This window comes from Tasmannia lanceolata, unplaced genomic scaffold (assembly GCF_043159265.1).
Source record: "Tasmannia lanceolata isolate RefF3 unplaced genomic scaffold, GAP_Taslan_0.1 ptg000019l, whole genome shotgun sequence".
NCBI classification, from domain to species: Eukaryota; Viridiplantae; Streptophyta; class Magnoliopsida; order Canellales; family Winteraceae; genus Tasmannia; species Tasmannia lanceolata.
This window is the reverse complement of record NW_027518696.1, coordinates 23,425,059-23,497,147: the sequence shown is the minus strand read 5'-3', so window position 1 is coordinate 23,497,147 and position 72,089 is coordinate 23,425,059. Positions and strand designations below refer to the sequence as shown.

The 72,089-nt window shown below is 38.6% G+C and overlaps 2 protein-coding genes, 2 long non-coding RNA genes and 1 pseudogene across 5 annotated transcripts; 2 read left to right on the top strand and 3 right to left on the bottom strand.

Annotated features, from left to right (window-relative positions):
* Window positions 1-18,875: 18,875 nt before the first annotated feature.
* Window positions 18,876-22,494, bottom strand: LOC143852427 (O-fucosyltransferase 20 pseudogene; annotated as a pseudogene). The gene is made up of 3 exons (XR_013236770.1): window positions 22,366-22,494; window positions 20,171-20,440; window positions 18,876-19,429 (listed from the first exon to the last, which is right to left on the bottom strand). The product of XR_013236770.1 is annotated as an O-fucosyltransferase 20 pseudogene (transcript).
* A 457-nt stretch (window positions 22,495-22,951) lies between these two features.
* LOC143852231 (uncharacterized) lies at window positions 22,952-23,644 on the bottom strand. The gene is made up of 3 exons (XR_013236757.1): window positions 23,431-23,644; window positions 23,123-23,308; window positions 22,952-23,045 (listed from the first exon to the last, which is right to left on the bottom strand). It is a non-coding gene; the product is annotated as an uncharacterized LOC143852231 (long non-coding RNA).
* Window positions 23,645-24,230: 586 nt separating this feature from the next.
* On the bottom strand, window positions 24,231-26,557 carry LOC143852426 (uncharacterized). The gene is made up of 6 exons (XM_077361808.1): window positions 26,006-26,557; window positions 25,602-25,876; window positions 25,224-25,511; window positions 25,043-25,142; window positions 24,588-24,956; window positions 24,231-24,470 (listed from the first exon to the last, which is right to left on the bottom strand). The coding sequence occupies exons 1-6, from the start codon at window positions 26,555-26,557 to the stop codon at window positions 24,231-24,233; spliced, it is 1,824 nt and encodes a 607-aa protein (XP_077217923.1).
* Window positions 26,558-35,476: 8,919 nt separating this feature from the next.
* Window positions 35,477-39,074, top strand: LOC143853558 (uncharacterized). Its single transcript, XR_013237177.1, has 2 exons — window positions 35,477-35,924; window positions 38,575-39,074. It is a non-coding gene; the product is annotated as an uncharacterized LOC143853558 (long non-coding RNA).
* A 15,178-nt stretch (window positions 39,075-54,252) lies between these two features.
* LOC143852425 (uncharacterized) lies at window positions 54,253-54,720 on the top strand. The gene has a single exon (XM_077361807.1). The coding sequence runs from the start codon at window positions 54,253-54,255 to the stop codon at window positions 54,718-54,720; it is 468 nt and encodes a 155-aa protein (XP_077217922.1).
* The last annotated feature ends 17,369 nt before the right edge of the window (window positions 54,721-72,089 follow it).

The window sequence follows — 72,089 nt, the reverse complement described above, 5'->3', positions numbered from 1 at the left end:
TGTAACTCAAGTGGAGTTTCGTCATTTTTGTCCTCATTTGAGGAGGGAGTCTTATTTTAAGATCAGAAGCATACTTAAGAAACAGACACCGGTGAACTTTTGGAACTGAAATTTTATTTAAAGAAAAGGCTATTACATCTGACGACCTATTCTGAACATTCTCAGGATTCACAACTCTAAATAAAAGGAAAGCAAAAGGTAACTTGCCATGGACTAGGCATTGACCTTGAACCGTAAGACCGGACTCAACAATTGTACTGACCATGATTACTGACTCAACATAAAATAGTAAATGACTAAAACTTTAACTGCTGCAACTGTCTAGCTTCGGAGGCTCGGCGAAAACTGAATCATCATCATAACAAGTGCCTTTTAACTTCTGGTTCTTCTCATTCACTGCAACTGAACCTGAGCTTCTCAAACCCCAAGTGTCTAAACATCATCCAGCGGCGGTACAACATGGTTTTGCATAGGATTATCAACAATATTTGGCACTTGCTGAAATGGTAGCTTGCGCTCATTGATCAACTTCTGGATCACATGCTTCAGAGTTATACACTGATCAGTACTATGCCCCGATCCTCGATGAAAATTGCAGTGCTCTTCCGCCCTCCATGTCCTGGGGAGCGGATTAGGAGGTTCCTTAATGCGAGGTAAATAGATATCGCCAGATTTCAATCCTTGCTGTAGTATGACAGATGGTGGAAACAAGAGAGGGGTGAATTCCTTATTGGGCTTTTGCTGAGCTGCAATCCCTGATTGATTATATTTGAATACCATAGGGTTCTGTAGCTCGTTGATATTTTTTGAAGTACAATTGCCCCCGCTATAAGCCCCATGTGTTGTGGCCATTTTAATTTCCTGACCTATGGAGACCGGGCTCAATGTATTTCGACCCATCATTGTGCATTGCTGGTTGCGATTATCGTGAGACTTTCTCTTCATTTGCTCAACCCACGGTTTGCGGTCATCAGAAAAGGATGGAGCTTCGCCGCTTGACAAAAGGTTTTGAGGGTCGAGGAGCCCCATGTCTATAAGGTCTTGAATATCATATTTCAAGCTGAGGCATTCATCAGTTGCATGACCATGACGTAAATGATAATCACAAAATTCTTTCATTTGGAAGGTCCCGGGACTGGAAAGACGATTAGGAACAGGCTCTGATCCCAATAGTGTTATCATTCTTTCCTTGAGCAACCATTTCAAAGCATCAGGTCGCGAGATCGGCAAGTCAGTGAATTCTCTTTTAGGAGTTTCAGATGGCGGCTCTTGGTCATATTCAAGAATTAAGGGCCCAACAGAATCCTGCTGGTGCTAAGAGACAGAGTTTCTGGTAACAACATCCTGGACTTTGGTATTTTTGTCAGCGAAGTGCTCCGAACTTTGGGACTGACAATACCAGGTTTGCATTTGTTGCTTCATCTGATGAACTTCTTCTGTTAGCGCAGCCATTTGTCTAGAGAGATTCATAATTAGCTCTTCCGAACCCATAACCATGGAGAGGCCCGAATTTTTGCCCTTAGAAACAACAGTGGTTGGATCAAATTTCTCAGTAAGTTGAGCTTTGATGAATTGATTTTCTTCCTTCAATTCCTTCACCTGTTGGACGAGCTGGGTCAAGGCTTCCATGATGTAAGAGAGTTGTGAATTTTCATAGAGACTGCCATGAGTATGGAAGGAGAGGATTGGAGACGCTTCCAAAGAAAATGAGGAATTAGCTTCTTCACTGACCACGAATAGATTCAAACCCAAGAAGCTTTCCTGAATTTTCAGTTGTGAACAGTCCTGACATGGAAACAATAAGAACGGTATATGAGCTTGACATTCAAGGAGTGTCCATTCTCAATGACTGAAAAGAAGATTACACATTTAAGCAAGTAATTGGGACAATAGAATGAATCCTAAAGGACCAAGACATGACAATGATGACAGATTCGTATAGGGGAATGCCCCTAGTTCAAGGATTATGAGAGTGAACTCTGAAGGACTTAGCAAAATATTCTTGAAAAAGGTTGCCCTTAGAGTAAGAAAAGACTAAAGGTACAAGTACGATCAGATCATCAAGATTGCACAATCAAATGATTGAGACACAATTTCTGCCAATTGAGAAAGGGAATGAAGACATAATCGAATCCCACAAGAGGCGAATGATAGACACATGATCAAAAGATGAGATTGCATAGGATTACTTTCAACGGATAGATCAGGAATGACTAATCCTAGGAGATCTTTGGAAATGATGGGATTTATATCCTAACCCCAAAGGGAAAGTTTTTAATCTTCGTACATTTTAACAGTGTTACCTGACGGCATCAAACCCTAATCCTAATCTAGCGGAATGGAGAGAGGATCTCGACTCATGACTTTGTTTGTGCACCTAGGGACCGATCGTAGCCACTGGAAGATGGACCACGGCCTAATCTAGAGACAAATGGGTAGGATATCCTAAGCTAGGCTCACACACGTGATGCACATGTGTTCGTATACTACATGCATGTGTGGGTTAATCTAGGGGTAAGGCCAAGAGTTCCCTTAGCGCGAATCCATGTTCGATATACTGTACCAGTGTCCGGCGTATCAGTACGTGAACAAGAGATCCGTTTACGTACCATAAAGGTACTAGGCTAAGAGTGGAATGCTTCTCTAGCATAGAGGCACCAGGTGATGAAATCCCAGTCAACCATGCTAGATAACACTCCGGGTTCCTAAAATAGGATGTGTGTGCATGTGAGATGCAAGGGTTTAGATGCAAGTGATGTAAGTGTGTGCAATATGTTTGCGCAATCTATGATGCCTTTAGGTTTTGTTAGATTAAGTTTGAGTATGATGTGATGAGAAAACAAAGCATACAAACTAATTTAACAAGTATATAAGAGATAGAGTTTTCATGAGCCAGTTAAAATAGATTCAAATGAGTTATCCATTGGAATTCTAATGAAGTTAGGTGGTCCCCAGCAGAGTCGTCAAACTGTGGGACCCGATCCCACGAGAGGGGTGGGGCGTGAGCCGCCACGCTCTCTCTTGGTCTCTCGTACTCACGCGATTGGCGTGTGCCTTTTAATATTGATTTTAATTCATCTTTTATGTGAACTTAGGATCACTAATGCAATCCGAATTCCACACAAAAGAGACTGACAGAGTCGCCACCTAGATGTGGGATCTAGGACCCATAATTAACCAGAAATCTGACTCGCTACCTGGTTAAAAGAATGGAAGGTATGGAGAGTTATCCACCACATGCACCATTCCTGCCCGATAATCGGTCTTCGATTCCAAAAGCTAACTCTTTTAAATTTATTTTAAATGGCTCATTCAACTCTCTGTTAATGTGCGAACTAAGTGACATGCATCCTATGATCTAATTTCAATGTAGATCCTAAGTGTGTATCTTGATTCCTTTATTTGTTTGAGTTCAATCTAAGTGAAAGATCTCCTAAAATTCTAATTTCATGGAAGGTCCTAAATGATTTAATTAAGAATTTACAAGAAAATTAATATACAAAACCCCACAATTTGTTGTGGAGCCGACTCGTGATTGGTATGCCATCAAGCATCCAACCTGCCTACGTACCCAAGCCTCACTGGGATCAGAGTCGACGTAGTTCGGTGCACCTAAGCTAAGCTACTTATGCCTAACTCAACTAAGACACCGATCTAGACTGGATTGACTGTTTCAACAATTTTAAGAGAAGTTATTTAATTCAAGTTGAAGATTTTATTATCCTAGGATTTCATCTAAGATGTTATATGATCATATCTAAGTGCAAGTTGTCCCTTAGACTAATGCAGGTTAACCTACATCCTAGGTAACTAGGCTTGTCCTAGGGAAAATTTGGGTGACTAGTGTAACTAGACCTATGGCACGGTTGCTATCCATAGCAAACGTCCGTGATGAGGCTGGACTCCTAACTCTAGGACTCCCTAAAACCTAAGACTCCCTAAGACCTAGGACACGACCTGACATAAGTGTTCCTAAGTTAGGCTCTAATGGTTCTTATATCGGAAACCATAATCCAATGGTTCCGAAAGACATGAGATAAATTGATTCAAGTTCTTGAAGTTAATTAATTTCATATTTCAAGGATTTTCGGTTTCTGGACATTTAAGGAATACCAAAGGTTCTAGGGTTCTCCAATTTCGGCCTCGAATGGCATCCAAGGAAGGGAATCGTGCGCTCTCTCCTTGTGTAATTTAATACTTAGGTTATAGCACCTTATTGCCTGGCATATCTCAGGATTTCCGTGGACAGTAACCTCGGAGCCAATAACATGCTATAGCTTAAATATTCAAATTGTCAAAGATCGGTTGCAATTGGGATACGATTATAGATGCACTGGCCATTTTACCAGGAAAATCTAAAGATCCTAAGATTTCTGTTTCATTGGATTAAAGAATTAATATGTAACAAAAATTTAAGGTTCTTTAGAAATTTTGATAAGGATTTTTAATTAATTTCACTTTTGAGTGGATTTTATCAATTTTAAACCGCATGAGTGATTTTACAAGTGAATTTATTGCAAACGAATTCTAAATGGATTAAAATTTCTACAGCAGAAAGATGGGAATGTATGTAGCTTACTGGAAAAGTTTTACAGATTTTTACATTAAGTTCCTATTTAATTTTGATTTAACAATAATATGACCAGATTGTTAAAATAATACAGAAACTACTAGAAATAGAAATCGAAATTCATTGAAATTTCTAAATAAATAAGATATGAGTAAACATAGCATGCTGTGAGATTTTCATGAATTTTAAAAATCATTTACTACCAATTTCGGATTTTTCAATTTTAAGACCAGATTATGGATTTACACTACAACCCTTAGGAAAAAAATCCAAATCACTTGAAAATTTTATAGCAGCAAGAAATATGAAATATAAGACTACTGTAAAAATTTGAGAATTTTAATTTTGATCTGATGTCAGTAAAAATTCTCACTAAATCTGATAAATTTCAAAGAAAACATTAAATAATATATAAAAAAAAATCCAAAAATTCTCAAAACTTCATGGTAAAATGTATCAGTATCATATTATTTTTCCACGAAATGTCATTAATTTTGGAATCTGTTTAGTATATATTTTATTTTTCTTCGTCAAAAAGATATTTTTGAAGAGTTTTCTATTTTTAAAACACGATTTTCGAGAAAATTATGACTCCGGAAAATGTCCTTTAACCTTGTTCTGATGTGATGAACACAAGAAAAATTTGAAATTCCACAAAACAAATCATCCTGAGATAGCTATTTTTTCAACTTTTGTAATTTCTCAGCCATTATTTTAAATAAAATTCCACTCTTCACTCAAATTTTCAAAATCCTTTGATTCAATGTCCGATCCGATCCGATGGTTATTTTAGTCTATTTAAATAGATCAGTGTATTAGATTTCGGGACGAATCGGAATTGAAACACTCATGTAGATCATGATTTTGAGCACACACATATAATATCGAATTAAATTCAATTAAATGCTAAAAACCATGCAAAAATATATAAAGAATACCAAATAATCCTGGAAAAATCTGAGAATAGTGCACCTACCTGTGATGGAGATCCTCGCTGAATCCAAAAGCCGAAAATTTTGAAAAATCTCGCCGACGCTCGATCCTGCGTCCTTTCTTCCCTTTCTTTCTTTGCTTTTTTTTTTATATTTCCACCACGTTGATCGCGCTCCTTGTCTTTAGGGTGCGTAGATCTGAGGTATACGCTTTGTCGCACCCTTTTTTATGATGAAGAAGTCCTAAAGAACACTCCAATCATTCTTGATTGTATGATGCCTTAGAGAAGAAGAAGGAATTCAAGAATTTATTTTTTGAAGAACACTTGAGAGAGAGATCACACTTCAAGGGAGAAAGGAAAAAAAAAATTTCTTGGGAGGAGAGAGAAAATGGACGAATTTGGATTTTCCCCCCTTTTCTCTGGATTGTTTGCTTTGATTTTTATATAAAAAAAAGTTAGGGTTAAGAGAGAAATAGCAATTTCTAATGTGAGAGCTCCCTTTTTGGCTTGTTTCCAATTTTCCCCTCTTGCTTTCTTTCTTTCTTGTTTCCAAATTGGATTTGATTCCAATCTTAATTTCTTGTTAATCAAGAGATGTTATTCTCATTCCACATTACTTCTTTGGAAGAAAACCTTTTTAAGCAATCATTCCTCTTTTCCTTTTTTTCATTTTTTATTCTTTTTATTTTTCTTTTAACAAATATGATGTCACCATTGTGACATCATCAAGGTGGGTGCTCAACTCATGCGGGTCAACCATGTGGGCCGCCCACCATGGTGGTTGACCCATATGGGTGAACCCACATGAGCTCCATCTTTGCGGGCTTTAGCCCAATGTGCCATTTCACACTGGTTTCGGGTTTTTCCGTAAAAAAATCAATAAAATCTTTCTAAATTCAACATTCTATATACGGACCCAACCCATTTGACATTTATGGTGCATCCCTCACACATGATCGGACCATCTTTTTTTTGGGAAATAACTTTTCGGACCAAAATGCCCCTACTTGACTGTTAGACATCCAAATGCGACCAAAATACCCTCAGATTGGTTCACCCCTAAAAGGAAAAATTAAAAATGGAAAGTCTTTGTGGTCAAACTTCAAAAATAGAAACTTTTAAAATTAATATTAAACAGAATCATTTGGTATCCCCTGAAAATACCCAAAATGCCCTCAACACTTAAAATTTCCAAATTAAGCGAAATTCTTGAGAAATTCTAAATTTAGCAGGTTTTCCAAAATTCAGAAAATCATTCATAATCTCTCAGACATATTTCGGGGATCAAAAGAATTACACAGGAAAAGACCAAATTACCCTAAGGTGCTACAATTTTGGCGAGACTAGGGAAAACCCTGAGAAATTCTAAAAATAGCAGATTTTCAAAAATTTATGAACGGACTCAAGATTTCTTAGACACAACTAAGGGACCAAATATGATATGTTTGGAAATGTCTAAAATACCCCCGAAGTGCAAGACTAAGAGAAAATCTTGAGAGATCTAAATTTAGCAGGTTTCCCAAAGCTTACGAAATTACTCATAATCCATCAGCCGTACCCTCGAGATGGTTTTCGACATATGAGAAATGATTGAAATATCCATAAGATGTTGAAAATGTGGAAGCCCCATGAGTTTCTAAAAATAGCAGCTTTTTCAAAATTTGTAAAATCACTCAAGATTTCTCAAATATAACTCGGGGGTCAAACGAGACACATCGGGAATGACCAAAATACCCCTGCAGTGCAAAATAGGCAAAACTGAGGGAAACCCTGAAAATTCTAAAAACAGCAGGTTTTTTCATTTGCTTGGAAACTTGAACTTTCATCTTTCAGAGGCCAAAGGAACCCCCTAGAGACCTTCAGGATTGCGAATTAACTTCAAAACTCTCATAATGAAATGAAATCTACCCTAAAATGCATGGATGCCTAATCTAATGCTGAATACGGATATAAAAATTGATGATACTACCGAATCTTTTGCTTTTTAAAGCCTAGCAAAATGGGGGTGTCTACAACGGACCACATCATAAGTTGATCCAAACCGTCCATGTGATGGAACACAACATCAATAGGTTTTGCCCGTAAAATCATTTCCATAGGCTGATCCTAGCCCTCCAATCTATAGAGGTTTCCATAATTAAAAAAGCATAAAGGAGGGGGGTAGGATTGAAATTATGTGGCTTTAATGGGTGCCTCTGTTAAAAAAGCATAAAGGAGGGAGTATGATTGAAATTATGTGGGTTGAATGGGTGCCTTTGTTAAACAAAGTCTTTTTCAACTTGTGAACCATGTCTTCAAGGTAAAATGACCAAAATTCCCTTTAAGGGCAAGAGTTGAAGATCCCAAGATAAGTTGGAGATTATACGTAGTGATGTATATGGATCCATTTCTCATCCGGCAAGAGGAGGCCTGATATACTTCGTGAATTTTACAGATGACCATTCAAGGTACGCATATTTGTACCTTATCTGAGACCTTTGAAAAGTTCAATTTCAAAGAGCTCAAGAATAAAGTAGAGAATCGGTTAAACAAAGAATAAAGACTCTTCGCTCTGATAGAAGGGAGAGTATCTCTCGATGAGTTTGGGGATTAGTTAAAGGAAAATGAAAATCTCTTGATGGACCCCACCTGCAACACCAGAATTGAATGGTGTTTCAGAACAAAGAAATAGGACTTTGTTAGACATGGTCCGTTCTATGATGAGTTTCGTAGAAGCACCTCTGTTTCTATGAGATATGCCCTAGAAACGACGCTCTATGTCTTAAATTGTGTCCCAACTAAATCAGTGCCATCTACTTCATATGAGATATGGACTGGTAGGATACCCTCATTGAACCATATGACGAGATAGGGGTGTCCCACACATGTTAAAAAGATAAGTGCGGATAAGTTGAGGAAAAAAATGAAAGGTGTCTTTTCATTGGATGTCCCAAGGAAATAAAGGGTTATTTATTCTATAACCCAAGCAAGCAAAACTGTTTTGTATGTAGAAATGCGATATTTTTGGAAGAAGAATTCATCCAAAATACTGTCAAGAGGGATATGATTGCCTTGGGAGAGCAACCTGAAATTCCAATGGATAGATATGAAGACATTGAGTAAGAACCCACTATCCCTACACAAACAGTCAGACGTAGTAGAACGGAGATCAAGCAATAAAATATACTTGTCTACTTGGGTGAGACATATGATATGATCTCAAATAAAAATGATAATGATCCCCTCATAAATGGGTAATTATACTTATGAATGTGTGTGATGTGTTATTTTATGACACATGTTCGTCCTTAGGTAGCGTAGTAGAAATGCCATGCTCAAAGGATTTACAGATCAAAGGGAGCAAAGAGATATGGCATCTTGGTTCTATGCAAGCCTTAATAGTTCCTAGATGGGAAAGAGATTGGACATCTCTTTCTGGATACAACTGGCACCAGTCGTGGCTACATGCACGTGTTGTGAGGTGACTTATCTCGATCATCTAGGTAGTAGACCCTAAGCAAGAAGTGTGGGTATGACGATTGGATCGCGCAATCGAACCAGATCAAATAAAGAACAACTTGTGGACAAGAGAAAATGTAAAGTTGTTATTCTAGACAGAACCCTTCACTTGTCCTTAGACCTGAGGGATCATATTGGTTTGTTGGCCCATTCTAAGGTCTTAGTCTATCTCATAGTGATTCTGGTTTAGAATCACATTCGGATAGAGCTATGTCCTAGAGCAAACCCTCCAGACCAATAGTGATACTCAATATGGGATTCTTCGCCCTAAAATTTAGGGATTAACATCTACAATTTCATCAGAGTGGTAGGCATATTAAATAGCCTGACCAGGCGAACTTGATAAAAGGTTTATCGCAATATTTTATGAAACATTGAAATGTTCTCAAAGGATTTTACAAATGCCTTTGGAGGCCGAACACTGCTTGACCAAAATGTTTTACCATGAGTGGGCCAAGGGGTAAAGAGGTGTCCACCCCCCGTATGACTCAACTCAGTAGATATAGTCAAGAAGAAATGACTTGCACATCCAAGATGTGATTAGGGGTAAGATGATATGACGATCATCTTCATGGTTACATCTCGATGGAGGCCACTGACCTATTGCGAGAGTAGTAAGACTACACAACAAGATCGCAGTGGGACCCACCATAGGGTTCTCCAGGATCGACTGTTGGATCCTTGCGTCGATCTCACCCAGAACTCGAATGACCCGGTGACAACCAAATGGATCAGGATTCCGCATTTTATGTAACTGCACGAACGGATACAATCTGTTAGATTAATGTGGATATTTATTAATTAAGTATATATACATATATATATATATATATATATATATATATCTACTACTATATAGCAGAAGTGAAAAGGAGAGAATTATTTGAATCTCTCAAAATTCTATGAGAATTACACATCACTTTTTTTTACTTTTTTTTAACAAAGGCACCCTTTCAACCCACATATTTGCAATCCTACCCCCTCCTTTATGCTTTTAAACAAAGGCACCCATTAAAGCCACATAATTTCAATCCTACCCCCGTCCTTTATGATTTTTTCATTATGGAAACCTCTATAGATTGGAGGGCTAGGATCAGCCTACGGAAATGATTTTACGGGCACAACCTATTGATGTTTTGTTCCATCACATGGACGGTTTGAATAAACCTATGATGTGGTCCATACAGTTCTTTGTCGGCCCGTGCATCGCACGGGGTTTTTTACTAGTATACTTGTGGGACATGATCCCGCGAGAGGTGCGTGGGGCGCGAGCCGCCGCGCGCTCCCTCTTTTGGTCTCTCGTTCCCACGCGATTGGCGTGTGCATTTTAATATTGATTTGAATTCGTCTTTCCTGTGGACTTGGGATCACTAAGGCAATCCGAATTCCACACGAAAGAGATTGACAGAGTCGCCACCTAGATGTGGGATCTAGGACCCATAATTAACCAGAAATCTAGACTCGCTACCTGGTTACGAGAATGGAAGGTATGGGGAGTTATCCACCACATGCACCATTCTTGTCCGATAATTGGTCTTCGATTCCAAAAGCTAACTCTTTTAAATTTATTTTAAATGGCTCATTCAACTCTATGTTAATGTGCGAACTAAGTGACATGCATCCTAGAATCTAATTTCAATGTGAATCCTAGATGTGTATCTTGATTTATTAATTTGTCTGGATTCATTCTAAGTGAAAGTTCTCCTAGAATTCTAATTTCATGGAAAGCCCTAACTGATTTGATTAAGTATTTACAAGAAAATTAATATCCAAAACACCACAATTTGTTGTGGTGCCGACTCGCGGGTGGTATGCCGTCAGACATCCAAGCTGCCTACGTACCCAAGCCTCACTGGGATCAGAGTCGACGTAGTTCGGTGCACCTAAGCCAAGCTACTTATGCCTAACTCAACTAGGACACCGACCTAGACAGAATTGACTGTTTCAACAGTTTTGAGAGAAGTTATTTAATTCAAGTTGAGGATTTTATTATCTTAGGATTTCATCTGAGATGCTATATGATTCTTATCTAAATGCAAATTGTTCCTTAGACTAATGCAGGTTTGCCTACATCCTAGGTTACTAGGCTCGTCTTAAGGAAAGATTGGGTGACTAGTGTGACTAGACCTATGGCACGGTTGTTATACATAACAAACGTCCGTGATGAGGCTGGACTCCTAACTCTAGGACTCCCTAAAACTTAGGACACGACACAACACTAGTGTTCCTAAATTGGGCTCTAATGGTTCTTAGATTGGAAACCATAATCCAATGGTTCCGGAAGACTCGAGACAAATCGATTTAAGTTCTCGAGGTTAATGAGTTTCAGATTTCGAAGATTTTCAGTTTCTAGACATTTAAGGATTACCAATGGTTCTAGGGTTCACCAATTTCGGCCTTGAATGGCATCCAAAGGAGAGAATCGTGCGCTCTTTCCTTGTGCAATTTAATACTTAGGTTATAGCATCTTATTGCCTGGCAGAATCTCAGGATTTCCGTGGACAATAACCTCGGAGCCAACAACATGCTATAACTTAAATATTCAAATTGTCAAAGATCAAGTTGCAATTGGGATACGATTATGGATGCACTGGCCATTTTTCCAGGAAAATCTAAAGATCCTAAAATTTCTGTTTTAATGGATTAAGGAGTGAACATGTGACAGAATTTTAAAGTTCTTTAGGAATTTTTATATGATTTTCAATTAATTTCGAATTTTCCATGGATTTTATCAATTTTAAGCATATGAGCGGTTTTACAAGTGAAATTGTTGCAAATAAATTCGAAATGATTTGAAATTTCTACAGCAGCAAGATGAAAATGTATGTAGCTTACAGGATGAGTTTTGCATATTTTTACATTAAATTCACATTTAATCTTGATTAATCCATTAAATGTCCAGATTGCACAATTAACACATAAACTAGTAGAAATACAACTCTAAATTCTATGAAATTTCTACAGAAATACTATATGAATCAAAATAGCATGCAGTGAGAGTTTCATGAATTTTAGAAATTATTTACTACCAATTTCGGATTTTACAATTTCCAGACCAGATTATAAATTAACACTACATCCCATATTAAAACAGATCCAAATAACACGAAAGTTTTACAGTAACAAGTAATATGGAAGATAAGACTACTGTAAAAATTTTATGAATTGTAATGATGATCTGATGTTAGTAAAAAGTCTCCTAAAATCTGATAAGTTTCAAAGAAAATATTAAATAATATACCAAATAAACTCCAAAAATCTTTATAAATTCATGGTAAAATGAATCAGTAACATATTATTTTTCCACGAAATTTCATTAATTTTAGAATCTGTTTGGTATATAATTTAATTTTTCTTCGTCAAAAGATGTTTTTTGAAGAGTTTTCCATTTTTAAAACACAATTTGCGGAAAAAATCAGAAAAATTCGGAAAAATACAGAAATATTTTGAGAACAATGCACCTACCTGTGGTGAAGATCTCCGCCCAATCCAAAAAAATATAAAAAATCCTGCCGCCGCCGATCCGCTCCGCCGTCTTTCGCTTTCTCTGGAGTGTTTAGAGGGAGTGATTGAGGGAGTGAAGAGATAATGGAAGAAGAATATTAGGGAGAGGGATGGAAGAATATATTGAGGAAAGGGATTGGAGGGAGTGATTAGAAGAGATAATGGAAGAGAAAGAGATAATGGAAGATAAATTTCTCTTTTTTTTTTTATGGATGGGAAGGAAGATATATATAGGGAGAGAAAGAGAGAGAGAGAGATATGTTGGTGGAGAGCTCATCATGTTGTCCCTCTTAGTGGAGAATCCATCATTATTGTTCTTAGTGGAGGGCCCATCATGTTTCTTAGTGGAGAATCCATCATTATTGTTCTTAGTGGAGGGCCCATCATGTTTCTTAGTGGAGAATCCATCATTATTGTTCTTAGTGGAGGGCCCATCATGTTGTCTTAGTGGAGAGCTACCATCATTGCTCTTCATAAGAGGCCTCACAAGAGGCCCCATTGAGGCCCCACAACGCGGGCCCCACAACGCGGGCCCCACAATGTGGGCCCCCGGTTGATTCAATTTTAAACAAATGTTCAATGCGGGCCCACCAAACGGGTACAAATTCTCCCTTGCTCGGATTCTCACGAATAACCCTTCTCCGCACTTTAGCGAAAAAAAATCAGAACAATGCAGAAATGACCAGAAAGATTTGAGAAAGCGTAAGGGACGAACACCGGAATAGAAAACATTGAAAAATTGACAGCGAAACCCTAATTTCTTTTTTAATCAAAGCAGAGCAAAATGGGGTGTCTACAATACTATATAGCAGAAGAGAAAATGAGAGAATTATTTGAATTTCTCCCAAAATTCTAATAGAATTACACATCACTTTTTTTTTACTTTTTTTAACAAAGGAACCCATTCAATCCACATATTTTCAATCCTACCCACTCCTTTATTTTAACAAAGGCACCCATTAAAGCCACATAATTTCAATCCTACTCCACTCCTCTATGCTTTTTTAATTATGGAACCTCTATAGATTGAAGGGCTAGGATCAGCCTATGGAAATAATTTTATGGGCACAACCTATTGATGTTGTGTTCCATCACATGGACGCTTTGGATCAACCTATGATGTGGTCTGTACAGTTCTTTGGAAGCCCGTGCATCGCACGGGGTTCTTTACTTATATATATATATATATATATATATATATATGGGAAAGGTGAGTATGAGCGGCCCCTCATATAAGCTTATATGAGGTGATGGCTAGAAACACGGTCGACCCACATTTTAGGGGTGATCCAAACCGGTCATTTGATAGCCCCTGACATAGATAGGGTGTGCCCAAAAAATCAACTCCATAGGATCATCCCAACCCTTCGAATTGGAGGGGTGAAAATGGGCAGTTATAATTTGCCCAATATTTTCCATTTTTCACCTCCCCAGTTCGAAGGGTTGGGATGATCCTATGGAGCAGATTTTTTGGGCACATCCTATCTATGTCAGGGCCTATCAAATGAATGGTTAGGATCAACCCTAAAATGTGGGCCGACCGTGTTTCTAGCCGTCACCTCATACAAGCATATATGAGGGGCCACTCACAGTCACTTTCCCCTATATATATATATATATATATTTATATATATATATATATATCTGTGTGTGTGTGTGTGTTGATATATGTATATATACAATGTGATTAATAATAAGTATAATAATGTGAAATTCAAATGAGGATGGTTATTTCCAAACTGTTTTGAAAGTTGCAGAATTGGAACGGAATTAGGATAGTACTACACTTTGGATAAGGTTGGTGGGGCCCACCACATGCCCAAAATAGATGGGAGAGCTGGGGAAAACGTTTCCTAATAGCTCAAGTAGTTCGAGTTGCAATACAACACTTATTGGAGAAGACCACAATGGGCTGGAGATTGACTCAAAATCGTCCCCCCAATCTGATATGGGCATCCCCACTCATCGTTGGACGTTTGGGAAGAGTCCCAATGCTTCGAGGAGTTTCAAAGTAAGTTGGTTTCCCAGTTGGATGGGAATTGAGAGAGATAGAGAGAAACAAGGACTTATCAAACCAAACTCTTTATGATTAAATATGGGAAAGGGCTGAACGAATTTTAGATCTTATGATCACCAAAATTCGTTTTCACATCCTCTCTCTCTCTCTCTCTCTCTCTCTCTCTCTCTCTCTTCTCCAATTGTTCAAAGTGACTCCAAAGTTCAAAGAGAAAACCTTCCAATTTGATTATCTGATCTTTTCAACAAAGGTACCAATTAGATCAGACGTTAAAGAAGTGAATAATAGTTATTCACATACAGAATCAACGGTGCAAAGAAAGAATCCATTTGTTCAACTTGTGGGGTTCACGGCGTTCAGAACAATCACTACCGTTCGAGGAGTAGATCAAGCATCGTGGTTCCTTGATTTCTTCTTCAAAGAGGTATTTCTTTATGTTTAATCAACATAATTAATTAATCTAGAGTATTGGATCTTGGGCAAAAGCAAGATTGAAAGGAAAAATTAAAGTTCTATGCGAATTTTGCTTCCATTGTGCATAGCAATCTTGCCGAAAGGGGATAACCTTCCTTCAAAATCCCCTGCTCTTTTCAAGACAAAGACTATTTCTTCAAATCCGGTAATTTGTATTCAACAATCAATCAGATTAGAGATTGACCATGCATCTAGGTGCCAAACTGTGGTTAGAGCGAAGTGTTACATGGTCGCTCTCAATCTTTTTAGTATTGTTGTCTATGAACATACTAAATTAAAGAAGTTCCTTTACTGTCTATAAATTTTAAACAAAGGCTATTTCCTTAAATCCGGTTATTTGTACGGAACAAACAATTTAATTAAATATAGACTGTTCTTCTCGATATTCGTCAGTGATACGGGGAAGCATGGGCCTCGATCCCTCCTGATGTCCGGAATCCACAATGACGTCTATCTCAATCATTTTAGTATTTTTGTCTACAAACACACTATATTAAAGAAGTTTCCATTAATGTCTATAAAGTCTAAACAAAGTCTATTTCCTTAATTTTGGTTATTTGTTCTCAGCAATCAATCTGATTAGAGGAGATCCATCCATCTAGGAGCCTGACGGTGGTTAGAACGAAGTGTTGCATTGCCCCTCTCAATCCTTTTGGTATTGTTGTTTACGAACACTAGATTAAGGGAGTCCCCTTTATTGTCTATAAAGTCTAAACAAAGGCCATTTCTTTAAATCCGGTTATTTGTTCTCGACAATTAATTTGATTAGAGGAGATGCATGCACCTAGGAGCCTAATGGTGTGGTTAGAGCGAAGTGTTGCATGGTCCCTTTCAATCTTTTTAGTATTGTTGTTTACGAATATTGTTGTTTACGCAAGCCTATGGGGTCGCTTCTGCAACTGGATAACCAGCACTGAAACCTTAGGATGGCATAGCATTAACGTGAATGGCGAGGTTCAAACGAGGAAAGGCTTACGGTGGATACCTAGGCACCCAGAGACGAGGATAGCAAGTTACAAATTCTGTCTCGGGGTTGCGCTCGTTGCGGGACTTAACCCAACACCTTATGGCATACTAGATTAAGGGAGTCCCCATTACTGCCTGTAAAGTCTAAACAAATGCTACTTCCTTCACTCCAGTTATTTGTTCTCAGCAATCAATCTGATTAGAGGAGATGCATGCATCTTGGAGCCTAACGATGGTTAGAGGGAAGTGTTGCATGGTCCCTCTCAATCTTATTAGTATTGTTATTTACGAACATACTAGATTAATGGAGTCCCCTTTACTGTCTATAAAGTCTAAACAAATGCTATTTCCTTAATTCTGGTTATTTGTTCTCGGAAATCAATCTGATTAGAGGAGATGCATGCTTCTAGGAGCCTAACGGTGGTTAGATCGAAGTGTTGCATGGTCCCTCTCAATCCTTTTAGTATTGTTATTTACGTACATTCTAGATTAAGGGAGTCCCCTTTACTGTCTATAAAGTCTAAACAAAGGCCATTTCAATTCTTTAAATCCAGTTATTTGTATACAACAAACAATCTGATTAACGATAGACCTTTCTTCTCTGTATTCGTTAGTGATACAGGCAAGCATGGGCCTTGATCCCCCCGATGTCTGGAATCCACAGTGACGTCTATCTCAATCATTTTCACTACAACAAAACCAATCTTTACCGACGGTCACAACCGCTGCGTATATTAGGTAACACCGCTGTTATACAATTTACCCGCGGTTTCCTTTCCGCTGGTGTATGTCCTGTCGGTGCATAATTTACCAGCGGTTAAAACCGTAGCTATTTACACCGCTAGTGTATCTGTCAAAATTAGCAGCGGTTATAACCGTTGGTATATATCGATATATACCCGCGGTTATAACCGCTGCTATTAACACCGCTAGTGTATTGTCATAATTAGCGGCGGTTAGGACCGCTGGTTTATTTTTGTGTCGTTGGTTATATCGAGATTTATACCGGCGGTGTAAACCGCAGCTATTAAACCCGCGGGTGTAACTAGGATAAACTGCAGCGGATATAACTGCTGGTATATCGGTGTGAATTTGATATATACCAGCGGGTATAACCGCGGGTAAACATATAGGGGATGTTCTCACGTGTTATATATACCAGCGGTTATAACCGCTGCTAAAAGTGTGAATTTTTTTTTTGTAAAATACAAAAACGCTGAATATCCCAAACAGAACATACAGAACCTGCTGTACAAATTAAAACCTGTGACACATAGAGAACCTGCTTCACATATAAGAACCTGTGACACATGCAAAACCTGCTTTACAAAAGTATAGAACCTGTAGACTTTGACAAAAGAACTTTTAATTTATTTAACACAAAAGAAAATTTACAAAGGATGGATCAAATCGATGGGGATGCCTTAAAGGCTACAAGTGTGACATTTAAGTTCCACACCCAAAGCCCGCATTTTTTTCAGCCCAGTTTGATAGTTTGGACCGCCTCTTCGAACGTAGATGTGCATTCTTGATGCCTTCAGTTTGGATTCCTGAAAAATCAAGAAGATAGGCATATAAGTAATATATTCTGGCGAAATTTCACATTTTATCATACAATTGAATACAAAAAACTTGACATAAATTGAAAACAAAGGTTACCAAAGTTGGCATCGATGTCATCAAACGATAATGATATACTGTTCCCAATCAACACCACAGTTGCAGTAACCCTAAGCAATCCAAATCTTCTCTCTATATATCTATTCCCTAACCCACTATTTGAGTTGCCTTATTTCCCTCCACCACTATTTTGCTTGGGTGGGAACGTAAGAAGGCAAAAATGGAAACGTACAAAGTGAGAGATTGTGTGAGGTGTGTTTGGCTGCCTCAAAGCAAGAGTGAGGAGAGAGAGAGAGAGAGAGAGAGAGAGAGAGAGAGAGAGAGAGAGAGATAGAGGAGGGAGAAATTGGGTTTCTTCTCGGGTATTCTCTAGGGATTTTTCTCGGGTATTCTCTTGTGGGTTTTCTTTTGGGTTACTCTTGTACGATCTTCAGTTTGAGAAGCAAGGAAAGGGTTGCAGGTTTTGGGTTTTGGTTTAAATCCATTTTAATCCTTATATATTGTTTTCTCATAGTGGAAGATCATGTTTCTCGCTGGTGGAGTAGGCTTGGCCGAACCACGTAAAATCTTGGCGTTCATCTTGTAGCTTGCTTGTGTTATTTTACTTTTCCGTTTAATTTGTGCACGATTGGATTGATTTGCCCGGCGGATTTTCTCAACAGTATAAATGACGAGCTGATAAGATGTTTGTAAGATTAGAACTTCCAAAGAGAATGGGTGTCATGAGGTATTGCCATCCTCAGGTTGGGTTGGATCCCTAGAGGTTGCACTCTTAGTTGTTGGCATAGCTGCTACCATAAATTTTAGACAAGTTCATCATTTAAACATCTTTTTGTTATAATTTCCCAACTGCAAATCTAGACAAATCTCTAACAGACAACAATTTCAACTCAAGCTAAAATACTTGATTTTTAAAGAATAGGGTTGAAGGTGATTCTTTTATTTCTACCAACAGTACACAACCTTCAGCCGTGGTAAATGGTTTGAAAGCTTCAAGTTTCCCTTCATTTGCTTTGCGGAGCCATATAGCACATGGCTGGAAGCCAGAGGGCCCGTACTACCTGCCCAACCCTTCGCTGCGAGGGGTAGTAGGATGGAAAATGCCTTCTAAACAACTCAGTAGAAGGGAAGGAACCTATGTTTTTGTATCAAGTGCTAAGGACACAAAAACTTTATCAAAATACTCTTATTTATACAAGTACACATATTTTAATCGTTCATGATACATACAAGTACTAGAAAGAATACAAAAATATTCCCTCTATAATGATTTTGCCAAAAAAGATTAATGATAGTAACTAAACATTTAAACAATGGCTAAACTGGCGAAGCGGATTCTCGGTGCTTTGCTTCTACCCACCAAAGCTCAACAGATGCACGTACATATATGCACACAAGTACCCATGTATATGTATACATGTATGTGTGTTTACTTATTTATGTTTATTGTGTTGTACGTATTTACAGGCAGAGCTGCCATTGAAAATGGCTTTGATGGAGCCAAAGTGAGCTTAAGAATTGCAGCCTTGAAACTTTGAGGGACGAAAATACAAGGGCGTTGTAACCCTTATAATCCAATCTGATGAAGAGGACTTACAATGGATTTTGAAGAGGGTGTTGTTCTTGAGTTGGAGTTATTGCACATGCATTCTGGAACGGGATATGCTAGGACATCCCTCCCGGCCTTGCTGGTTCGGATCTCTGGCTGACCCAATGAGCCTTGGTGGAGCTCTTTTATGATCACGTTGAATTCTAGTTCAGGTAGAGTGCTGTTTAGAAAGTAAGGGAGCATCTCTCTTTTGTTGGGGGTTATGTGCTTCCTGTGCCCTGCATAAGCCCTCTGGCCCTGTATCACCAATAGCTCTTCAGTGGTCAGTATAAGCTCAAGAGGCCTGAGTTTTTTTAATTATTCCAAAATTTAGACAGCAAGTTTGACACTTGAGCTCAACATAAACCCTTCCCCTCAAAAAATCAGGGTTTAGAAGTACAAACTGAACTGAATCTTGACGGGTCAACTCAAAATTTGGTTGAGTACTTTACAAAGTTTTTGAGTTGAGGAAACCAATGTTTTTTTCCCAAAATAATTCAAAAATTGAACAGTTCCAACATGATTTTAAAGAACAGATGCAATCCAAACTTACAAGGGTATCAAGCAAGAAACATCACAAAGGGCATCATTATTGGACACTTACTACCTTGGTAACTGGAAGTTGTAAAGATCACTGAAGGTTTACATCAATAGGACTCTTTCTTGTATACTTCTCTGGCATATTTCCAGTTAACAACCTTCCATATGTTCTTCAAGTAGTCTGGTCTCATATTTTTTATTTTAAAAAACCAATGTTGCAGTCAGATTTTTCAACATTTTGATGTACTTGATAACACCAGAGGTTTTCAATGCAAAACAAAATTACACCGAAGTTTTTCGAGATCTTTATTGAGTTTTTTTTTTTTTTTTTGGGCATATTTGTACGGTGATCAGTTTATACAACTGGAGAAATGCTGACTGGATGCAAGGATTAAAAGTAGTGAAACTTAAGCAATAAGATGATGATGGTAGCAACGGTGCTAATTATAATGGCAGTACCTGAATGGCATGGCCCATATTCCCGCCATGAGACGGCATGAAAACGTCACTATTTTCAGAAACTACGTAATCAATGGCTGCAAGAAGGGAAGCTTTGTTGGCGAATGGAACCAATTCACCTGGTAAGGACAGGTTCTCCTTGTTGTAGAAATAGGGAAATTTTCTGGTAAGAGGTAGTAAGGCTTCCTGACCACCAAATGGTTCTCCACCAGCCCAGTATATCTTAGCATTTTTTGGAGCTCCAAGAGCTTTAAGCAGTCTAAAATAACATTAGGTAGATAGATACGGTTGAATTAGTTAGGAATTATAGAGTTCCAAAAAACAGAAGTAGGAAACAATGAACAATATTTCCCTTTCCAACAGATAGCAATAAATAGCAGATATTACAGCAATTCTGAGCCATACCATGTGACCTCTAAAGCATTAAGGGGCATAAGCCGGCAAGTTTGCGATCATGGTAAGTCATGTTAGATCTTGCGGTTAGGAGCTCTGGTCGTAACTCTCTCTCATTGTTGATTATCTCGTCGGACTCATGGCTCAGCCCAGGTAGACAACCAGTTCTCACCCAAACATCATTTTCCATGCGTAAATGAAGAGTGATATATGGCCCCATGCTCCTCATTCTCTCTGCGAGATTTTCCTTTTTCAAAATAAGAAGAGAAGGAAAAAAAGGGAAAAAAAATTTATTTTAGGGAAAGAACTCCATGTGAAATGAGTTTACCAAACAATGAAAAGCAATTTTCTATTGAAAAAATTCTGACTTTTTTCCCTTCCATCCAAACAGCGGGTAGAAGTATCCCCGAAACAGTAGGTCTCCATACGCAATTTTTCATGTATCCATTCGAAAATTATGCAATGTGGATAAATACCGTATTTTCCTATTATAAGCTCTCTATTAGCTTCTTAATAAAGTTGCAAATTCCAACCACGCAGTCCCAACCTTTGATCTTGTAGACCATGTAGACCATAATCCTGCCACCGAGATCAATAGACCTGGTCACATCCACATGGCATGTGGGCAAGTTAAATGGTCGTTAGGAAATAGCTTAATAGCCCCCAAGCTATCAACTTATCATTAACAACCATAGAGACAAGAAACAATGGAAATAAACAAATGATTACTGATGATATTATTAAATTTTGTATGGGATTTAACTCAATTTGTGCAAAATCATTTCACTTGTTCACCCAAACAGGTTTCTACCTAAAGCTTTTATCTCATTCAATAGCCTAAAATTCACCAAAACTATACAACAGAGAAGCATAAAAGAAGCTAAACATTTACAGATTTGAAATCATCCATACAAATTACGGCCATAAGCAAGTGTATAATGACTGATCAGTTGTTCAAAAACTCAGCTAAAATATGCATAAGCTAGTATTAAAGAAAGGGTACCTTTTCATCCAATCCGTAAATAAAACCTTCTGTAGCATTCTAGACTCTACCGAAAGGCAGTAGAAGATCTACATTTCCCCACCCTACCTACACAGTGTAAGTATGTTAAGAAGCAAGAGAAATCTAAGAACACTCAACATAAACACAATAAACAAATGAAGGCATACTAAAATATATGCCAAATTCCCAAATTTACACTAATGCTAATAGATGGGAACTACCCTTCTCATCGTAGATCTCGTGTCTGTAGGGAAAGTGAGCAACAACTTCTCAACTCTCGACTCATGACCCATCCACAACTTGATAACTTCTTATTTACACTGAATTCCTAAAGAAAACTAAAGGTAAAAGTTACATCATCAAGGAAAGTAAAGAAAAATTACATCAGAAAGGAAAGTAAAGAATAAACAATGCTGAATGCAATTCCTATCCCTTTGCTACCTGATCAGTTGTTCCTATCAACCTCCTTATTTATGCACACTTAAGATATAAAAATCATTAAGCAAAAATAATATGACCACCAGCAAAATCATCCCTTTACTACCTCGTCCACACAAAAAATTTGGAATCGGATACAAGAGTTTAGCATATCCCCAACCACTGTTCACATGAAGATTATCTATAGTTTAGCATGTCCCCAATGATGATGTCACTCATCATCCATAACTACAAAAAACAGATAACATCCAAGTCCATAACTACAAAAAGGTACTACAAACATAAAATAGAAACATTATGTAAAAAAACTCATCTTACAATTTTGTATCTTACTTGTATGTAACATAATTTCAAACATTACCTGGCTACCACTGAAATTTGACATGAAATTCTGAAGCTGCTGGGTCACCTCCTCCTTAAACTGGCGAAAATCCTCCCTAATTTGTTCTTTGTCATTTCGCTCTTCTTCAATCATTCTCCGATAATCCATGCGATTCGGTGATGGCCCAAAACAATCAGTTAGGGTCGTACCAAACCCCATCATCCGTACCCTGCCATGTCTCTCTGATCCCATGAAATGGGCAAAGGCGTCGTCTCTGGAAATTGCAACGTTGCTACAGGAAGACTCAGGATGCTCCGTCTCGTACTGTGTAAACTTTTTCTTAAAATAAGAAAAAAAAAAACAATAGAAATAAAGCTTAACATAAAACCGGCCAAATAAATAAAAAAATAGCATATAGTATTGGCACATTATATTTAATAACATACTATCAGATCCTCTGACGCTTTATCAACAATCTTCCCATTTTTCTTCGTATGAGTAAGCTTGAATAGTTTAGGGCGGCTAAGAACCTTGCCACTTCCTTTCTCCTGTCAACAGGAAAACAATTTTATAATGTCAAAACCAATAGATAAATGAGGAACTAAATTAGAAGTTCATGAAATTACCATATCATAGCGTTTACATGCGAAGCTCTGAGTCCCATTTGTGTGCATCATCACTTGTTTGGATCGGTTAGCCTTGTTCGTTATACTGCGCTTCTGAAATTAGCAACCAAATATAATAATGTTAATTTTTTTTATATTAATGTTAAAACCAAAATAAGATTGCATTTTACCTGAGCAAGCGATGACTGCCAATGGGCGCAGAGACCCGTCCACTGGTCACCAATTACTCTATCATCCGTGCATGGGAAACCAGGATCGAAGTAAGTTTTTCTCAAATAACACTTCCAATCTTTCCATTTTGTACCGATATTACTCAATGTCCAACTCTTATGCATCTCATCAACATCATAGTAATCCTAAATTGACATGTAAGAAGTCTTTAATACCATGGAATTATAACAAAATTTAAAATCAAAATAATACTAGCTTCCTAAAATAACTTGTAGGAAGTTAATAATACAATTTATTTTCATCGTACCTGAACAACTTCCCACGCATCTTCTTTCTTTTCGTTAGGCACTTGCCTCCAGTCGAATTGGTCAATTGGTAACTTAGCACCAAGTCTTGCTACAGTGCCCAAGAAATTTGTGAATTTTTTCCCTATTTTTCCTACGAGCTGGCCAAATTTATTAAACACTACTCTCTTCCTTTGGCTCCTAGGGCGTCCCCATGTATCTTTGCAGTAAGTGGGACCACGTCTCTTCCAAGACCTACTCGACGAGGAGGCAACATCTTGTGTCTCAGGAACAGAGGAGGGCTGTGTATGCAAGTGCCCGATCTGGTCATCCAAATCCTCGGTCTGCTCATCCCCCTGTCCTACCTGGGAATCATCATGTGTATCTTGGGCCTGAGAATGTGAGGGTGGCATAGTGAGATTGCGTTTCCTCATGTCTGATCACCTGTACATGATTAACAATTGAGATTGATATCTTAAATAATAAGCATACAACTATTGCAAATTGATAACAATTTAACGATTTGACATTTAAGTGGAGATGATAATGTATCCATCAAATTTCAAAAGATAGCAGGTGTAAGTATTTTAGTGAACAAAGCCTATAAATTTAAGACCATTAAGAATAGAGCAACATTTAGTGATTCAAAACTCCCAAATATGATACCCCTCAACCATTTCTTAGAAAAAGAACAGGTACAAGTGTTCCACTACACAAAGTCTACAAATGTAAGAACATTAAGAAAAGAGCGACATTTTGTCAAAATTCAAACAAATCAACCATCAAAGCAGTAAACCAAATAGAGAAAGAGATATGATCCCATTTATTTATCGTTGGCAAAGGGACTCTCATCGCCGTCACTATCATCTGAATCTGTATCACATTCTTCATCATCTGGTATTGCCTGGGTCAATTGTTCCAACGGATCATCAATTTCTGTCCCTACTATATCTATTCGTTCCCAGCTATTTACGTCTTCCAAATTTTGGATTTCTGCTGCCTCAGTCTGGACATCTCCCTCATCATTGTTCCCATGTACCTCATACAAGTCCCTAAGTTTTGTCTTCACAACCACATGCTAGTCATTGTTACCGGTGTGATCTTGCACGTAGAATACTTGCTCAGCTTGAGATGCAAAGACAAAAGGCTCATTTTTATAAATATGACGTGTCATATTTACAACTGTATAACCGAACGCATCTATTTTTATTCCCCTATTCGGCGTTACAACATCAAACCAATCACATTTGAAAAGCAATGCCTTCAGGCGTCCAAAGCAGTTAAGTTCAATGATATCTGTTAAAACACCGTAATAACTAATATCTCCTGCTATTGGATTCTGATCCCTGGCACTTGAAAAACTTCTTGTATTTGCAGTGACAACTCCACAATTCTGTGTTTTCCTTTTCTGTTCGCGAGCCTTCGTGTGAAAGCGGAAACCTTTACTAATAAACCCTTTGTATTTCTTAGCGACGGGCGCTGGCCCCCCAGCTAACCATCTAAGCTTTTCTGATATATGCTCACTCCTTGTTCGCGGCAAATTTTGAACCTATTCAAAATTTGATAATGATTAGCAAAGACCAACGTGTATGCTAAATAAAGTTGAAGAGTAGCTTAATGTGGGTGTGAGCTGACATGTGTGCCAAACCAAGTTGGAAATTTTTTATTGTGAATTTGCTCTATATCCCTTGCCCTAGCACGAGGATGCAGCCTTTGACTATGGTTTACATGTTCTCTGCATAAGCATTAATGTACGTAAGAGAAAAGAGTTTCCAAGTATTTACCGAATAGATTAAAGGCAATTTAAGTGGCTTACGCAATAAATGAAAAAACTGCATGGCAGTTGAAGAGAACATATCGATGTGCCTGTTCAATTGTGGCTTGAACTAAAGGGTAACTCTTAACTTCGCCTAGAGGCCGTCCTGCTAGTGAGAACTTTGATTCAACATCTTCATCATTCCTTACCGGCCGATTCAACTTTGATTCAACACCTTCCAAATATCTTGAACAAAACGTCAAACATTCTTCTGCCAGGTACCCCTCTGCAATAGATCCCTCGGGACGACTTCTATTTCGCACATATGACTTTAATGTGAGAAGGTACCTACACAATCACAGCGTGCATTACTTTCACTAATATGAATTTATAGAAACCTTCAAGATCAAATCAAATTTTTTGATGAACTGTGCATACCTCTCTATGGGGTACATCCATCGGTATTGTACCGGTCCAGCCAACATTGCCTCATCCGCTAAATGAATAGGTAAATGCACCATAATATCAAAAAAGGCAGGAGGGAATATCTTCTCCATATGGCAAAGTGTTAGTTCAATCCTATCTTGTAGTTTGAGGAGTTCGCCTACATTGAGGACTTTTGAACATAATTCTTTGAAGAAGTTACATATCTCAATCAATACGGAGCTGACGTTCTTAGGCAATGATGAGCGTATAGCTAATGGAAGTAGTTGCTGCATCAAAACATGACAATCATGACTCTTCAATCCCGAAATCTTGCGCTCTCGAACATTCACACGTCACGAGATATCTGAGGAATAGCCATCTGGAAGCTTGACATCCTTCAGGATGTTGCAAAGAACCTCTTTCTCCTTTGGAGACATTGTGAAGCATGCTGGGGGCAAGTATGTTTTGTTCCTTATAGTAGTCACTGGGTGAAGTGTCCTTCTCAGTCCCATTTCTTGTAAATCTAATCGTGCTTTTACACTGTCCTTTGTTTTTCCTTCAATATTCAATAATGTACCAATTACACTGTCGCAAACATTCTTCTCAATGTGCATCACATCTAGGTTGTGGCGCAATAAGAGCGATTCCCAGTAAGGAAGACTGAAAAATATACTTTTTTTCTTCCAATTATGCTTCTTAGGAGGCTTCTCTTTTTTCTTAGCAGCGGAGGCAGAACTGTTTTCCTCCAAGGGACTCTCCTCTTGGACCCTCTTCTTCCCACGTTTACCTTGCTTCTTTGCATCGGTATCTTGCTTCTTGCCAAATGTGATGTTAATGCTTTGTAGTTGATCCAGTACCTGTGTCCCTGATAGGGGAATCAGAGCTAACCTTTTCTCCTTAGTGCCATTAAAAGAAGACTTATCAGACTGAAATCTGTGGTTGGCCTCTAAGAATCGTCGGTGTCCCATGTAACAAAACTTCCTTCCATGCTTCTAACGCAAAGAACATGTGTCCTTGTTACAAGAAGGACAGGCCAGTTTCCCTTTGGTGCTCCATCCCGACAAGTTAGCATATGCAGGGAAGTCGCTAATCGTCCACAAAAGTGATGCATGCATCTGAAATGTCTCCTGCCTCGATGCATCATAAGTCTGCAAACCTGACACCCATAATTCCTTCAACTCTTCGATCAGAGGTTGTAAGTAGACATCAATGTCATTCCCGCGACTAGAAGGGACAGGAATTAACAATGACAACATTATATATGGTTGCTTCATGCACATCCATGGTGGAAGATTAAATGGAATGAGCACAACGGGCCATGTGCTGTGAGCAATACTCATCATCCTAAATGGACTGAAGCCGTCGCTTGCTAATCCAAGTCTAACATTGCGAGGTTCAGAAGAAAACCACTGATATATGTAGTCAAAAGTTTGCCAGGTTGTAGAGTCTGCAGGATGCCTTAATATATCGTCTATGGTACGGTTCTCATAATGCCATGTCATGAAAGAAGCCGTTTTAGTTGACATATACAACCTCTGCAACCTTGGCTTCAAAGGAAAATGACGCAAAATCTTTGCAGGAACTTTCTGCTCTCTTGTGGATGAATGGGTTCTCTGCTCATCTCAATTTCCTTCAATTGTTTTCCACCTTGAAGCCCCACAAATACGACATTGAGAATCATTGGAGGCTTCCTTCCAGTATAGCATACAATCATTGGGGCATGCATCTATTTTGTCGTAATGGAGACCCAAATCCCTAATGATCTTCTTCGTTTCATAAAAGGACTTCGGTAATGCTTCACCCTCAGGAAGTACCTCTTTCAACAACTCAAGCAACATGGTGAATGATTTGTTGCTCCACCCATTAAGACACTTTATGTGAAACAATCGAACCACGAAGGATAATTTAATGAACTTGCTTCCTGGGTATAATTTTTGCTCCGCATCTTGTAATAGTTTAAAAAACTTATCCGCATCTCCATTAAGCTCATCCATACGTGCATCTGCTGAATGAACCTCCTCATCTACTGGTCTATTATCATGATCATGGCTCGATCTTGGGTGTATATCATTCAATAGTTCGTGCATTTCATCTTGTATAATTGGTTCATGAGGTGCTTGGTATTCATTATTACTCACAGCACGAGATGACCCTTCCCCATGATTAACCCATCTACTGTAGCCCAAGAGCATCCCATTCCACAACAAATGTCCCTCGGCCTCTTCTCGATCAACCAATCTAACGTTGCCGCATTTGTTACATGGGCAGAATATCTTTCCTCCATGAGCTCCATGAGTAAACGCGAAGTTAAGAAATTGAGAAACTCCTTCCTCGTACGCCGGGTCATTCCTATTGTATCCAAAAGTGAACACAAATTAAACATATTAAAATTATACATAATTGTAGACACCCCATTTTGACCAGACCCGAGTTCGCGTTGCTTGTACAAAGCCTCGTCAAATCAGTGAGCTGGGGTCCCAAATCGAACCCTGGGGTAGCTTAAGGTCTCCCATAGGTCTCCGTAAAATTTCGTCGAGATCCGAGCGCGTTCGTTCAGTGAACGAGCTGAGAGAATGTGCGCAGTGCAAACCAAAAGGAGGGTGATTCATTTGAAAAGGGGGCTGTCCATGGGGGAAAAGGAGGTAAAGATATCATTTTCATGTATAAGGGGGGTGCATAATCCCATCTGGGACAGAGCCGATTCGCGCGCTTATCAAATTTTGTGCGATCATCATTTGGGGAGTGTGAATATCAACAGCCATTTTCTGTTTATATAAACCTGTAGCGAATAAAAAAAAAGAAAAAGGAGGGAGGATCTCATTTTTTGCTGTAGCAGAGAGAGAAAAAGAGCTTCCATCCTCATCTTCTCCGGTCAAATCCCACCGTCATCTACTTTTTTTTTCTTTTTTTTTTCCCTACACCTCCATTGAACCTAAATCTCCATCGGGAACCCCCTTCTCCACGGATCTGTCAACCGTGAGATTTAACCCATTTGATTTTAATTCCGGCTGGGAATCCGAATACCTCCACAACCATCTCTTCTACCTCCGGGCTCCGGCCGATCATCGTACCTTGGATCTGATTTCCCTCTTTCAAATTGGTCCGTGAAGAAGAAATCTCAGATCTCAGATCTGAGAAGTGAGGAGAGAAAGGAGATTTGCAGAGAGGCTTTGAGCAAGATCTGAGAGAGAGAAAAAGAGAGAGAGAGAGAGAGATTTTATTCTTCTTCTTCCCTCTGATCGTCTCCTCCGGTCGGATCTGGTCGGGTTCCGGTCAATTTCCGGTGGCAAATTCACATTCCTTTTTCTTTGAAAGATCTTGATCATCATCTCCATCATCAATCCTTGTTTTCTTTCCTAATTTTCTTTTTTATTATCTTCTTTTGCTCCATCACACTAAAAACCCTAGATCTGATCAACAGAGTTTAGATTTATCCCTCTCCATTATTTCTATGGTCTAAAACTCTAGATCCGACTGTAGAAACCTAAGATCTGATTTTCTCTTTCCTTGTAAGCTTTGGATCTGGAGATTTTGTGGTGATTGGAGTTGGAAATTGAAGAAAGAGGAAGATCAAATACATAATCTACTTTCGAATAGAAGAGATAACCAATCAGAGGTAAAATTTCATTTCAATTTCAATTAATGCTTGAGGTATTAGGCTATAATTACCATTCATGATCCGAATGTTTGGTTAGTTTGTGGTATCTTTGTGCTTGTGGAAATACGTTATGGATTTTATCTTATTTTATATAATTGTGCTTGGAAATGATACTGGCTGTAAGTGTTGTTGATTTTGTTTTCATGGTAAGAAATAATGAAATGAGCGTAAGGTGGTCATTTTTGGAAAAATGCATGTAGATGTGGATTCCAGTGCTTTTATATATGATCATTTGTGTTTGGATTCCCCTGTTAAATGGTGTTGTGGTTTATTGGTTGTGTGAATATCTAGATTTTAATATCAAATGTTTGCAAATTGTTCAGTCTCTTGCTAACCATGATTTCAAGTCGTCCGATCTTCCTGAGTTCTATTGTTTTCATCACATTTTTGGTGGCTCTAAAAATTATTACGTTGTGTGGTTGATCCATTGTTTATTCTGATCTGCTGAAAAGATAATTGAGTGACTCAACGGATAACTTTGTAGGTCTGTAACATGTTATACTTTCGTGAGTAGTTACTGGTTGGATTTAGAGTTTAAGATGATTAGTCTTTTGCTTTTACATGGTAATTGGTTATGATATGATATAAACTTTGACTTGACTAAGAAGTATCATTCTCGTAAACAGATTAATGTGCAAGCAAAAGGCTTCTGTTGGGTTGATCTGTATAAGTATCACCATTTGTTTGTGATGAAAATAATTTTTTTTAATTATGAACCTGATCTTCATCTTGATTCCTGGTTTCAATCTTTTTTTAATTGAAAAATGAGAGAGAAATGATACATGTAATGAATTGTCTTTTGCCCTCTTACCTTGAAATATAACAACTCCAAGTCGATAATGCCTTTGAGATATGTACACTCACGGTTATGGACTTTGTTTGATTAAAAATGCCTAGGTACTATCTTATTGATGTATACACGGGTTTGGTTCTTCACTGATTTCTGTCCTTCACTGGTTTAGTTTCAATGGTTCATATAATTTACACATTGGTTTGGTCTTTCTATAATTTAGCTTTTAACTGATTCAGTTTCTCATTGATTTGTATGATTTATATGTTGTTCTAGTTTTACACTAGTCCAGTTTTTCACTAGCTTACATGGTCTTATTGCATTATTCTCTTAGAATATTCTCTTTAAGTCACTGGATATGTGCTGTTGTGATTTTTTTTTATTGGTCTTAAAACACCCAGTTGCTGCCCTGCTGCCATTAATTCTGTAGTTATATGTTCAGAAAAATGGACAGTTGGAATTCTTTGGGAATCTAGTGTTTAAGTGTTGGAGAAGCTTTAGAATAAGGCATATTGTACACCATTGTGCCTTCGTTGTCTCCAGCTTGTAATAGGTTGTAAATTTGGGCTGGCATATAGTTTGCTTAATGATCTCAAGAGATAGGGTAAAGATGTAGTCCTATGCTCTTTAACCCGAATCTTAATAAGGTGTTGAGTTCTGTGGTATATGAGGAGCTATATGACTGTTTGTAGTTGTGTAATTAAGAGAATATGTACATGTTTTGGTGTCTTGAAATAAGGCAGCCATGTAATGTTCTTCGCCCAAACAGGGTAATAGCATAATGTGTGAGTTTAGGACAGTTAATGTATATGCATGTCTAAAAGTGTCACTTGTATCGCAATGGACATATTTGAAGTTGCACAGTTTCATGCCTTAACTGCTCATGCATTTTTACTGTCATAATCTTTCACGTTGAATATGTGCAGTTCACACTTCATTTTAGCATTTGGAACACTTTTTAACTCTCATATGCGCAGTCCACACTTTATTTTGGCATTTGGAGCACTTTTTAACTCTCATATGTGCAGTCCACACTTTATTTTGGCATTTGGAGTACTTTTTAACTCTCATATATGCAGACAACACTTCACTTTAGATTTGTTTTATATGCACGTCCTTATCTGGAAATGATGCAAATGTAACCATGCTTGATGAGTATCTTAATTATTATGACTTATCTTTTGAAGCTAATCATTTCTGGATTCCAATAGCATATTCGGTTCTTGGTTTTCTTGATAATAGTAGGCTGATTTATGTGCTGTGGCGTTTTATAAGGATGATTGAATATTTTTCTTCAGTGCATAATTTTTTTCATTATTCATATGATGCTCTGTTTGATACCATCTAGCGGTCATGCTATTGTATTGATAAATCTTTAGTTTGAATGACGCCAATGATCATGGTATGTCAATGATAACCTGTCAATATTCTTTGGAGTATAGTCGGCATCAAGTAATGTAATCGGTGTCACTGATTATGCCGTTTCATTTCCTTTGGGATGTTGTAGTAGACTTCACAATCTTACTTTCATGTTGATACTTGCACTGTTCATATCTTATAGAATGAAGTAACCATTAGAAATTTCATCTTATGACTCTGCTTGGAGTGTATTGAGTGCATCATTAATTTTGCTCCGAAATTTTTTATTCTCACAAGGATGCTTTTTATGTTACATGGCATATGTTATATGGTTTCATGGGTACTACAGGGCCGGCTCGTGCAAGAATGATTTAGGTTATGGTTGTTCATCAAGAAATTATTTCATAGCTAATTAAGCCATATCACTCGGTTATGAGGGCGTGATACTATTTGACTTGGCATAAAATTCTTTAGTCTTGCTAGTTTATTCATAGTGCTGAGTTTACTTGTTTAGTTTTCATTTTTCTTATCAATTCTGAAATAAACAAGAGGGGGGGTGAATTGAATTTTAACTCAATATTAGGCCTTTTGAATATTTCCTATGAATCCTAATTGAAATTTTTCTTCACTTAATTAAATATTTGGTTAGTGCAAATATAATTGAAAAACAAAATGAAATGCCAAACCAAACAATAATGGAAATGCAAGAGTGAGAAATGACACACCGATATATAGTGGTTCGGCCAACGGCCTACTCCACTCTACTCAAGGTCGCACTTGAGGGATTCCACTATTGGAGACCTCCACGATGCCCGGCTCTGAGGCGGTTACAATTCCAAGGGATATTAAACAAGGATGCCCTTACACCTTTACAAAGACTCTCCTTCTCCGCTGAGTTCTAAGCGGTTGCTCTCTAGGGAATTAAAAGCGGAATGCCCTAGCCACCTATACAAGATTATGAAAGATTGATAGCTTGGCTTCTTCTTGAAAGCTTGATGCCCTTTGTAGTTCCTTGATTGCTCTTCAACAAGGATTTGCAAGTGATAGCTCTAAAATATCCAAACTCAATAGGTTCACAAGTGAAAGGCAAGTTTGGGAAAAACCAAAAATCTTAAGCTTAAAAGGGTTGCAAGTTTGCTTGAGTGCTTAAGAGGGTTTTTCAAAAATCAAGAGAGAGGAAATAATCCTCTAGATGTTGTATAAATAGTCTCTCCTCAAAATATGACCGTTTGGGGGTGTAGATAACAAAAATCAACTTTTAAATCAAAACCCAACGGCTCTTTTTTGAGCTGTCGCAAGGTTCTCGGAGTTCCGAGAATCATTCTCGGAGTTCCGAGAATTCTCGGAGTTCCGAGAAATATTCTCGGAGTTCCGAGAAATATTCTCGGAGTTCCGAGACAACGGCCAGAAGAAATAAAATTTCTACTGGACCATTTCTCGGAGTTCCGAGAAATTTTCTCGGAGTTCAAAGAAATTTTCTCGGAGTTCCGAGAAAATGTCCAGACGCTACTGGACCTTTTCTCGGAGTTCCGAGCACCAGTCTCGGAGCTCCGAGAAAAATCTCGGAGTTCCGAGAAGCCTAAAAAATCTGATATTTTGATGTGTGATTTTTGTCTTTTGGAACTTGACTCCTATGATAATTTTGGAATGTTTATGAGGGTCCCAACATGTTGGTCCACCACATAAGCATTCACTAAACTGTTGAAGATCTTTAAGTGTTATTTGAAAAACAATTTTAAAAACACTTTGAAAATACTTTGCCTTGACTTGAACCTCTAAAGAGAAAGGATGTACAATGATACCTATGCAATCTTCGATCCCTCTTTAGCTTTGGTCTTCAAATGATCTTCCATCTTTGGATGCTTGCTTGAGTGATGATGTGAGCTACACTTAACTCCTTTGGCTCTTGTTTGGTACACCTTTAAGCATGACCAAGTTGAGTGTTGGTTTCTTCAACGATCAATCCTATCTTAAACACAACACTTCAAAGTAAATTGATTGTATTAAAAAACACAATCAATTATGTTTAGAATCATCAAAACAAGATTGGAGAGTAGACCCTTGGGCTTACAATCTCCCCCTTTTTGATGATGACAAACAAAATTGATTATGAGGTGTGTCTGGAGTGACATAGTAGGCAAGTGAATACTAGAACTCCCCCTCAATATATGCACACATATAAATGATACAAGTTATAAGCATGTGGTGCATATAGTAAATTTGAATAGATAATCAATTTCAAACCTTCTCCCCCTTTTGTCATCGACAGAAAGGGTGTAAAAATAAATTTAGGAGTAGATAACTCCCCCTAAATCAATGCTTATGGTATAAAAAAAATATATAACCAAGTAATGCACATATACCTGTTCATGATCGAGATGTTGACATATGTCAAAATGTTAGGTATTTTAATTAAAGTGAAGATACCTCTCCAACTTAGAAAACTAAGAAGGCTAAGAATATCAATTGAGTGATTTTTAAGATTAAAAATTTGACATCTCATTCATGCAGATATTACCAAACAAAGATTATATAAATACTTTATAGATAAGCTGGTTAAAGGCACAAAGTATTTATTTGGCAATTTCTTTAATTTGATCCGCACTCCAAATGTTTAAGGCACTTCGGATATAACAAATTCTATCATCACTAAGGGGTTTTGTAAAGATATCCGCTAATTGATCTTTAGTGTTGATATATTTTAAGCAAATATCCCCTTTTTATGAGTGATCTCTGATGAAGTGGTGCCTAATCTCAATGTGTTTTGTTCTTGAGTGTTGTATGGGGTTCTTTGTTAAGCTTATAGCACTAGTATTGTCACATTGGATGAGAATATTTTCCATTTTGATTGCATAGTCCATCAATGTGCTTTTCATCCATAGGACTTGAGCACAGCAAGCTCCAGCTGCCACATATTCTGCTTCTGTTGTGGACAGAGCTACTGAATTTTGCTTCTTGCTAAACCATGAAACAAGTGATTTACCCAAGAATTGGCAAGTCCCACTAGTGCTTTTCCTATCTACTCTACATCCAGCAAAGTCTGCATCTGAATATCCGATGAGAGTGAAGGAAGATGATCTTTCATACCACAGTCCTAGACTTTGGGTTCCTCTTAAGTACTTGAAGATCTTCTTAACTGCTGATAGGTGAGATTCTTTAGGATCCGATTGAAATCGAGCACAGAGACAGACAGTAAACATAATGTCTGGTCTGCTGGCTATCAAATAGAGCAAACTACCTATCATACCCCTATACAATTTCTGATCCACAGATTTGCCAAATTCATCTTTTTCTAGCTTAGCAGTAGTACTCATGGGAATTCTTGATGTCTTACTGCTATCCATGCCATACTTCTTTAATAACTCCTTTGTATATTTTTCTTGATTTAAAAATATTCCATTTTTGTATTGTTTAATTTGGAGTCCTAAGAAGTAGGTTAACTCTCCCATCATGCTCATTTCAAATTCATTTTTCATTAAGGTTACAAATTCATCACACAATTTTTGATTAGTTGAGCCACAGATGGTATCATCCACATAGATTTGGACAAGGAAGATATTATGATTTTCTCTTTTGATAAACAAGGTTTTATCCACCTTTCCCATCTCGAATCCTTTTTCAACTAAGAAAGTGCAAAGCCTCTCATACCAAGCTCTAGGAGCTTGCTTTAATCCATATAAAGCTTTATCAAGCCTGAAGACATGATTTGGATGTTTGAAGTCTTCAAAACCTGGAGGTTGCTCAACATACACTTCCTCTTGGATATAGCCATTTAGGAAGGCACTTTTGACATCCATTTGATATAGTTTAAATCCTTTATGAGATGCATATGCCAAAAGTATCCTAATAGCCTCCTGTAGACACCCCATTTTGTTTTGTTTTAATCAACAAATAAATTAGTGTGTTAAATCCATGTGAGAACCCCCTCTATCATTGATTTATATGTTTTAGGTCATTAATATCTTGATCTGACTTTACGGATCATCAATCGGGACAAAATAAGCTAGGGTCACTTCATAGCCCGGACCCTGATTCCATTCCGAGACCCGATTTCCGTAAATCGTTAGATCAATGGCAGATCATGACCTGGGTCTAACCATCCAAAACCACCTAACCTCTCCTCTCATCCTAACCATTCAAACCTCACCTAACCTCACCTAACCTCTCCTCCCATCATAACCATCCAAACCTCACCTAACCTCACCTAACCTCACCTAACATCACCTAACCTCACCTAACCTTACCTAACCTCACCTAACCTCACCTAACCTCCTATCCCATTCTCCTATAAATACCCTCTCATCTTACCAAAGAAAAGAGGGAAAAAAAAAAAAGAAGAAAAAAGAACCCCTCTCTTAGAAAATTCATCCCTCTCCCTCATCTCTTCAAGGGTTCGGCCATCCTTGCCGGATCGGGTGATTTTATACGTTGGGTGATATATATCAAAAGCAGTCATTATCAAGCAAGGAATCATCTTCAAGGAATTACCATCAAAGAAAAATCAAACACAAAGTGGGTTTCCAAAGAGGTAGGCATTTATTTCAATTCTATGTAGGGTCTGTTTTCATGCATATCTTTTACTTTAAAAGAAAAACCATGTTAGGAAGCATGTAGGGTCTGTTTTCCCCCTGGTTAGCCTCTGGTTAGACCCTGGTTGCACCCAGGTTCGCTGCTGGTTGCACCCAGGTTCGATGCTGGTTGCACCCTGGTTCCCTACTGATTCGCACCCTGGTTCCCTGCTGGTTGCATCCTGGTTCCCTACTGGTTCGCACCCTGGTCCGCACCCTGGTTTGTACCCTGCTTCCTCCTAGTTAGACCATGGCTAGTCTCGGGTTTGCTCCTAACTTAGACCCGACTCACTTGACCCTAACCATTAACCCAATCCAACCAAGTAATATCCCAACACAATCCATTTGGCCGAATCTCATAAGCCCGCCCACTTTGAATTCCGAAAATTCAAACCCTTGATGATTCCTATATGCTCAATTCTTTGATGCAAATTCCCAATTCCAAAATCCCATTGCTAGATCAATGTTTCTGAATCTCAAGTCCAATGCTCAAATGCAAACCCGATTCCAGATACAAATACCAATTCTGTCTTCCAAAATCCAAGCAACCTCGCCAGTGGAACTACGTGTGGCTTGATCCCCATCACGGGGTACGTAGGCAATTTGGCACTCCCAAGTTCAGTCGCACCTTTCTCTATCTTTCCCATTCCCTCACACTATTCATCATCTCGATTCATCTCGTGTCTCTCGGAACCATTGGATTATGGTTTCCGTCGTAAGAACCCTTAGAGCCCAATTTAGGAACAATGGTGTCGTGTCGTGTTGTGTCCTAAGTTTTAGGGAGTCCTAGAGTTAGGAGTCCAGCCTCATCACGGACGCTTGCTATGTATAGCAACCGTGCCATAGGTCAAGTTACACTAGTCATCCAGTTTTTCCCTAGGACAAGCCTAGTAAACTAGGATGTAGGCTAACCTGCATTAGTCTAAGGGACAACTTGCATTTAGATAGGATCATATAGCATCTTCGATGAAATCCTAAGATAATAAAATCCTCAACTTGAATTAAATAACTTCTCTTAAAACTGTTGAAACAGTCAATCCCGTCTAGATCGGTGTCCTAGTTGAGTTAGGCATATGTAGCTTAGCTTAAATGCACCGAACTACGTCGACTCTGATCCCAGTGAGGCTTGGGTACGTAGGCAGCTTGGATGTCTGATGGCATACCACCCGCGAGTCGGCACCACAAACAAATTGTGGTGTTTTGTATATTAATTTTCTTGTAAATGCTTAATCAAATCACTTAGGACTTTCCATGAAATTAGAATTTTAGGAGAACTTTCACATAGATTGAATCCAGACAAATTAATAAATCAAGATACACATTTAGGATTCACATTGAAATTAGATCATAGGATGCATGTCACTTAGTTCGCACATTAACATAGAGTTGAATGAGCCATTTAAAATAAATTTAAAAGAGTTAGCTTTTGGAATCGAAGACCGATTATCGGGCAAGAATGGTGCATGTGGTGGATAACTCCCCATACCTTCCATTCTCGTAACCAGGTAGCGAGTCTAGATTTCTGGTTAATTACGGGTCCTAGATCCCACATCTAGGTGGCGACTCTGTCAGTCTCTTTCGTGTGGAATTCGGATTGCCTTAGTGATCCCAAGTTCACAGGAAAGATTAATTCAAATCAATAATTAAATGCACACGCCAATCGCGTGGGTACGGGAGACCAAGAGAGAGAGCGCGGCGGCTCGCGCCCCACCCCTCTCGCGGGATCAGGGTACCACAGTCTGGCGACTCTGCTGGGGATCACCTAACTTCATTAAAACTTCAAAAGATAATTCATTTGAATTTAATTTTAAATGGCTCATAAAAACTCTATACTTGTTAGATTAGTTTGTCTTGTTTTATTTTCTCATCACATTTTACTCGAACTTAACCTAACAAAACCTGAGGGCATCATAGATTGCGCAAACATATTGCACACACTTACATCACTTGCATCTAAACTCTTGCATCTCACGTGCACACACGTCCTATTTTAGGAACCCGGAGTGTTATCTAGCATGGTTGACTGGGATTTCATCACCTGGTGCCTCTGTGCTAGAGAAGCATTCCACCCTTAGCCTAGTACCTTTATGGTACGTAAACGGATCTCTTGTTCACGTACTGATACGCCGGACACTGGTACAGTATATCGAACAGGGATTCGCGCTAAGGGAACTCTTGGCCTTACCCCTAGATTAACCCACACATGCATGTAGTATACGAACACATGTGCATCATGTGTGTGAGCCTAGTTTAGGATATCCTACCCATTGGTGTCTAGATTAGGCCGTGGTCCATCTTCCAATGGTCACGATCGGTCCTTAGATACACGAACAAAGTCATGAGTCGAGATTCTCTCTCCACTCCGATAGATTAGGATTAGGGTTGATGCCTTCAGGTAACACTGATAAAATGTGAAAAAAAAAAAAAAAAAATTTCCCTTTGGGTTAGGATATAAATCCCATAATTTTCAAAGATCTCATAGGATTAGTCATTCATGATCTATCCGTTGAAAGCAATCTTATGCTATCTCATCTAATCTTTTGATCGTGCGTCTTTCGTTCTTCTGTCATACGATTCGATCGTATCTTCATGCCATCCCCTAACTGGCAGATGCAGAATCTCACAATCTTTCGATTATGCGTTCTCATGATCTGATCATGCCTGGTCCAGATAATCCAATCTTGCTTGTACCCCTGGTCTGTTCCTCCTCTAGGGGCTACCTTTTTCAAGATTATTTTGCTAAGTCCTTCAGAGTTCACTCTCAGAATCATTGAGCTAGGGGCATTTCCCTATGCGAATCAGTCATCATTGTCCAAAATTGAAAGTATCAGCCATGATGATGTTCAGAACGAACCAGCCTTCGCCGAGCCTTCAACGCCAAACAGTTGCAGCAGTTAAAGTTTTAGTCACTTACTATTTTATGTTGAGTCAGTCATCATGGTCAGTATAATTGTTGAGTCCGGTCTTACAGTTAAAGGTCAATGCCTAGTCCAGGCAAGTTATCTTCTGTTTCTCTTTCTTATTTAGAGTTGTGAATCGTGAGCATGTTCAGGATAGGTCGTCTGATGTAATAGCTTTTCTTTAAATAAAATTTCGGTCAGTTCCAAAAAGTTCACTTGTGTCTGTTCTTAAGTGTGCTTCTGATCTTAAAATAAGACTCCCTCTTCAAATGAGGACAAAATTGACGAAACTCCACTTGAGTCACAGCAATTACTTGAACGAGAGGAGGAGCGCCAATCCCAACCTTTCAAAGATGAAATTGAAATGATAAACACTGGCACTGAAACTTTGATTCAGTGAATGCCGATTGAAAATACATTACCCTCTAAAGAGTGTGAAGAATTGATAAAATTATTTCAAGAATAAGAAGATTGTCTAGAAAAGCTACAACCGATACCAGGGGCAAGACATAGATAGAAGGTTCAAGAAAGAATGAAGTGAATATCATATGCTATGCAAGGGGCATAGAGTGGAAATAACTTTCATATTTCCAATCAATGACCTTGGTTCTCAAATTCATAACATGAAGCCAACAAATTCAAGATAAGAAGTTCAAGAACAAGTATTGAAAAGTGGTCATCAGATATCAAGAGTTACAAATCCATAGATGGAGGATGTCAAGGAACAAGTTTCGCTCTATGAAAGCCGAAAGCACGCATTAGAATCTTGAAAGAAGAAAATCCATTATCTTACCTGGAAATGCCGTCAAACTCCGTGAAAAAAAAAAGAGAAAAAAAAGAAATAAATAATCAGTACCAGACAGACTCTAGTAACCTAGATCGATTCCCAATCTGAACATCGAAAGGCCTCCTTTGGCCGATTAAATCCCAAAATCAAAACCCAATGTCAAAAGAATACCGATTTGCAAACCCTTCGAGCCTAAATCAAATTTTCTTGAAAACCCATCAAACTTGGGGCATTCCCCCGAACTACGCGAGACCTGATCCCTATACTGGGGTACGTAGGCAACTCGGTTGAACCGAGTTCGGTCGATTCAAAAAGGAAAAGAAATTCAATCCTTTCAAAAAAAAAAAAGAGAGGGACAAGTTCCAATAGAAGAGAAGTTAATTGTTCCAGAAAGAAAAGAAAAAAGGAAAAAAAAAATCAAACAATTTATCTTCAAACTAGGGGCATTCGCCCTGAACTACACACGACCTGATTCCTACCTTGGGATATGTAGGCGACCTGTTCACAGGTTCGGTCGAAATCTTTGTTGAGCCTTAAGCCATTCTTTGAAAAGCCCTATCCTACCTATAAAAGTCCTTCTGGTGTTCAGAACTAATGAGCTAGGTCCTGAGATACAATAAAAAAATGAAATGATGATGAATAAGAAAAATAACGGAGTTTGAAGATCTGCTAGACTGAAAACCTGAAAGGGCGGCCTAGGCAAAATTTAAGATCATTCCCCTGCTAAGTTGAAAACCCGAAAGGGCGGCTTAGGCAAAAGCTAAGGGGATAGCCTGCTGGATCGAAAACCTAGAAAGGTGGTTCAGGCAAAAGTTAAGGCTAGCGCGGTCCGCCAAGTTAAAAACCCTGAAGAGGTGACTTGGTCACGGTAAGAGAATCAGTATAAGAAGGCAACAGCCGGTATCAAGACTGAAGATCAACTGAAGTTCAAGCAAATTCAAGTGATATCCTCAAAACTGGGGGCATTGAAGCTAAGCAATCTTAGGGGTCGTAATTAAATTCTTGAGGCATTACTGTTTCGAGGAAGAAGTCCGGTGTTTACCAATTGAAAAACTATTCCTTGAAAGGATAGACTTACCAAACAAAACATTAACTAAGTCAGAAGCATCACTATGTTTGTCAGTATAGTCAGTCAATCTTTATTATTCTAAGTTCACTCCTTCAGGGCTGCTCAATCCTTTGAGTAGTGCCTTTCATCTAAGTTTTCTCTTTAGAAAGAGTCAATTGTCGTTCCTATGTCCAAATGATGTAACTGTCTTGGTGAAGGAGGCCAGGCCTAGGCAGCTCCCTGCAATTATACCTGAAAGAGCTCGAGAATTTAGTCAAACAACTTCATTTCAAAGAAGATCAGCTCAGAAAAAGTCAGAAGTAGAAACATCAGAAAGCCCAGCTTCCGTAAAAAGATCATACCCCAGGAAGGCACCTTAAGCTTGGAAGAACCTCAGATGCAATGGTGGTTGAGCCAATTTCTCAGAAAGATGAACCATTCAAATTCATAATTCCCTTCCGGTTAGTTATCCTGGTCAAGAAATGTTTATCTAAACACCTGTCAAGAAGCAGATCCCGCTTTTCCATGAGAGTCGTTGTTCTAAATTACCAATCTCAAATGTCTTGTTCAAGGTTTCAGTTATCAAAATCCCCAGAAGACAAGACCAGCAGTCTCTTTGAGAAAAATCTTGTTGAAGTTTCATAAAAATGTTCCTAATCCATTCTTGCTAGTAATGGTTCTTCGTTCCAAAGGTTTGCCGTTTCATCATTCGTCAAAGTCCTAGTTTCCAACATCTTTGTCGGGCACGATCCATAATATCCCCGATTTCATTGAGTTCAAAAAAATAAAAAATTCATCAAATCCAATCTTACGTCAAATTCAAGTTCATGGAAAATCTCTAAATTCTTCGAGCCCGTTTGTGAACGGTACCTCTTTTCTCGAGCCCATTTGCAAATGGCCTCGTCTTCTCCTTGAGCCCGTTTGTGAACGGTGCCTCATCTCTCGAGTCCATTTGTGAATGGTTTCGTCTTCTCCTTGAGCCCATTTGTGAACGGTGCCTCATTTTCTGAGTTCATTTATGAATGGTCTCATGTCCTCCTTGAGCCCGTTTGTGGACGGTGCCTCATTTCTCAAAAAATCAAAAATTCATCAAATCCAATCCCCAATTCAAAAAATCCAATCCTACGTCAAATTCAAATTCATAAAAATCTCTAAATTTTTCATTGTTGAATTCATCAATCAAAGCTATCTTGTGTCGTCGAGCCCGTTTGTGAACGGTGCCTCATTTCTCGAGCCCATTTGTGAATGGTCTCGTCTTCTCCTTGAGCCCGTTTGCGGACGGTACCTCATTTTCCAAAAATAAAAATTCATCAAATCCAATCCCCGATTCAAACAAATCCAATCTTACGTCAAATTCAAGTTCATGAAAAATCTCATGTCCTCTTTGAGCCCTTCTGTGAAAGGTGCCTCATTTCTCGAGGCCGTTTGTGAATGGTCTCGTCTTCTCCTTGAGCCCGTTTGCGGACGGTACCTCATTTCCCAAAAATAAAAATTCATCAAATCCAATCCCTGATTCAAACAAATCCATTCCTACGTCAAATTCAAGTTCATAAAAAAATCCCTAAATTCTTCGAGCCCGTTTGTGAACGGTGCCTCATTTCTCGAGTCCATTTGTGAATGGTCTCGTCTTCTCTTCGAACCCGTTTGTGAACAGGTGTCTCATTCTCTGAGTCCATTTGTGAATGGTCTCATCTTCTCCTTGAGCCCGTTTGTGAACGGTGCCTCATTTTCTGAGTCCATTTGTGAATGGTCTCGTGTCCTCTTTGAGCCCGTTTGTGAACGGTGCCTCATTTCTCGAGTCCATTTGTGAATGGTCTTGTCTTCTCCTTGAGCCCGTTTGTGAACGGTGCCTCATTTCTCGAATCCATTTGTGAATGGTCTTGTCTTCTCCTTGAGCCCGTTTGTGAACGGTGCCTCATTTCTCGAATCCATTTGTGAATGGTCTCGTCTTCTCCTTGAGCCCGTTTGTGAACGGTGCCTCATTTCTCGAGTCCATTTGTGAATGGTCTCGTCTTCTCCTTGAGCCTGTTTGTGAATGGTGCCTCATTTCTCGAGTCCATTTGTGAATGGTCTTGTCTTATCCTTGAGCCCGTTTGTGAATGGTGCCTCTTTTCTCGAATCCATTTGTGAATGGTATCGTCCTCCTTGAGCCCGTTTGTGAACGGTGCCTCATTTCTCGAGTCCATTTGTGAATGGTCTTGTCTTCTCCTTGAGCCCGTTTGTGAACGGTGCCTCTTTTCTCGAATCCATTTGTGAATGGTATCGTCCTCCTTGAGCCCGTTTGTGAACGGTGCCTCATTTCTCGAGTCCATTTGTGAATGGTCTTGTCTTCTCCTTGAGCCCGTTTGTGAACGGTGCCTCTTTTCTCGAGTCCATTTGTGAATGGTTTTCTATCCTCCTTGAGGCCGTTTGTGAACGGTGCCTCATTATCCAAGTCCATTTGGGAATGCTTCTTATCCTCGTTGAACCCGCTTGTGAGCGGCGTCTCATCTCCTTCTAAAAACTGTTTGAGAGCGATCTTTGTCCTTTCCCTTCAGAATCCATTCGAAAATGATATCTCATTCTCTAATTGCCCGTTTGTGAATGGCGCCGCATCGAGTTTTTATTATTATTCAAGTTCTAGGGTTTCATCTAAGGTTTTGCATTATGTTAAGGTGCGTTGTGTCTAGAGAGTCCTTTGTCGATTAAAACTACGCAAAATGGTTCTGTCATTTTTAACTTTGGTATTCAATGACTACGTCATCTCTACCAAAGAGGGGCATCTGTAGACACCCCATTTTGTTTTGTTTTAATCAACAAATAAATTAGTGTGTTAAATCCATGTGAGAACCCCCTCTATCATTGATTTATATGTTTTAGGTCATTAATATCTTGATCTGACTTTACGGATCATCAATCGGGACAAAATAAGCTAGGGTCACTTCATAGCCCGGACCCTGATTCCATTCCGAGACCCGATTTCCGTAAATCGTTAGATCAATGGCAGATCATGACCTGGGTCTAACCATCCAAAACCACCTAACCTCTCCTCTCATCCTAACCATTCAAACCTCACCTAACCTCACCTAACCTCTCCTCCCATCATAACCATCCAAACCTCACCTAACCTCACCTAACCTCACCTAACATCACCTAACCTCACCTAACCTTACCTAACCTCACCTAACCTCACCTAACCTCCTATCCCATTCTCCTATAAATACCCTCTCATCTTACCAAAGAAAAGAGGGAAAAAAAAAAAAAGAAGAAAAAAGAACCCCTCTCTTAGAAAATTCATCCCTCTCCCTCATCTCTTCAAGGGTTCGGCCATCCTTGCCGGATCGGGTGATTTTATACGTTGGGTGATATATATCAAAAGCAGTCATTATCAAGCAAGGAATCATCTTCAAGGAATTACCATCAAAGAAAAATCAAACACAAAGTGGGTTTCCAAAGAGGTAGGCATTTATTTCAATTCTATGTAGGGTCTGTTTTCATGCATATCTTTTACTTTAAAAGAAAAACCATGTTAGGAAGCATGTAGGGTCTGTTTTCCCCCTGGTTAGCCTCTGGTTAGACCCTGGTTGCACCCAGGTTCGCTGCTGGTTGCACCCAGGTTCGATGCTGGTTGCACCCTGGTTCCCTACTGATTCGCACCCTGGTTCCCTGCTGGTTGCATCCTGGTTCCCTACTGGTTCGCACCCTGGTCCGCACCCTGGTTTGTACCCTGCTTCCTCCTAGTTAGACCATGGCTAGTCTCGGGTTTGCTCCTAACTTAGACCCGACTCACTTGACCCTAACCATTAACCCAATCCAACCAAGTAATATCCCAACACAATCCATTTGGCCGAATCTCATAAGCCCGCCCACTTTGAATTCCGAAAATTCAAACCCTTGATGATTCCTATATGCTCAATTCTTTGATGCAAATTCCCAATTCCAAAATCCCATTGCTAGATCAATGTTTCTGAATCTCAAGTCCAATGCTCAAATGCAAACCCGATTCCAGATACAAATACCAATTCTGTCTTCCAAAATCCAAGCAACCTCGCCAGTGGAACTACGTGTGGCTTGATCCCCATCACGGGGTACGTAGGCAATTTGGCACTCCCAAGTTCAGTCGCACCTTTCTCTATCTTTCCCATTCCCTCACACTATTCATCATCTCGATTCATCTCGTGTCTCTCGGAACCATTGGATTATGGTTTCCGTCGTAAGAACCCTTAGAGCCCAATTTAGGAACAATGGTGTCGTGTCGTGTTGTGTCCTAAGTTTTAGGGAGTCCTAGAGTTAGGAGTCCAGCCTCATCACGGACGCTTGCTATGTATAGCAACCGTGCCATAGGTCAAGTTACACTAGTCATCCAGTTTTTCCCTAGGACAAGCCTAGTAAACTAGGATGTAGGCTAACCTGCATTAGTCTAAGGGACAACTTGCATTTAGATAGGATCATATAGCATCTTCGATGAAATCCTAAGATAATAAAATCCTCAACTTGAATTAAATAACTTCTCTTAAAACTGTTGAAACAGTCAATCCCGTCTAGATCGGTGTCCTAGTTGAGTTAGGCATATGTAGCTTAGCTTAAATGCACCGAACTACGTCGACTCTGATCCCAGTGAGGCTTGGGTACGTAGGCAGCTTGGATGTCTGATGGCATACCACCCGCGAGTCGGCACCACAAACAAATTGTGGTGTTTTGTATATTAATTTTCTTGTAAATGCTTAATCAAATCACTTAGGACTTTCCATGAAATTAGAATTTTAGGAGAACTTTCACATAGATTGAATCCAGACAAATTAATAAATCAAGATACACATTTAGGATTCACATTGAAATTAGATCATAGGATGCATGTCACTTAGTTCGCACATTAACATAGAGTTGAATGAGCCATTTAAAATAAATTTAAAAGAGTTAGCTTTTGGAATCGAAGACCGATTATCGGGCAAGAATGGTGCATGTGGTGGATAACTCCCCATACCTTCCATTCTCGTAACCAGGTAGCGAGTCTAGATTTCTGGTTAATTACGGGTCCTAGATCCCACATCTAGGTGGCGACTCTGTCAGTCTCTTTCGTGTGGAATTCGGATTGCCTTAGTGATCCCAAGTTCACAGGAAAGATTAATTCAAATCAATAATTAAATGCACACGCCAATCGCGTGGGTACGGGAGACCAAGAGAGAGAGCGCGGCGGCTCGCGCCCCACCCCTCTCGCGGGATCAGGGTACCACACCTCCATACAGGCAACAGGAGCAAATGTCTCATCATAATCTATCCCTTCCTCCTGATTGTACCCTTGGGCTACAAGCCTAGCTTTATTCCTAGTGATAATTCCATTTTCATCCAATTTATTTCTATACACCCATCTCGTGCCAATGACTGGATGATCACTAGGTCTAGGCACTAGCCTCCACACTTTGTTCCTTTCGAATTGACTTAGCTCTTCTTGCATGGCCATCAACCAATATTCATCCTTTTCAGCTTCCTTGATGGATTTTGGTTCTAATTCGGATAGGAACGCCAAATTGTTACTCACACTACGATAGTATGATCTAGTTCTTACTGGCAATGTGGCATCACCTAAAATTTGAGATTCAGGATGATCTACCAATGTTCTCCTATCCCTAGGCAATGAGTCATCATTTTCATTTTCTACTTCCTCACTAGGTAGTGTATGACTTGTAGATGCATGAGGAGGAGCACTCACTTTAGGAAAAAGATGTTCAATGGGTTCATCCTCATCATGTGGCATTTCTTGAGATGTTGGCTCTCTTTCATCAAATGTCACATGCATGGATTCTTCTACAACTAGGGTTCTTCGATTAAATACTCTATATGCCTTGCTATGAGAAGAATACCCTAAGAATATTCCATCATCCGATTTCCTATCAAATTTGTGTAGATTATCTTTGATGTTTAAAATAAAGCATTTACATCCAAACACTCTAAAATAGCTTATATTTGGTTTCAAGTTTTTCAAAAGCTCATAAGGTGTTTTATTAGAAATTGGCCTTAAATATACCCTGTTTATAATATAGCAAGCGGTGCTAACCGCTTCCGCCCAAAAATATCTAGGGAGATCATTTTCATGCAACATAGTTCTAGCCATTTCTTGGAGAGTTCGATTCTTTCTTTCAACTACTCCATTTTGTTGAGGTGTTCTAGGTGAGAAAAATTATGTTTTATGCCATGTTCATTACAATAAGTGTCAAAATGTACATTTTCAAATTCCGTTCCATGATCACTTCTAATGTGGGAGATGGCAATACCTTTTTCATTTTGAATTTGATTGCACAATATAAGAAAGTTTTCATAAGTTTCATCTTTATGTCCTAGAAATATGACCCATGTGAATCGTGAGTAGTCATCCACAACTACAAACACGTACCTCTTTCCACCTAGGCTACTAGTCTTCATTGGTCCAAAAAGATCCATATGAAGTAGCTCCAAGGGGTAGGAAGTTAAAATCATATTTTTAGGTGCAAATGAGCTTTTCAATTGTTTTCCTAATTGACAAGTTCTACAAATGTGATCCTTGATGAATTTGAACTTAGGCAATCCTCTAACACTTTCTTTTGAGGAGAGGGTCGAAATGAGATCCATTCCGACATGACCCAACCTCCTATGCCATAGCCAAGAATCCTCACTAATGGCATTAAGACAAGTCACATTTTGGAGTCTAAGATCATCTAATCCAATTGTGTAAATGTTATTGTCTCTAGAACCTATGAATTTGACTACTCCATCTATCTTATTTTTAACAATGCATTTATCGGGATTGAAGACAACTTCAAAACCATTATCACATAATTGACTAATGCTAATAAGATTATGGGACAAACCATCAACAAAGAGTACATCATGTATGGGAGAGGTAGAGTTACCTATGGTGCCTTCACCTTTGACTTTTCCTTTCTTGTCATCTCCAAAGGTAACTTCTCCACCATCCTTGAGTGATAGTGATGCGAATTGAGTGAGGTCTCCAGTCATGTGTCTAGAGCATCCACTATCAAGGTACCATGTGTTCCTCTTGTTATGGTTTTTAAGGCATACCTACATATGAATAGGCAAGTGAGATCCCTTAGGTACCCAAATCCTCCTAATCTTGCTATGTTCATTTGTTTTTACTTTAGAGTTCAATTTGATTTTATCTTGTTTAGCATGTAAGCAAGCAACCTTGTAATGACCTTCTAGACCACAATAAAAACAAATTTTGGTACCACTAGAAGAAGCCTTTTCAAGTTTGTTTTTATAGTTAGATATGGTAGTATTTCATTTGTGTCCAAGTCCACTTTTATCACTTGACATTCTTTGAATATTAACAAGCCTATCCAATTTTAATGAACTATTTTCAAAATTTTCAAAGAGTTTCTTGAGTTCATCATACTCAAAAGATAGTTTACCGTTTTCATGCTTTAGTTTGTTATTTTCAATAGAAAGATTTTGTCGATTTTCATTCAAAGTCTTAATGGTAGCATTTAGCTCATGAATTTTTACTTTGCATTTTTCATTTTCATCATCTAAAAATTCATGATCCTTTTTTAACCAACCAAATTCTTTTGTCATGTTAGCAAGAGAATTTTCAAGTGATGCAATTTTATCAAATTGAATTTCCAGTTCATCATTTGCATTTTGTAAGGAATCTAGAACTTCTTTTAAGACAATAACATCATTTAAAGTGTTTACCTCATTGTTGTCGTTTGTTGAGGCCATGAAGCATACGTTCCTTGCTATCAAGCAATCTTCGCCATCATTTTGTTCGCCTTCGCTTTCAATTTCTTCATCCCACGTGGCGGTCATTCCTTTCTTGCCTTCTCTTCTCTTGAAGCGGTTGTTTGAAGTGGGTTCATTGTTGAGTGGACAATCCGGGCGAATGTGTCCAAGCTTCTTGCAACCGTAACATCGTGGTTGAGAAGATCCATCACCGAGTTCTTCTTTCTTCTTGAATGGAGGGTTTGTCCTTCTATTTCTCATCCCTCCCATGTTCCTTTGCAAGAATTTGATCCTTCTTGTTAGGAGGGTAACTTCATCTTCCATGTCTTCTTTTGCATCTTCATTTTCACCTACATTACAAGCAAAAGCAATTCCTTTTCCTTTTTCGATTTTAGTTTCGATTTCGGGTGCTTTTGTTTTGAAAATCATTTCATGGGTGATCAAGGACCCTATTAGTTCATCTAGGTTCAATGTGTTCATGTCCTTGGCTTCGGTGATTGCGGAGGTTTTGGATTCCCAAGACAAAGGTAAGGACCTAAGGATTTTAGTCACTAAATCTCTATTGGAAAATTATTTTCCAAGACCCCTTAATCCATTTACAAGATTGGTGAATCTAGTGTACATGTCGGCAATTGTTTCATCGGATGTCATTTGAAAGAGTTCGTATTGCCGAAAAAGATGGTTCATTTTAGATTCTTTTACTTGATTGGTTCCCTCATGGGTGACTTCTAAAGTGTCCCAAATTTCCTTAGCCGAATTCAAATTTGATACTCTATTGAATTCTCCGGGAGATAGAGCACAAATAAGAGAATTCATGGCTTTGGCATTATAATTCGAAGCTTGTTGTTCGGCTTCGGTCCAATCATTTAAATTTCTTGTGGGTAAGATGTATTCATTATTAATTGCTCTCCACATTTGATAGTCTTGGGTTAAAAAGATTTTCATTTTAGTTTTCCAAAAACCATAGTTTGTTCCATCAAAATAGGGTGGCCTAGTGTTTGAATAACCTTCATGGTGTTGAGGGTAGTTTGCCATTTTAGAATCTTTACTCTAGACCGGTTAGGGTTTTCTAAAAATTAGAGACGAGGCTCTGATACCAATTGAAATAAACAAGAGGGGGGGTGAATTGAATTTTAACTCAATATTAGGCCTTTTGAATATTTCCTATGAATCCTAATTGAAATTTTTCTTCACTTAATTAAATATTTGGTTAGTGCAAATATAATTGAAAAACAAAATGAAATGCCAAACCAAACAATAATGGAAATGCAAGAGTGAGAAATGACACACCGATATATAGTGGTTCGGCCAACGGCCTACTCCACTCTACTCAAGGTCGCACTTGAGGGATTCCATTATTGGAGACCTCCACGATGCCCGGCTCCGAGGCGGTTACAATTCCAAGGGATATTAAACAAGGATGCCCTTACACCTTTACAAAGACTCTCCTTCTCCGCCGAGTTCTAAGCGGTTGCTCTCTCGGGAATTAAAAGCGGAATGCCCTAGCCACCTATACAAGATTATGAAAGATTGATAGCTTGGCTTCTTCTTGAAAGCTTGATGCCCTTTGTAGTTCCTTGATTGCTCTTCAACAAGGATTTGCAAGTGATAGCTCTAAAATATCCAAACTCAATAGGTTCACAAGTGAAAGGCAAGTTTGGGAAAAACCAAAAATCTTAAGCTTAAAAGGGTTGCAAGTTTGCTTGAGTGCTTAAGAGGGTTTTTCAAAAATCAAGAGAGAGGAAATAATCCTCTAGATGTTGTATAAATAGTCTCTCCTCAAAATATGACCGTTTGGGGGTGTAGATAACAAAAATCAACTTTTAAATCAAAACCCAACGGCTCTTTTTTGAGCTGTCGCAAGGTTCTCGGAGTTCCGAGAATCATTCTCGGAGTTCCGAGACAACGGCCAGAAGAAATAAAATTTCTACTGGACCATTTCTCGGAGTTCCGAGAAAATGTCCAGACGCTACTGGACCTTTTCTCGGAGTTCCGAGGGAACTCTCGGAGTTCCGAGCACCAGTCTCGGAGCTCCGAGAAAAATCTCGGAGTTCCGAGAAGCCTAAAAAATCTGATATTTTGATGTGTGATTTTTGGCTTTTGGAACTTGACTCCTATGATAATTTTGGAATGTTTATGAGGGTCCCAACATGTTGGTCCACCACATAAGCATTCACTAAACCGTTGAAGATCTTTAAGTGTTATTTGAAAAACAATTTTGAAAACACTTTGAAAATACTTTGCCTTGACTTGAAACTCTAAAGAGAAAGGATGTACAATGATACCTATGCAATCTTCGATCCCTCTTTAGCTTTGGTCTTCAAATGATCTTCCATCTTTGGATGCTTGCTTGAGTGATGATGTGAGCTAGACTTAGCTCCTTTGGCTCTTGTTTGGTACACCTTTAAGCATGACCAAGTTGAGTGTTGGTTTCTTCAACGATCAATCCTATCTTAAACACAACACTTCAAAGCAAATTGATTAGTATTCAAAAACACAATCAATTATGTTTAGAATCATCAAAACAAGATTGGAGAGTAGACCCTTGGGCTTACAAATTCAATACAACTATCATCGGTAAGTTGAAATGACTTGTTACCCTTCTTGATACCATTGTACTGCTTATGTAGTTCCCTTATTATGGAGGTATGTGATTGTATCTCTTGTGTGTGTTCAATCCGTGAATGTTATTAGCCTAGGCCTTGAGCAGTTGGGAATCACATTGGCCTATGCTATATGTGTATGCTGCAGATACCTTAGAAGGAGGAGCGTGTTTGGTTCATGGGATGATATCAATCTTGTCATTAGTATTGTGTATGTACCTATCTAGGCTTCTTCCCCAGAGTAATTTTATTCTCCAATTCCTTGGAGATAGAAGGGAAGAGTTGTTTGTTATTTTAGAATTTAATTCCTCAGTTGTTTTGTCGTGCAATTCTTTGCTGGGGGCGATGAAGGCGCTAGCCCAAGCCCTTTATTTTAAGGGACTTGATTAGTCTGAGTAGCACTCCCCTTTTTCAACCAGTAGACTTGTTTAGTCTTTTAGACGCCCTTATTCTTTAATCCCTCTGTTTTAGGAGACATGATTTGTCTCGCTAAGCGGCTCCCCCTGGGGATAAGCCTCATTGCTTAGAGCCTCCCCCTTAGGGAGATCGCTTTAGTTTGGTAGGGAGTATACCCATAGGAGGTATGCCTTGCCTCATTTATAGAGCCCCTATTTGGAGACAAGCCTTGTCTCATTTAGAGAGTTTCCATTTTTAGAAGGCTTACCCAGCCTTATATTAGAGCAGCTCATTTTAGAGAGTCTTTGACTCATTCCTCCTTTAAGTTGTAGTATTAGAGAGTCGTTGACTCATTTATCTTCGTTAGTGTTTTTTTTTTATATTAGAGAGTCTTTGACTCATTCGTCTTTTTGGTGACTGTTATGGAGTCTTTGACTCATCTATCCTTTGTGTGCAGGAGACTTACCCAGTCTCATTAGAGCTTTGCCTTTTGGGATCTTAGATCATTTTGTCATCCTTGCTAGTTAGCTTACCTGGTTTAGGGGTTTTCCCTGTTAGCCCTAGGGTTTGGCCCTAAGGTTTTGCTTTGTATTTTCCCTTAGGTCTTTGACCAAAAGGGTGAAAATTCTTTAAACGTCAAAATGCATTAGAAAAAGTTTTAAAATCCAAAAACATTAGAAAAAGTTTTAAAATCCAAAAACATTGAACATTTTAAAACTCAAAAACAATAGAAATTTAAAACATAAAAAATATTTGAAAAGACCTTAAAAAAAAGCCTAAAGTGTTGAGTGTCTTAGAAGTAGTGTTAGGAGAGTTCTTTTCGAACTACTTTGGCTTGATCCTCTCTCACGAGGTACGTAGTGCAGCTTGAGATCTTTATCCCAAGTCCAGCCAAACCTTTAAAAATAAATTTGTCAAACCTTCCAAAAATGCAAAAACTTCTTCAAAACTTTTTTTCAAAGAGATCTTCCCCTAGAGTTAGGAGTCTGTCCTAGCCGTTTGGTTTGTTTTAGAGTTAGGAGTCTGTCCTGATTTGTTTGATATGGTGTGTCCTGTCGTGTGAGTGTCCCTAGAGTTAGGAGGCCTCGAGTCGATCGGTTAGACATTTAGTCGAACCGATGGTTAGACTAGGAAGCATATAGTCAGCCCATGGTTTTCATTAGGTTGCACAACCTAGATACACATGGGTTATAGGACCCACTTGCATTAGCTTAAGGCCAATCAACTTGCATTAGTTAGGACATATAGAGAGTCCTAAAAATTACAATTCACATGAATTTAAGCAGTTATACAAAGAGCTTTAAAAATCAGTCGAGTCTAGTGGATCGAGTCTATGTTAGTGGTTCTAGATGGTTAGGCATCGTAGTTAGAATAGGTCATCGAACTACATTGACTCCGATTCTTCCCGAGGCCGGAATACGTAGAGCAGCTGGGATGGACGGCCATCTTGGTCCGAGTCAAGTCGCATTAGAGTTAGGACTTAGTTTTGTCCTGTCATATATAGGATTGATTTGTGTTGTATGTTTTGATATGTTTTCTTACTTCCTTGTACTGATCCTATACCTTTAGCTATAGCTTGTATGTGTTTGCACATCAAAACTTAGACACCCATTAGGCATGTCACTCATAACTTAGCTATGCTTAGGTGACATATCTTTCATTTTATTTTATCTATGTGTTTATTATTTGTATTCTCAGGAAATGCATGCTTAGGTAGACGACTCCTGAGGATTGTTCCCATTTCACATGATTACCCAAACTTCTTTGGAGTTAATGAAAATGGCATAAGAGACCAAGTGTTTACACTCGGACGAATTGGGGGTGCTCTCAGACCTTCTCCATTCGTAACCAGGCACAAACCCATATATATTTCTGGTTATCCATTGCACAGAGGATTTGATTTTAGGGTTCCATGGCATATCCATGGATGGCGACTCTGAGTTTATTTTAGGTATGTCTCAGTTTCGAACCTTGGTTCCGGATCAAGACATATCTCTTTATTTTTATATCGCCACTCGTGCTATGCTATGAGGGTGGCATCCGTTTTGAGAGTTCCTTGGTAGAGCTCTCCATTCACACGTGGATGATCTAGAGGGTGTTAGGGACTCGTTCCCTCACCTCTATCTCGGATCGGGGTCCACAATAATCAATCCAATTTCTTCCACATTTGAAAAACCTAAACGCTATCATAGTCATACCTTGGAAGTTGGATCCAACTTCGATCCATGACTTTTTGAAATTTTTTCGTAGACGCGTACAACTGAGGATGCCAGGTAGATCACAATATTCAACTTACATGAACATCCTAATAACAAAGGTCATTGCTTTTGAAATATTAAAAAATCACCTTTTCAATACATTAACATGTATAAGCAACATGTATTAAAAAGGGTAGTTGACTCGCGGGAATAAGGGAATGCGATGTCGAAAAGAAAGGATTGAATGGATGAAGACATGTTGTCCAAATTTAAGAAATATTTTTCTTTACAATTACAAGATTATGATAAAACTACTTCGTCTGGACTCTGGAGTTTGCATCCTTAATAGTTTATATTGATGGACTTGCAGAGCATTCATTTTTTCTCATTCATTTTTTTCATTGTAGAGTTGATGGTTGTCAATTTGCTTCTATTCTTTCTTTCTTTAATAATCTACCTTTGTACACATTTGTAATGTTCATCCCCTGCCTCAATATGCACTTTGCCCTCACGTCAAGGATATTTCCACCCTATGATCAAGCAGTTGCAGCGCAACCCATCGCCATCATCGTCTCAATACCATCCTTCCGAGGATCACAACTCTGGTACTTCCGAATAAGCTATAGTTCCCATTCCTACCAATTTCAATCGATTTATTTGTATGGATGTTCCTAAGTTTGATGGTACCGATCCAATTGGATGGATCTTCAAGATCGAGCAATTTTTCAATTATTACTCGACTCTTGAAGATCAACAATTAACCATCGCTTCGTTTAATCTCGAAGGCCCTGCCCTTCTGTGGTATCAATGGGCAAAAGCCAACAACCTAATCCACTCTTGGAAAGGGTTTTTGGACGCCCTTCGTCATCGATTTGGTCCTTCAATCTATGAAGATCCCAAAGGGGCGTTAGCAAAGCTTCACTACACATCCTCCATTGAGGATTATCAACGTCGCTTCGAAGACCATTCTAATAAGGTCACTGGCTTATCAGAGTCATTCCTCATCAGTTTTTTTATTTCCGGCCTCAAATCTGATCTGAAACGGGAATTATTAATTGAGCAACCTACTTCTCTAATTCACGCTATTTCATTAGCTCGACTTTATGAACAGAAGTATGATGATATGTGAAAGAGTTGGAAACCCATTTGGTCACCATCTGTTGGAGGCCAAGGTCTCCTTCCAACACCTCCCATTTTAGCCATTAAAGCCATTCCTGCTCATCCATTGAAGCAAATTCCCATCAGAACACGACAACTTACGAAAGAGGAAATGAAACAGAAAAGAGACAAAGGAATCTGCTATTTTTGCGATGACAAATTTGTTCCTGGCCATGACTGTCGCCGTCGATTGTATCTCCTCACAGCCTTGGATGATGAAAAAGAGCAATCTAATGTTGAGGACCCTATTGATCTTCTATCACAACAGCTGGAAGAATCCCCAACGAACAATTCCGCAGAAATCAGCTTTCATGCTATGATGGGACAACAGAATCCAAGCACAATTCGCATCACTGGGATTAGCAAATGCAAATTCTGTCATCATCCACTTGAATACCTCGGACATCTGGTATCCGGGAATGGAGTGCAACCAGATCCTGATAAAGTTCAAGCAATGCAAGAGTGGCCGCCACCATTAAATTTAAAACAGTTTTGCGGGTTCCTTGGGCTCACCGGCTATTACAGAAGATTCGTTCAACATATGCCACTATTGCCACCCCACTTACAGATCTTTTAAAAAAGGAGGCTTTCCATTGGTCCCCCCATGCTCAATCGGGTTGAAACTTTAAAATCCCTCATGACCAAACTTCCTGTTCTTGCCCTGCCAAATTTTGACCAGGACTTTGTTCTCGAAACAGATGCTTCAATCATAGCAATTGGCACAGTTCTCATGCAAAACAAACATCCAATAGCATACTTCAGCAAGAAAATGTCACCTTCCATGTCCAAGGTTTCTGCTTATGTGAAGGAGTTGTTTGCCATTACCGAGGCTGTGAAGAAATGGAGGCAGTACCTGTTGGGAAGGAACTTCAACATCTATATTGATCATCGAAGCCTGAAGAACCTGATGGCTCAAACAATTCAAACTCCAGAACAACAGCAATGCGTTAGGGTACAATTACACAATTCTGTACAAATCTGGTCAGAAGAATCCCGCTGCTGATGCCTTATCCAGAGTTGAAGATACTGCCCCTGTTTGTGATGTTAAACAAGTTTGTCAAATGCAATTGGTTGTCGCTACACCAGTCTTTCACATTACTTCACAACTTCAGCAGGAAAACCTCACTGATCCAGATTTAGTGACACTTCATGATCAGATTCAAAAAGGCCTCGCAGGACAAGAATTTTCACTTCGACGGGGACTTGTCTTTCACAATAACAGATTAAACATTGGTTCCAACTCGCCTTTACGCAATCAAATCATTTATGAGTACCACTGCACTATACAAGGGGGACATATGGGCATACTGCGAACGATCAAAAGAATCTCTGCTAGTTTTTTCTGGCCAACAATGCGTACCGATGTCAAGCAGTTCATCACAAATTGTCTGGTTTGTCAACAAACTACGTACCCAACTACTGGTCGATCCACTAGGGTTGCTCCAACCATTGCCAATTCCTGACAAAATCTGGAAAGATATATCCATGGATTTCATTACAGGTTTACCTCCTTCCAATGGATACAACACTATATTTGTTGTTATTGATCGACTGTCGAAATACGCCCATTTAGGTGCTCTCCCAACAAGCTTCACTGCTACCAAAGTTGCGAAGTTATTCATGGACATGATAGTGAAGCTCCACGGCATGCCTAAATCTATTGTTTCTGATCGAGATCATATCTTCCTCAGTAAATTTTGGTCGGAACTTTTCAAATTGAGTGGTACTTCTATAAACCTTTCTTCTGCATTTCATCCCCAAACGGATGGCCAATCCGAAGTGTTAAACAGGTGCATCGAGCAATATCTGCGAGCCTTTTCACAAGATAACCCACACCAATGGTATTCCTACTTATTATGGGCAGAGTATTCTTACAATACAGCGTTCCACACAGCTATTAACATGACCCCTTTTGAGACTGTCTATGGCAGACCACCCCCTTCCTTGCCGCATTATGTACCTGGGTCATCGGTGATCGAAGCAGTTGATACAGAACTCACACAAAGGGACATCATTTTAACACAACTCAAAGCGAATTTGGCTCGTGCAACAGCAAGGATGAAATGTATGGCTGATCAGCACTGCCTTGACAAACAGTTGGTTGTGGGAACATGGGTTCTACTAAAGCTTCAGCCATACCGCCAAAAATCTGTTGCTACAAGGCATTCTCAAAAGTTCAGCAAGAGGTTTTATGGACCCTATGAAATTGTTGCCCGTATGGGAAATGTTGCCTACAAATTGACATTGCCAGAAGATAGTCAGATTCATCCTGTCTTCCATATTTCGCAACTCAAACCATATCATGGACCAACACCAAATCCTCCTTGCATTTTGCCTTCATTAACTGATAACAATCACCCAGTTGTTTCACCACTTGCCATTTTAGGCCGAAGAGTTGTGCTTCAGCAAGATAAACCAGTAACTCAGGTGCTCGTTCAATGGCAAGGACTTTTACTGGAGGACACTTCTTGGGAAAATTTAGTCGATCTTCAATCGGATTACCCATCCTTCAACCTTGAAGACAAGGTTATTTTTCAAGGGGTGGGAAATGATAGAGAACAAGGTATATCAGAGAGCCAAGAAGAAGAACAGAAGGAGATTGCTGACAAAGGACAATCGGAAGGTCAATCAGATCACGACAAAAGAGTCAGAGGCAATAGAATGACCAGAACACCCCGGTGGATGAAGGATTATGTCCATCGTTAGATTAACATAATCTGATTCATTAAAAGGTTGTTAAACTAGGATGTTATCGTTTACGCTTTCCATGTAATTCGAGAATAATGCCAGCTAGGCTCAGTTGGTTACGATCTGAGTCAGAGAATCAAGTTATAAACAAGGGCATCAGGAGAGGAGAAATATAAAGAAATACAATTTTCTCGAATCTTCTTCTTCTTCTTCTTCTGCTCTCCCTCTTTCTCTTTTCCTTCTCTTTTTCTACCTATTTTCGTTCTGTTACAGAGACTTGGTAATCGTCACTACTGGGTCATAACACATCTTCACAATTTCTCGACCCCTTAGATTCTAAATGACCTAACTACCTTTATTTTATGGAAATGCCTAAAATGCATATTAAAGGGCTAAAATGACCAAAGTACCCCTACTTATGCAAATGTACATGAAACAAAAGAACATTTCCTACACTAATGAGCATTCAAAAGCCGATGTAACTTTGTTAAGGGGATGCTCTTGCATCAGCCGGACCCACATCTTTTCCTATTTTAACCTTAATATTTTCAAATCTAAGAGCTATTATAGGAGCCTTTTATGTCTTTTTACCCGCTCAAACATATCGTAGAGTTAAAAACACATAAAATGGCAAGTACATTAGGAATTCCGGAAATATCGTTAGAGAAGAAATCTGAAATAAATCACCGTCAGAATACAAGACATCTACACAAAGATTTTCTTAATTATTCCGTATTGCTTGTACTTCCAAAGCATACTACACTAAAGGGAGGAGTCTTTACCTTCATCAAAGTGGTCTATGGTTGCACAATTCATAACTAACTACGCAACCAAAATCAAAACATCAAAAACACAAGGAAAAGCAAAGAATCAATAAATTTATACTAAAACTAACAAAAAATCCCAAATTTGAACCGAAACAACAAATGAAAAAATTGTCCCAACTCAATTACTCCAATAAAACTGTCAAAATTGATTTCCAAATCACCAAGCACAACAAATGCTAGCACGAATTGACCTGTGAATTTCCTGTCCATAGCACAACACTCAAGGCAAATAATTAGTCCATAAAAGACTAATCAATTTGCGTTTGTTAATCATCAAAACAAGGTGATTGAATGAACCCATGGGGAACCCTTGGGCTAACAGGAATATTAATGGGAAAAATTAAAATGTTTTTGCTCTAAAAGGCTATTTTATTTTTACGCAAACCCATACCCATACCCATACCCAAACCCGGACTCCGGCCACGGTTCGGCGCGCGTGTGTGTGTTTTCACATGAACTTATGTTCATACAATACCAAGTCACCCAACAAATTCCAATGCCCCTTGAAAGGTTCAAGCCTTTGCTCCAATACAACCTCTTATGTGGATGCAATTTTCTCTCGACCTAACCAATGTGGGACTAAATGTTTTGCATAGTCATTTAGAGCCTTCTCCACACATCCTAAGGTCTTGGGTTCACGTCCCCATAAACACAAAAAGGCACTTGCTTTGAAAAGGAGAGGAACTTTCCATTTTTGAATTTTCCCTCCAAATTTTAAAACAAAGGCAAAAGAAGCCCTTGACTTTTCAACTTGGTTAAAATTTCTAACACTTTCAAAGCAAATTCTATATATAAGAGAGAATTTTGGTTGAAAAATCTTGAAAAATAGTGCTTTGCTCTCTCTCTCTCTCTCTCCATCTCTTTCCTCTCTCTTCACACTCTCTATATTGGTAATGACACCCCTACTTATTCCCATACTCGTCGCACAATCATAAGAAGAAATCAAATGGAAATTTGAGTTTTGGATTGCGGAGAAATGAGGATTTCTTCCGGATCTAGTTTTGATATCAAATTTGATGTAGATCTACTTCCAATTGGTCAATTAAGATAAAAACTAGTTCATATCAGTGAAGGAACAATAAAGATATGGAAATTCTAATCAAAACAGTCCCAAAACTAGTAACTTGCTTGAAATTGCTGGAAACACAAAAAATGTACTAAAATGATGGAAAATACAAATGGATGAACAAAAAATAGAGATGAACATAATTTTATTTAAGAACCTTCATATCAAGGAATGAGCTTACATGTGGATCCCCAAGCAACATGTATTTAGATCTGTGACAAGTGATGTCAGTAGTTGAAATGGAGCATCATCTACAAATCGGGCATCCTCATCGTATGATGGCCTGGAAATTCTCCTCAATTCCTGATTTAAATCCTACTTAATAATGATAATTCTTAGATATTACATCTTGCTTTACAAGAACTAATCTTACATAGTAATGAAAATGGCCCACACGAATTGAAGGGGTTCAATGTGTTGTACATGCTGATGCAAATGGAAACGGGGACACCTCCATCTTCTTCCAACACTGTAGAAAATGGGGGTAAGAAGAGGAAATTTTTCGAGGCTGATGTTTGAGTAGGGATACATGCTTGAGGTGGACATATGTTTACCTCAATCTTACCCCTTGATCATATCTTTCCATGCGATGGATCATTTCAAGCCGGTTGTAAGATTGATTTTCTTCATCCAAAGAAGAGAAGTACTCCTGTTTTCAAAGCAGCCTTTGTTCTGAAGCAAAAGAAGAGAACTCTCCGTGTCATTTCGTCCTTTCTACTGCATTTTTTCTCCTAGAGAGAGAATTGCATAGATAATAATGGGTATATATATATATATATGAGGAAACTGTTGGTGAGCTTAAGCTCACCAAACTTATGGTGAGCTAGCTTGCCCAATCACATGGGTCCCACATTTTGGGGAGTGATCCAAACCATTCATTTGCAAGGCCTTATTATAGATAGGGGGTGTACCAAAAATCAGCTCCATAGGATCATCCTAACCCCTCCATTTGTGGAGAACAAAAATGGGGCAAATTTGTGTCTGTCCATTTTTGTCCTCCACAAATGGAGGGGTTAGGATGATCCTATGGAGCTGATTTTTGGTACACCCCCTATCTATAATAAGGCCTTGCAAATGAATGGTTTGGATCACTCCCCAAAATGTGGGACCCATGTGATTGGGCAAGCTAGCTCACCATAAGTTTGGTGAGCTTAAGCTCACCAACAGTTTCCTCTCTCTCTCTCTCTCTCTCTCTCTCTCTCTATATATATATATATATATATATATATATATATATATATATACACATATATGGGCGATGATATTTTCACCCCTAAATTAAACTCCCCTTAAAATAGGAATGATGACATGAGTGCATGTAATTTTATTTCAAAGAAGGGAAGTGATATATCCGCCCCCTTTTGATTACTTGGGACACCCAGTAGCAATGTATCAATGATTGCAGAGTGGCTAATGTACTTCATGCCAGAAGGATTCAATGGGGTTGATTGCCACATACACTGCTACTAGGTGTCCCAAGTAATCAACAGGGGTGGATATGTCACTTCCCTTCAAAAAATAATATGAATAGGGGATTTGCTAGCGTCTCAGAAGGCATTTCGTGGATGGTATGTTGCATCTAACAATAGCCACAGAGGCTCACTTTTCAGCAGATTTTGTCTTCATTCACGAGGTGGCTGCTGTAAGATGCAACAGACCATCTGTGATGGAGGCTAGCAAATTCCCTACCAATAAAAGGGAAATGGTTCCATTTTCGATTGTTGTAATCTCTACCCTTCATCTAATATACTTCCCTAAGTAAGACCATTCCTTAGAAACTCAGCTTATCGTACAATTCTTGCTCTGCTATTTACAACCTATTGATGCATTGAAAGTTGACCCCCACATATATACTGCAGAATATATATTAAAGTGGAATGATATTTCCACCCCAATTTCTTTGTCTTGTACAAAAAATGGCTGTTTTTTTCACATCCAGTTTTCTGTCTTTTTTCATCATTTTAAGGAAACAACAAACAAAAAACGGTGGAAATAGTGTGAAATTGGTGGAAATATGATTTCCCTATGGCTCTGTTGTTCTTTTTTTAATAGTAAAATTTTCCACTGTTCTTACACACGAAAAAGATAATTGGAACCAACCCTACTCAAATTTTATTTAGATGGACTTAAAGTTTATGATAAAATCCATCCAAATTAACCATAATCATATCATTTCCTTACCCAAGAGTTCCTAAAAATGGTGAAATTACATGCTGTCCCAGTACGTAATAGTGGATTGCATGAAAAACATTTATTGAAGAAAATATTTTCCTAGATTTTTTTTTCCATAATCTAAAGGGAAATGATAAATTTTACGGGTATCATTATAAATAAAAGGTCCGTGGAAATAAAACTATACTCAGGGGTTCAAATCACCTTTTTCATGTGAGCTTAATCTGCAGTGTTCAGAGCTTTTAAATCAGGTGGAGGCTAAGAAGAAGAGGAGGATCGAGCTTGAAGAGGCCTTGAAGGCTGAGAAGAGGGATGGGTTTTTGAGGGACCATCGATGAACTTGAGTTGAACGAGCTTCAACACTTTAAAGCATCAATGGAAGAGCGAGCTGAGGGCTATGGTGGCGAAGACAAAGGTGCTTCGAGATTCAACCTCCCTGAAGCCATGCAATACTAAGGAGATGATCTTGACCGGATTCCCACTCTTCTCGAAGCTCTCTTTGTTCTGAATCAAATAAAGAGAAAGTCCACGGACAAAAGACTGCTACCATTTTTGCTAGTAATAGTCTTGCCCTTTTCTCCTTCATGTTGCATTCTTTTCTTCTGAGAGAGAGAGAGAGAGAAGGAGGAGGAGCAACAGGAGGAAATGTTGTACACCAATTCAATGATATGGGCTTAGGCTTCTCTTGTGTTCTTATATACACGAATCAATCCCTAAGTGCTCTTCAATATTACCTAAATTACGGGCCTGCCATTATTTCTTTGTAAAATTTTAAAATTGTTTGAATATTGAAATCTTCAAAATAGGCTCATTAGAATTAATAACTCTCATTTTTAGCTAACTAAACCGAAATAAATTATTTACCTCGTAAGATTTACATTTTAGCAAAGAGCAAGCTTAGGAAAATTTTGTCAACTAAAAGTTTAACTTCTAAATTGATTTTGACTATTTTAGTGCAGCAGGGGCATTTGGGTAGTTCTTTGAAACTTTAGGACGGATGCTAAAAGCCAAGCGCGAGCCTCACCCATCGTATCCTAAACCACAATCTGTTAAAGATACTGCGAATCCTTTCATACACAGCATGACCTGGCACATTAAATCATTTGTGTAACGCATGGTTTCATACCATAAATGTTGAAGATTTCAAAGTCCCCATCATGCCATTTTTGGGAAAAAACCAAAACTGCGTCTACTATGACCATGTTCAAAAAAATATCTGACCAATAGTTTTTTTCTCAAGATTTTTTTTTCTTTTCACAATTTAGAGGAAAATACTATGAGCGTGGTTAATTTAGAGCGTTATCATCTTAAATTGAAGGTCCCTATTATTAGAAATTGAATAGTGTGGTTCAAATTATCTTTTTTTTAGTATAAAAAAGTAAGAAAGTTTATAAATATTTTTCTCCAAACTTTTTAGAAAATTCTTACAATCCAAACGGGGCCTATAGGTAGCCACTTGATTAACAACAAAAAATTTCATTACTTGTAAATTAAGAAAAAATTTCTCAAATAAAAGTTTAATTTCTAAACTGCTCTTTGGAATTTGGGGGTGGTTGTCAAAAGCCAATTGAGGGTCTCACGCACTGTATCCTAAGCCAGTCTATTTAAGATTACTCGAATCTCTTCACACATAGTTACCTGGAGCATTAGATCATTTGGGCAACATGTGGTTTCATTCTATAGATGTCGAAGATTTCAAAGTGAGCCTGCATGTTATTTTCTGGAAAAATCCAAAATTTCGTCTACAATGGTCTCGTATGCATTGGAAGTTATGGAGAATCCGTCGAAGGAATATCTTCTTCTACAAGAAAAAAAGGCTAATCTAATAAAACTTCAGATCTAAAAAAGTGAAAGTACGAGAGATAATTCTGCATGAGTACTACACTAAAACAGGTAACTCACACAAAAAGAATAGTGATCAAACAATACCAAATACTAAAAGCCCTAAAAACCAAATCCATATAAAAAGTAAACAACTCACTAATTTCACTCAAAGTAACCAATATTGCTGATGAATTAAAAGAACCCTACATCGAAAATCAGAAAATGGGTAAAAGTGAAAACAATAAACAGAGCTTTGGCACATATTTATAAAGAAAGAGAGAGGAGGAAAAAAAAACCTACCATGATCTAAGACATAAAATGAAAAAAAATGCTTCTAGATCTGAAACTAATAAGAAATAACTTGAAACCCATCTTGAGAAAGAATAGAGGAATCAGGGGAACTCACATGCTTGGAACGATTGTGTAGATCTCTGTAGACACCCCATTTTGCTCTGCTTTAATCAACAAAGAAGTTAGTGTTCTTGCTATCGGTCTTTTTCAGTGTTTTCCATTCCTGTGTCCGTCCCTTATGCTTTCTTGATCTTTCCAATCATTTCCGCCATGTTTTGCATTTTTCCGCCAAGTGTTGAGGAGGGTTATTTACAAAAACCTAAACAAGAGAGAATTTGGACCCGTGGGTGGGCCTGCATTGAGCATTTTTGTTGAGATTTGGATCAAGCAGGGGGCCTGCATATTGTTTTAATGAAAAATGAGTTTTGAGCTATTCAGATAACCCTTGAAAACGATTCAAGAAACACAGCGAATTTATATTGAGGTCCATTAATTGAATGACTCAAGTCATCCCATGAAAAATGATTTGTGGGCCCAATCCATTCGCATTTGCCGCCCACTAATTGGGCAGATTGGATCATCCAATGGCTTATTTGTGGGGTATGACCATTCATGTTGTGACCCATTAATTAGGTATTTCAGATCATCCTATGGAGTGGGGCATATTATTTTATGCAAGAGCAAATTTTAATCACAATGGGGAATTCGGTCATGTGTAGGGCCCACCTTTTGATGCATCACATCCTACGAATTTATAGTAGGGCCCACCGTACCCTTAATTACATGCATGATATGGATGATCGCAAGATTTGGTAATTTTCCAATCCTAATAAATAAATTCGGCAATGTTTGAGGATTCCATATTGTTATTATTTTAAAAAGGAAACTTTTTTAAGAATAGCATGGTGTAAATTTACTTTCGGTCCTTGAATATTTTTGGGAAATATCCTCTCCCTTTCTAGAAAGAAGGATCGGATTTTCTTTTGATAGAAGATAGGTTTTAGTAACACAAAAGATGTGGGAAGGAAAGAAAGGGTTGGAGAAGGAAACTTTGACAGAAAAAGAGGGGAGGTCGGTTGATTTTCAGAAATATTCTGATGGCTTTGAGGATGTCTCTGATTCCCCATTAAAGGAGGTTTTCTTTCTCTGCAAAAGCAAAAAGGAAGAGCTTTCTCTCACGTTCAACGGCAGCTTAGGGGGGATTGATAGTAAATAGTCTCCAAAATTTATGAAACTCTCACAGAATTCTATGTTTACTTATATCTTACTACTGTGGAAATTTCAATGAATTTATATTTCTATTTCTAGTAGTTTCTGTTTTATTTTTACAATCTAGTCACTTAATTGTTAAATCAAAATTAAATATGAGCTTAATGTAAAAATCTGTAAAAATCTTCCAGTAAGCTACATCTCATCATATCTTGTTACTGTAGAAGTTTCAATTCATTTCAAATTCGTTTGCAATAACTTCACTTGTAAAATCACTCATATGGTTTAAAATTGATAAAATTCATTAAAAATTGAAATTAATTGAAAATCATCTTAAAGTTTCTAAAGAACCTTAAATCTCTGTCACATATTAACTCCTTAATCCATTGAAACAGAAATCTTAGGATCTTTAGATTTTCCTAGAAAAATGGTCAGTGTGTCCACAATCGTATCTCAATTGCAATCGATCTTTGACAATTTGAATATTTAAGCTATAGCATGTTGTTGGCTCCGAGGTTACTGTCCACGGAAATCCTGAGATATGCCAGGCAATAAGATGCTATAACCTAAGTATTAAATTGCACAAGGAAAGAGCGCACGATTCCCTTCCTTGGATGTTATTCCAAGCTGAAATTGGTGAACCCTAGAGCTATTGGTAATCCTTAAATGTCCAGAAACAGAAAATTCTTGAAATCTGAAATAAATTAACCTCAAGAACTTGAGTCGATGTGTCTCGTGTCTTTCGGAACCATTGGATTACGGTTTCGGTAATAAGAACTATTAGAGCCCAATTTAGGAACACTGGTGTCAGGTCGTGTCCTAGGTTTTAGGGAGTCCTAGAGTTAGGAGTCCAGCCTCATCACGGACGCTTGCTATGAATAGCAACCGTGCCATAGGTTTAGTTACACTAGTCACCCAATCTTTCCCTATGATAAGCCTAGTAAACTAGGATGTAGGCTAACCTGCATTAGTCTAAGGAACAACTTGCATTTAGATAAGAATCATGTAGCATCTTAGATGAAATCCTAGGATAATAAAATCCTCAACTTGAATTAAAATAACTTCTTTTAAAACTGTTGAAACAGTCAATCTCGTCTAGGTCGATGTCTTAGTTGAGTTAGGCATAAGTAGCTTAGCTTAGGTGCACCGAACTACGTCGACTCTGATCCCAGTGAGGCTTGGGTAAGTAGGCAGCTTGGATGTCTGATGGCATACCAACCGCGAGTCGGCTCCACAACAAATTGTGGCGTTTTTGTATATTAATTTGCTTGTACATGCTTAATTAAATTATTTAGGATTTTCCATGAAATTAGAATTTTATGAGAACTTTCACTTAGATTGAATCCAGACAAATTAAGAAATCAAGATACACATTTAGGATTCACATTGAAATTAGATCATAGGATGCATGTCACATAGCTAGCACATTAATAAAGAGTTGAATGAGCCATTTAAAATGAATTTAAAAGAGTTAACTTTTGGAATTGAAGACCGATTATCGGGCAGGAATGGTGCATGTGGTGGATAACTCCCCATACTTTCCATTCTTGTAACCAGGTAGCGAGTCTAGATTTCTGGTTAATCATGGGTCCTAGATCTCACATCTAGGTAGCAACTCTGTCAGTCTCTTTTGTGTGGAATTCGGATTGCCTTAGTGATCCCAAGTTCACATAAAAGACGAATTAAAATCAATATTAAAATGCACACGCCAATCGCGTGGGTACGAGAGACCAAGAGAGAGCGTGGCGGCTCGCGCCCCACCCCCTCTCGCGCCCCACATGTCATCATTGTTGTGTTTATTTGTTTTGAGGAACCATCACTTTACTTCCCATTCCTTATCTAGTCGTATCATAATTATCATGTCAATCATAGCAAGGAAAAATTCCCTGAATGTCAAGCTTACATCTCGTGTTTATTGTTTCTATGTCAGGATTGTTCACTGCTGAAAATCCAGGAAAGCTTCTTGGGTTTGAATCTATTCGTGGCCAGTGAAGAACCTAATTCCCCATTTTCTTTGGAAGTCTCTCTATCCACCTTTTCCTACCTATGGCAGATTCTATGGAAAATTTTCAACTCTTTCATGTCACAGAAACCCTGGCCCAGCTCGTCCAACAGGTGAAGGAATTGAAGGAAGAAAATCAATTCATCAAAGCTCAACTTACTGAGAAATTTGGTCCAACCACTGTTGTTTCTAAGGGCAAATCCGAGCCTCTCCATGGTTATGGGTTCAGAAGAACTAATTGTGAACCTCTCTAGACAAATGGCTGCGCTAACAGAAGAAGTTCATCAGATGAAGCAACAAATGCAAACCTGGTATTGTCAGTCCCAAGGCTCTGAGCATTTCGCTGACAAAAATACCAAAGCCCAAGATGTTGTTACCAGAAACTCTGTCTCTCAGCACCAGCATGATTCTATTGAACCCTTAATTCTTGATTATGACCAAGAGCCACCATCTGAAACTCCTAAAAGAGAATTCAATGATTTGCCTATCCCACGATCTGGTATCCTGAAAGGGTTTAGGGAACGGGAAAAGAGGATTAGGGAACGGGAAAAGAGGATTAACTGGTCACAAGAGCCTATGGTAATCGAATATGATCAACCAAGACCTATACCTCAGCAAAAGCCAGGTAGGCAATTCGCCCCCCTCCCGCTTCCACCATCTGTTATATTGCAGCAAGGATTGGAATCCGGCAATATCCATTTACCTCGCATTAAGGAACCTCCTAATCGGCTCCCCAGGACATGGAGGGCAGAAGAGCACTGCGATTTTCATCGAGGATCGGGGCATAGTACTGATCAGTGTAAAACTCTGAGGCATGTGATCCATAAGTTGATCGATGAGTGCAAGCTATCATTTCAGCAAGTGCCAAATATTGTTGATAATCCTATGCAAAACCATGTTGTACCGCCGCTGGATGATGTTTAGACACATGGGTTTTGAGAAGCTCAGGTTCAGTTGCAGTGAAAGAGAAGAGCCAGAAGTTAAAAGGCACTTGTTATGATGATGATTCAGTTTTCGCCGAGCCTCCGAAGCTAGACAGTTGCAGCATTTAAAGGTTTAGTCATTTACTATTTTATGTTGAGTCAGTCATCATGGTCAGTACAATTGTTGAGTCCGGTCTTACGGTTCAAGGTCAATGCCTAGTCCATGGCAAGTTATCTTTTGCTTTCCTTTTATTGAGAGTTGTGAATCCTGAGCATATTCAGGATAGGTCGCCAGATGTAATAGCTTTTTCTTTAAATAAAAATTTCAGTTCCAATAGTTCACTTGTGTCCGTTTCTTAAGCATGCTTCTGATCTTAAAATAAGACTCCCTCCTCAAATGAGGACAAAATTGACGAAACTCCACTTGAGTCACAGTAATTACTTGAACAAGAGGAGGAGCGCCAATCCCAGTCTTTCAAAGATGAAATTGAAGTGGTAAACATTGGCACTGAAACTTTGATTCAACGAATGCCGATTAAAAGTATATTACCCTCTGAAGAGTGTGAAGTATTGATAAACTTATTTCGAGAATAAAAAGATTGTCTAGAAAAGCTACAACCGATACCAGGGGCAAGACATAGATAGAAAGCTCAAGAGAATGAAGAAAGTGAGAGACATATGCTATACAAGGGGCATAGAGTGGAAACAACTTTCATATTTCCAATCAATGACCTTGGTTCTCAAATTCATAGCATGAAGCCAACAAATTCAAGATAAGAATGTTCAAGAGCAAGCATTGAAAAGTGATCATCAGATATCAAGAGTTACAAATCCATAGATGTAGGATGTCAAAGAACAAGCTTCGCTCTATGAAAGTCGAAAGTACATATTAGAATCTTGAAAGAAGAAGATCCATTATCTCTTACCTAGAAATGCCGTCAAACTTCGAAAAAAAAAGAAAAAAAAAGAAGAGAAAAAAATAAAAATAAATAATCAGTACCAGAAGGACTCTAGTAACCTAGATCGATTCCCAATATGAACATCGGAAGGCCTCATTTGGCCGAATAAATCCCAAAATCAGAACCCAACGTCAAAAGAATACCGGTTTGCAAACCCTTTGAGCCTTAATGAAATTTTCTTGAAAACCCATCAAACTAGGGGCATCCGCCCCGAACTACGCGAGACTTGATCCCTACCCTGGGGTACGTAGGCAGCTCGGTTAAACCGAGTTCGGTCGATTCAAAAAAAAAGAAATAAAAGAAATTCAATCATTTCAGAAAAAAAAGAGGGACAAGTTCTAAAAGAAGAGAAGTCAATTATTCCAGAAAGAAAAGAAAATAGAAAAATCCATTCACCTTCAAACAACTTATCTTCAAACTAGGGGCATTCGCCCTGAACTACGCACAACCTGATTCCTACCCTGGGATACGTAGGCAACCTGTTCACAGGTTCGGTCGAAATTTTCGTTAAACCTTAAGCCATTCTTTGAAAAGCCCTATCCTACCTAGAAAGTCCTTCCGGTGTTCAGAATTAATGATATAGGTCTCGAAACCAAAAAGTGAAAAAAAGAAGAAGAAAAAAAAAAGAACGGAGTTTGAAGATCTGCTAGGCTGAAAACCTGAAAGGGCGGTCTAGGCAAAATTTAAGATCATTCCCCTGCTAAGTTGAAAACCCGAAAGGGCGGCTTAGGCAAAAGCTACGGGGATAGCCTGCTGGATCGAAAACCTAGAAATGTGGTTCAGGCAAAAGTTAAGGCTAGCACGGTCCGCCTAGTTAAAAAACCCGAAGAGGTGACTTGGTCACGGTAAGAGAACCATTATAATAAGGCTACAGCCGGCATCAAGACTGAAGATCAACTGAAGTTCAAGCAAATTCAAGTGACATCCTTAAAACTGGGGGCATTGGAGCTAAGCAATCCTAGGAGTTGTAATTAAATCCTTGAGGCATTACTGTTTTAAGAAAAAAGTCCAGTGTTTACCAATTGAAAAAAACATTCCTTGAAAAGATAGACTTACCAAATAAAACGTTAACTAAGTCAGAAGCATTACTATGTCTGTCAGTGTAGTTAGTCAATCTTTGTCATTCTATGTTCACTCCTTCAGAGCTGCTCAATCCTTTAAGTAGTGCCTGTTATCTAAGTTCTCTCTTTAAGAAGAGTCAATCGTCGTTCTTATGTCCAAATGATGCAACTGTCTTGGTGAAGGAGGCTCGGCCTCGGCAGCTCCCTGCGATCGTATGAAAGAGCTCGGTAATCTAGTCAAGCAGCTACATTTCAAAGAAGATCAGCTCAAAAAAATTCAGAAGTAGAAACATCAGAAAGCCCAGCTTCCGTAAAAAGATCATACCCCAGGAAGGCACCTTAAGCTTGGAAGAGCCTCAGATGCAATGGTGGTTGAGCCAATTTCTCAGAAAGATGAACCATTAAAATTCAGAATCTCCTTCCAGTTAGTTAAATGCTATCCTGGTCAAGAAATATTTATCTAAACACCTGTCAAGAGGCAAATCTCGCTTTTCCATGATTATATCCAAGGGAGCCGTTGTTCTAGATTACCAATTTTAAATATCTTGTTCAAGGTTTCAGTTATCAAAAATCCCCAGAAGACAAGACCAGCAGTCTCTTTGAGAAAAATCTTATTGAAGTTTCATAAAAGTGTTCCTAATCCATTCTTGTTAGTAATGGTTCTTCGTTCCTAAGGTTTGCCGTTTCATCATTCGTCAAAGTCCTAGTTTCCAATATCTTTGTCGGGCACGATCTATAATATCCCCGATTTCATTGAGTGCAAAAAAATCAAAAATTCCTCAAATCCAATCCTACGTCAAATTCAAGTTCATGAAAAATCTCTAAATTCTTCGTTGTTGAATTCATCAATCGAAGCTATCTTGTTTCTTTGAGCCCGTTTGTGAACGGTGCCTCTTTTCTCGAGTCCATTTGTGAATGGTCTCGTCTTCTCCTTGAACCCATTTGTGAACGGTGTCTCTTTTTCTCGAGTCCATTTTTGAATGGTCTCATGTCCTCCTTGAGCCCGTTTGTGGACGGTACCTCATTTCTCAAAAATCAAAAATTCAAAAAATCCAATCCTACGTCAAATTCAAGTTCATAAAAAATCTCTAAATTCTTCGTTCTTGAATTCATCAATTAAAGCTATCTTGTTTCTTTGAGCCCGTTTGTGAACGGTGCCTCATTTCTCGAGTCCATTTGTGAATGGTCTCGTCTTCTCCTTGAACCTGTTTGTGAACGGTGTCTCATTTTCTTGAAATCCGTATAAATACGTCATTTCATTCTCTCTAAGTCCATTTGAAAATGGTCTTTTCTCTTTGAACATCATATAAATGTGATGTCTCATTCCTTGGAATTCGTATAAATACGATATTCCATTGTCCCTGAGTTATCTTCGAGCATCATATGAATATGGTGTCTCATTTCCTTGAAATCCGTATAAATACGTCATTTCATTCTCTCTGAGTCCATTTGAAAATGGTATTTTCTCTTTGAACATCATATAAATGTGATGTCTCATTCCTTGGAATTCGTATAAATACGATATTCCATTGTCCCTGAGTTATCTTTGAGCATCATATGAATATGGTGTCTCATTTGCTTGAAATCCGTATAAATACGTCATTTCATTCTCCCTGAGTCCATTTGAAAATGGTCTTTTCTCTTTGAACATCATATAAATGTGATGTCTCATTCCTTGGAATTCGTATAAATACGATATTCCATTGTCCCTGAGTTTTCTTTGAGCATCATATGAATATGGTGTCTCATTTCCTTGAAATCCGTATAAATACGTCATTTCATTCTCCCTGAGTCCATTTGAAAATGGTTTTTTCTCTTTGAACATCACATAAATGTGATGTCTCATTCCTTGGAATTCGTATAAATACGATATTCCATTGTCCCTGAGTTATCTTTAAGCATCATATGAATATGGTGTCTCGTTTTCTGGAAATCCGTATAAATACGTCATTTCATTCTCCCTGAGTCCATTTGAAAGTGGTCTTTTCTCTTTGAACATCATACGAATATGATGTCTCATTTCCTTGGGACTCGTATAAATACGATATTCCATTATCTCTGAGTTATCTTTGAGTATCATATGAATATGGTGTCTCATTTTTCTTGGCATTCGTATAAATACGAAGTTCCATTATCTCTGAGTTATCTTTGGGCATCATATGAATGTGATGACTCTTTTCTTTGAGCTCCGTATAAATACGGTATTTCATTCTCGTCGAGTCTATACAACTATGGTCTCTTATCCTCTTGAAGCATCATATAAATGTGATGTCTCATTTTTCTCCGAATATCCATTTGGAAATGATATCTCATTCTCT

Coding starts and splice junctions, on each gene's coding strand:
- LOC143852425 (XM_077361807.1), top strand. CDS start 54,253: ATGGATGTTCCTAAGTTTGATGGTACCGATCCAATTGGATGGATCTTC.
- LOC143852426 (XM_077361808.1), bottom strand. CDS start 26,557: ATGGGACACCGACGATTCTTAGAGGCCAACCACAGATTTCAGTCTGAT. Junction 25,877..26,005: donor TGTCTCCAAAGGAGAAAGAG/GTTCTTTGCAAC, acceptor GTTTTGATGCAG/CAACTACTTCCATTAGCTAT. Junction 24,957..25,042: donor CAACTTGGTTTGGCACACAT/GTCAGCTCACAC, acceptor AATTTTGAATAG/GTTCAAAATTTGCCGCGAAC.